The sequence below is a fragment of the Vanacampus margaritifer genome, chromosome 3 (genome assembly GCF_051991255.1).
Source record: "Vanacampus margaritifer isolate UIUO_Vmar chromosome 3, RoL_Vmar_1.0, whole genome shotgun sequence".
NCBI classification, from domain to species: Eukaryota; Metazoa; Chordata; class Actinopteri; order Syngnathiformes; family Syngnathidae; genus Vanacampus; species Vanacampus margaritifer.
Genome location: NC_135434.1, coordinates 30,710,068 through 30,782,156, shown reverse-complemented (window position 1 = coordinate 30,782,156; position 72,089 = coordinate 30,710,068).

The window sequence follows — 72,089 nt, the reverse complement described above, 5'->3', positions numbered from 1 at the left end:
TAGTGTATTCTAGCATCCTGAAGATGATTCCAGCATTAATTTCATTGTGCTTATGCTCATTTTGAAGATTTTGACATTTTCACCTTAAGTGTACAATCAGGGGCTGAAAACGCGTTTAAAGCAATAAAAAGTTCATTTTGGCTCTCACACCTAAACTAAACGTTGTAGACTCAAAATTTTTGCTGTATTTAGTGTATTCTAGCATCCTGAAGATGATTCCAGCATTAATTTCATTGTGCTTATGCTCATTTTTAAGATTTTGACATTTTCACCTAAAGTGCACAATCAGGCTGAAAACGCGTTTAAAGCAATAAAAAGTTCATTTTGGCTCTCACACCTAAACTAAACGTTGTAGACTCAAAATTTTTGCTGTATTTAGTGTATTCTAGCATCCTGAAGATGATTCCAGCATTAATTTCATTGTGCTTATGCTCATTTTAAAGATTTTGACATTTTCACCTAAAGTGCACAATCAGGCTGAAAACGCATTTAAAGCCATAAAAAGTTCATTTTGGCTCTCACACCTAAACAAAACGTTGTAGACTCAACATTTTTGCTGTATTTAGTGTATTCTAGCATCCTGAAGATGATTCCAGCATTAATTTCATTGTGCTTATGCTCATTTTGAAGATTTTGACATTTTCACCTTAAGTGTACAATCAGGGGCTGAAAACGCGTTTAAAGCAATAAAAAGTTCATTTTGGCTCTCACACCTAAACTAAACCTTGTAGACTCAAAATTTTTGCTGTATTTATTGTATTCTAGCATCCTGAAGATGATTCCAGCATTAATTTCATTGTGCTTATGCTCATTTTTATGATTTTGACATTTTCACCTAAAGTGCACAATCAGGCTGAAAACGCGTTTAAAGCAATAAAAAGTTCATTTTGGCTCTCACACCTAAACTAAACGTTGTAGACTCAAAATTTTTGCTGTATTTAGTGTATTCTAGCATCCTGAAGATGATTCCAGCATTAATTTCATTGTGCTTATGCTCATTTTGAAGATTTTGACATTTTCAACTTAAGTGCACAATCAGGCTGAAAACGCATTTAAAGCCATAAAAAGTTCATTTTGGCTCTCACACCTAAACAAAACGTTGTAGACTCAACATTTTTGCTGTATTTAGTGTATTCTAGCATCCTGAAGATGATTCCAGCATTAATTTCATTGTGCTTATGCTCATTTTGAAGATTTTGACATTTTCACCTAAAGTGCACAATCAGGCTGAAAACGCATTTAAAGCCATAAAAAGTTCATTTTGGCTCTCACACCTAAACAAAACGTTGTAGACTCAACATTTTTGCTGTATTTAGTGTATTCTAGCATCCTGAAGATGATTCCAGCATTAATTTCATTGTGCTTATGCTCATTTTGAAGATTTTGACATTTTCACCTTTAGTGTACAATCAGGGGCTGAAAACGCGTTTAAAGCAATAAAAAGTTCATTTTGGCTCTCACACCTAAACTAAACCTTGTAGACTCAAAATTTTTGCTGTATTTAGTGTATTCTAGCATCCTGAAGATGATTCCAGCATTAATTTCATTGTGCTTATGCTCATTTTTAAGATTTTGACATTTTCACCTAAAGTGCACAATCAGGCTGAAAACGCGTTTAAAGCAATAAAAAGTTCATTTTGGCTCTCACACCTAAACTAAACGTTGTAGACTCAAAATTTTTGCTGTATTTAGTGTATTCTAGCATCCTGAAGATGATTCCAGCATTAATTTCATTGTGCTTATGCTCATTTTGAAGATTTTGACATTTTCACCTTAAGTGTACAATCAGGGGCTGAAAACGCGTTTAAAGCAATAAAAAGTTCATTTTGGCTCTCACACCTAAACTAAACGTTGTAGACTCGAAATTTTTGCTGTATTTAGTGTATTCTAGCATCCTGAAGATGATTCCAGCATTAATTTCATTGTGCTTATGCTCATTTTGAAGATTTTGACATTTTCACCTTAAGTGTACAATCAGGGGCTGAAAACGCGTTTAAAGCAATAAAAAGTTCATTTTGGCTCTCACACCTAAACTAAACGTTGTAGACTCAAAATTTTTGCTGTATTTAGTGTATTCTAGCATCCTGAAGATGATTCCAGCATTAATTTCATTGTGCTTATGCTCATTTTTAAGATTTTGACATTTTCACCTTAAGTGTACAATCAGGGGCTGAAAACGCGTTTAAAGCAATAAAAAGTTCATTTTGGCTCTCACACCTAAACTAAACGTTGTAGACTCAAAGTTTTTGCTGTATTTAGTGTATTCTAGCATCCTGAAGATGATTCCAGCATTAATTTCATTGTGCTTATGCTCATTTTTAAGATTTTGACATTTTCACCTAAAGTGCACAATCAGGCTGAAAACGCGTTTAAAGCAATAAAAAGTTCATTTTGGCTCTCACACCTAAACTAAACGTTGTAGACTCAAAATTTTTGCTGTATTTAGTGTATTCTAGCATCCTGAAGATGATTCCAGCATTAATTTCATTGTGCTTATGCTCATTTTGAAGATTTTAACATTTTCACCTTAAGTGTACAATCAGAGGCTGAAAACGCGTTTAAAGCAATAAAAAGTTCATTTTGGCTCTCACACCTAAACTAAACGTTGTAGACTCAAAATTTTTGCTGTATTTAGTGTATTCTAGCATCCTGAAGATGATTCCAGCATTAATTTCATTGTGCTTATGCTCATTTTTAAGATTTTGACATTTTCACCTAAAGTGCACAATCAGGCTGAAAACGCGTTTAAAGCAATAAAAAGTTCATTTTGGCTCTCACACCTAAACTAAACGTTGTAGACTCAAAATTTTTGCTGTATTTAGTGTATTCTAGCATCCTGAAGATGATTCCAGCATTAATTTCATTGTGCTTATGCTCATTTTGAAGATTTTGACATTTTCACCTTAAGTGTACAATCAGGGGCTGAAAACGCGTTTAAAGCAATAAAAAGTTCATTTTGGCTCTCACACCTAAACTAAACGTTGTAGACTCAAAATTTTTGCTGTATTTAGTGTATTCTAGCATCCTGAAGATGATTCCAGCATTAATTTCATTGTGCTTATGCTCATTTTGAAGATTTTGACATTTTCACCTAAAGTGCACAATCAGGCTGAAAACGCATTTAAAGCCATAAAAAGTTCATTTTGGCTCTCACACCTAAACAAAACGTTGTAGACTCAACATTTTTGCTGTATTTAGTGTATTCTAGCATCCTGAAGATGATTCCAGCATTAATTTCATTGTGCTTATGCTCATTTTTATGATTTTGACATTTTCACCTAAAGTGCACAATCAGGCTGAAAACGCGTTTAAAGCAATAAAAAGTTCATTTTGGCTCTCACACCTAAACTAAACGTTGTAGACTCAAAATTTTTGCTGTATTTAGTGTATTCTAGCATCCTGAAGATGATTCCAGCATTAATTTCATTGTGCTTATGCTCATTTTGAAGATTTTGACATTTTCAACTTAAGTGCACAATCAGGCTGAAAACGCATTTAAAGCCATAAAAAGTTCATTTTGGCTCTCACACCTAAACAAAACGTTGTAGACTCAAAATTTTTGCTGTATTTAGTGTATTCTAGCATCCTGAAGATGATTCCAGCATTAATTTCATTGTGCTTATGCTCATTTTGAAGATTTTGACATTTTCACCTAAAGTGCACAATCAGGCTGAAAACGCATTTAAAGCCATAAAAAGTTCATTTTGGCTCTCACACCTAAACAAAACGTTGTAGACTCAACATTTTTGCTGTATTTAGTGTATTCTAGCATCCTGAAGATGATTCCAGCATTAATTTCATTGTGCTTATGCTCATTTTGAAGATTTTGACATTTTCACCTTTAGTGTACAATCAGGGGCTGAAAACGCGTTTAAAGCAATAAAAAGTTCATTTTGGCTCTCACACCTAAACTAAACCTTGTAGACTCAAAATTTTTGCTGTATTTAGTGTATTCTAGCATCCTGAAGATGATTCCAGCATTAATTTCATTGTGCTTATGCTCATTTTTAAGATTTTGACATTTTCACCTAAAGTGCACAATCAGGCTGAAAACGCGTTTAAAGCAATAAAAAGTTCATTTTGGCTCTCACACCTAAACTAAACGTTGTAGACTCAAAATTTTTGCTGTATTTAGTGTATTCTAGCATCCTGAAGATGATTCCAGCATTAATTTCATTGTGCTTATGCTCATTTTGAAGATTTTGACATTTTCACCTTAAGTGTACAATCAGGGGCTGAAAACGCGTTTAAAGCAATAAAAAGTTCATTTTGGCTCTCACACCTAAACTAAACGTTGTAGACTCGAAATTTTTGCTGTATTTAGTGTATTCTAGCATCCTGAAGATGATTCCAGCATTAATTTCATTGTGCTTATGCTCATTTTGAAGATTTTGACATTTTCACCTTAAGTGTACAATCAGGGGCTGAAAACGCGTTTAAAGCAATAAAAAGTTCATTTTGGCTCTCACACCTAAACTAAACGTTGTAGACTCAAAATTTTTGCTGTATTTAGTGTATTCTAGCATCCTGAAGATGATTCCAGCATTAATTTCATTGTGCTTATGCTCATTTTGAAGATTTTGACATTTTCAACTTAAGTGCACAATCAGGCTGAAAACGCATTTAAAGCCATAAAAAGTTCATTTTGGCTCTCACACCTAAACAAAACGTTGTAGACTCAACATTTTTGCTGTATTTAGTGTATTCTAGCATCCTGAAGATGATTCCAGCATTAATTTCATTGTGCTTATGCTCATTTTGAAGATTTTGACATTTTCACCTAAAGTGCACAATCAGGCTGAAAACGCATTTAAAGCCATAAAAAGTTCATTTTGGCTCTCACACCTAAACAAAACGTTGTAGACTCAACATTTTTGCTGTATTTAGTGTATTCTAGCATCCTGAAGATGATTCCAGCATTAATTTCATTGTGCTTATGCTCATTTTGAAGATTTTGACATTTTCACCTTTAGTGTACAATCAGGGGCTGAAAACGCGTTTAAAGCAATAAAAAGTTCATTTTGGCTCTCACACCTAAACTAAACCTTGTAGACTCAAAATTTTTGCTGTATTTAGTGTATTCTAGCATCCTGAAGATGATTCCAGCATTAATTTCATTGTGCTTATGCTCATTTTTAAGATTTTGACATTTTCACCTAAAGTGCACAATCAGGCTGAAAACGCGTTTAAAGCAATAAAAAGTTCATTTTGGCTCTCACACCTAAACTAAACGTTGTAGACTCAAAATTTTTGCTGTATTTAGTGTATTCTAGCATCCTGAAGATGATTCCAGCATTAATTTCATTGTGCTTATGCTCATTTTGAAGATTTTGACATTTTCACCTTAAGTGTACAATCAGGGGCTGAAAACGCGTTTAAAGCAATAAAAAGTTCATTTTGGCTCTCACACCTAAACTAAACGTTGTAGACTCGAAATTTTTGCTGTATTTAGTGTATTCTAGCATCCTGAAGATGATTCCAGCATTAATTTCATTGTGCTTATGCTCATTTTGAAGATTTTGACATTTTCACCTTAAGTGTACAATCAGGGGCTGAAAACGCGTTTAAAGCAATAAAAAGTTCATTTTGGCTCTCACACCTAAACTAAACGTTGTAGACTCAAAATTTTTGCTGTATTTAGTGTATTCTAGCATCCTGAAGATGATTCCAGCATTAATTTCATTGTGCTTATGCTCATTTTGAAGATTTTGACATTTTCACCTTAAGTGTACAATCAGGGGCTGAAAACGCGTTTAAAGCAATAAAAAGTTCATTTTGGCTCTCACACCTAAACTAAACGTTGTAGACTCAAAATTTTTGCTGTATTTAGTGTATTCTAGCATCCTGAAGATGATTCCAGCATTAATTTCATTGTGCTTATGCTCATTTTGAAGATTTTGACATTTTCACCTTAAGTGTACAATCAGGGGCTGAAAACGCGTTTAAAGCAATAAAAAGTTCATTTTGGCTCTCACACCTAAACTAAACGTTGTAGACTCAAAATTTTTGCTGTATTTAGTGTATTCTAGCATCCTGAAGATGATTCCAGCATTAATTTCATTGTGCTTATGCTCATTTTTAAGATTTTGACATTTTCACCTAAAGTGCACAATCAGGCTGAAAACGCGTTTAAAGCAATAAAAAGTTCATTTTGGCTCTCACACCTAAACTAAACGTTGTAGACTCAAAATTTTTGCTGTATTTAGTGTATTCTAGCATCCTGAAGATGATTCCAGCATTAATTTCATTGTGCTTATGCTCATTTTAAAGATTTTGACATTTTCACCTAAAGTGCACAATCAGGCTGAAAACGCATTTAAAGCCATAAAAAGTTCATTTTGGCTCTCACACCTAAACAAAACGTTGTAGACTCAACATTTTTGCTGTATTTAGTGTATTCTAGCATCCTGAAGATGATTCCAGCATTAATTTCATTGTGCTTATGCTCATTTTGAAGATTTTGACATTTTCACCTTAAGTGCACAATCAGGCTGAAAACGCGTTTAAAGCAATAAAAAGTTCATTTTGGCTCTCACACCTAAACTAAACGTTGTAGACTCAAAATTTTTGCTGTATTTAGTGTATTCTAGCATCCTGAAGATGATTCCAGCATTAATTTCATTGTGCTTATGCTCATTTTTAAGATTTTGACATTTTCACCTTAAGTGTACAATCAGGGGCTGAAAACGCGTTTAAAGCAATAAAAAGTTCATTTTGGCTCTCACACCTAAACTAAACGTTGTAGACTCAAAGTTTTTGCTGTATTTAGTGTATTCTAGCATCCTGAAGATGATTCCAGCATTAATTTCATTGTGCTTATGCTCATTTTTAAGATTTTGACATTTTCACCTAAAGTGCACAATCAGGCTGAAAACGCGTTTAAAGCAATAAAAAGTTCATTTTGGCTCTCACACCTAAACTAAACGTTGTAGACTCAAAATTTTTGCTGTATTTAGTGTATTCTAGCATCCTGAAGATGATTCCAGCATTAATTTCATTGTGCTTATGCTCATTTTGAAGATTTTAACATTTTCACCTTAAGTGTACAATCAGAGGCTGAAAACGCGTTTAAAGCAATAAAAAGTTCATTTTGGCTCTCACACCTAAACTAAACGTTGTAGACTCAAAATTTTTGCTGTATTTAGTGTATTCTAGCATCCTGAAGATGATTCCAGCATTAATTTCATTGTGCTTATGCTCATTTTTAAGATTTTGACATTTTCACCTAAAGTGCACAATCAGGCTGAAAACGCGTTTAAAGCAATAAAAAGTTCATTTTGGCTCTCACACCTAAACTAAACGTTGTAGACTCAAAATTTTTGCTGTATTTAGTGTATTCTAGCATCCTGAAGATGATTCCAGCATTAATTTCATTGTGCTTATGCTCATTTTGAAGATTTTGACATTTTCACCTTAAGTGTACAATCAGGGGCTGAAAACGCGTTTAAAGCAATAAAAAGTTCATTTTGGCTCTCACACCTAAACTAAACGTTGTAGACTCAAAATTTTTGCTGTATTTAGTGTATTCTAGCATCCTGAAGATGATTCCAGCATTAATTTCATTGTGCTTATGCTCATTTTGAAGATTTTGACATTTTCACCTAAAGTGCACAATCAGGCTGAAAACGCATTTAAAGCCATAAAAAGTTCATTTTGGCTCTCACACCTAAACAAAACGTTGTAGACTCAACATTTTTGCTGTATTTAGTGTATTCTAGCATCCTGAAGATGATTCCAGCATTAATTTCATTGTGCTTATGCTCATTTTTATGATTTTGACATTTTCACCTAAAGTGCACAATCAGGCTGAAAACGCGTTTAAAGCAATAAAAAGTTCATTTTGGCTCTCACACCTAAACTAAACGTTGTAGACTCAAAATTTTTGCTGTATTTAGTGTATTCTAGCATCCTGAAGATGATTCCAGCATTAATTTCATTGTGCTTATGCTCATTTTGAAGATTTTGACATTTTCAACTTAAGTGCACAATCAGGATGAAAACGCATTTAAAGCCATAAAAAGTTCATTTTGGCTCTCACACCTAAACAAAACGTTGTAGACTCAACATTTTTGCTGTATTTAGTGTATTCTAGCATCCTGAAGATGATTCCAGCATTAATTTCATTGTGCTTATGCTCATTTTTAAGATTTTGACATTTTCACCTAAAGTGCACAATCAGGCTGAAAACGCGTTTAAAGCAATAAAAAGTTCATTTTGGCTCTCACACCTAAACTAAACGTTGTAGACTCAAAATTTTTGCTGTATTTAGTGTATTCTAGCATCCTGAAGATGATTCCAGCATTAATTTCATTGTGCTTATGCTCATTTTGAAGATTTTGACATTTTCACCTTAAGTGTACAATCAGGGGCTGAAAACGCGTTTAAAGCAATAAAAAGTTCATTTTGGCTCTCACACCTAAACTAAACGTTGTAGACTCAAAATTTTTGCTGTATTTAGTGTATTCTAGCATCCTGAAGATGATTCCAGCATTAATTTCATTGTGCTTATGCTCATTTTGAAGATTTTGACATTTTCACCTAAAGTGCACAATCAGGCTGAAAACGCATTTAAAGCCATAAAAAGTTCATTTTGGCTCTCACACCTAAACAAAACGTTGTAGACTCAACATTTTTGCTGTATTTAGTGTATTCTAGCATCCTGAAGATGATTCCAGCATTAATTTCATTGTGCTTATGCTCATTTTTATGATTTTGACATTTTCACCTAAAGTGCACAATCAGGCTGAAAACGCGTTTAAAGCAATAAAAAGTTCATTTTGGCTCTCACACCTAAACTAAACGTTGTAGACTCAAAATTTTTGCTGTATTTAGTGTATTCTAGCATCCTGAAGATGATTCCAGCATTAATTTCATTGTGCTTATGCTCATTTTGAAGATTTTGACATTTTCAACTTAAGTGCACAATCAGGCTGAAAACGCATTTAAAGCCATAAAAAGTTCATTTTGGCTCTCACACCTAAACAAAACGTTGTAGACTCAACATTTTTGCTGTATTTAGTGTATTCTAGCATCCTGAAGATGATTCCAGCATTAATTTCATTGTGCTTATGCTCATTTTGAAGATTTTGACATTTTCACCTAAAGTGCACAATCAGGCTGAAAACGCATTTAAAGCCATAAAAAGTTCATTTTGGCTCTCACACCTAAACAAAACGTTGTAGACTCAACATTTTTGCTGTATTTAGTGTATTCTAGCATCCTGAAGATGATTCCAGCATTAATTTCATTGTGCTTATGCTCATTTTGAAGATTTTGACATTTTCACCTTTAGTGTACAATCAGGGGCTGAAAACGCGTTTAAAGCAATAAAAAGTTCATTTTGGCTCTCACACCTAAACTAAACCTTGTAGACTCAAAATTTTTGCTGTATTTAGTGTATTCTAGCATCCTGAAGATGATTCCAGCATTAATTTCATTGTGCTTATGCTCATTTTTAAGATTTTGACATTTTCACCTAAAGTGCACAATCAGGCTGAAAACGCGTTTAAAGCAATAAAAAGTTCATTTTGGCTCTCACACCTAAACTAAACGTTGTAGACTCAAAATTTTTGCTGTATTTAGTGTATTCTAGCATCCTGAAGATGATTCCAGCATTAATTTCATTGTGCTTATGCTCATTTTGAAGATTTTGACATTTTCACCTTAAGTGTACAATCAGGGGCTGAAAACGCGTTTAAAGCAATAAAAAGTTCATTTTGGCTCTCACACCTAAACTAAACGTTGTAGACTCAAAATTTTTGCTGTATTTAGTGTATTCTAGCATCCTGAAGATGATTCCAGCATTAATTTCATTGTGCTTATGCTCATTTTGAAGATTTTGACATTTTCACCTAAAGTGCACAATCAGGCTGAAAACGCATTTAAAGCCATAAAAAGTTCATTTTGGCTCTCACACCTAAACAAAACGTTGTAGACTCAACATTTTTGCTGTATTTAGTGTATTCTAGCATCCTGAAGATGATTCCAGCATTAATTTCATTGTGCTTATGCTCATTTTTAAGATTTTGACATTTTCACCTTAAGTGTACAATCAGGGGCTGAAAACGCGTTTAAAGCAATAAAAAGTTCATTTTGGCTCTCACACCTAAACTAAACGTTGTAGACTCAAAATTTTTGCTGTATTTAGTGTATTCTAGCATCCTGAAGATGATTCCAGCATTAATTTCATTGTGCTTATGCTCATTTTTAAGATTTTGACATTTTCACCTAAAGTGCACAATCAGGCTGAAAACGCGTTTAAAGCAATAAAAAGTTCATTTTGGCTCTCACACCTAAACTAAACGTTGTAGACTCAAAATTTTTGCTGTATTTAGTGTATTCTAGCATCCTGAAGATGATTCCAGCATTAATTTCATTGTGCTTATGCTCATTTTGAAGATTTTGACATTTTCACCTTAAGTGTACAATCAGGGGCTGAAAACGCGTTTAAAGCAATAAAAAGTTCATTTTGGCTCTCACACCTAAACTAAACGTTGTAGACTCAAAATTTTTGCTGTATTTAGTGTATTCTAGCATCCTGAAGATGATTCCAGCATTAATATCATTGTGCTTATGCTCATTTTTAAGATTTTGACATTTTCACCTAAAGTGCACAATCAGGCTGAAAACGCGTTTAAAGCAATAAAAAGTTCATTTTGGCTCTCACACCTAAACTAAACGTTGTAGACTCAAAATTTTTGCTGTATTTAGTGTATTCTAGCATCCTGAAGATGATTCCAGCATTAATTTCATTGTGCTTATGCTCATTTTGAAGATTTTGACATTTTCACCTAAAGTGCACAATCAGGCTGAAAACGCATTTAAAGCCATAAAAAGTTCATTTTGGCTCTCACACCTAAACAAAACGTTGTAGACTCAACATTTTTGCTGTATTTAGTGTATTCTAGCATCCTGAAGATGATTCCAGCATTAATTTCATTGTGCTTATGCTCATTTTGAAGATTTTGACATTTTCACCTTAAGTGTACAATCAGGGGCTGAAAACGCGTTTAAAGCAATAAAAAGTTCATTTTGGCTCTCACAACTAAACTAAACCTTGTAGACTCAAAATTTTTGCTGTATTTAGTGTATTCTAGCATCCTGAAGATGATTCCAGCATTAATTTCATTGTGCTTATGCTCATTTTTAAGATTTTGACATTTTCACCTTAAGTGCACAATCAGGCTGAAAACGCGTTTAAAGCAATAAAAAGTTCATTTTGGCTCTCACACCTAAACTAAACGTTGTAGACTCAAAATTTTTGCTGTATTTAATGTATTCTAGCATCCTGAAGATGATTCCAGCATTAATTTCATTGTGCTTATGCTCATTTTGAAGATTTTGACATTTTCACCTTAAGTGTACAATCAGGGGCTGAAAACGCGTTTAAAGCAATAAAAAGTTCATTTTGGCTCTCACACCTAAACTAAACCTTGTAGACTCAAAATTTTTGCTGTATTTAGTGTATTCTAGCATCCTGAAGATGATTCCAGCAATAATTTCATTGTGCTTATGCTCATTTTGAAGATTTTGACATTTTCACCTAAAGTGCACAATCAGGCTGAAAACGCATTTAAAGCCATAAAACGTTCATTTTGGCTCTCACACCTAAACAAAACGTTGTGGACTCAACATTTTTGCTGTATTTAGTGTATTCTAGCATCCTGAAGATGATTCCAGCATTAATTTCATTGTGCTTATGCTCATTTTGAAGATTTTGACATTTTCACCTAAAGTGCACAATCAGGCTGAAAACGCGTTTAAAGCAATAAAAAGTTCATTTTGGCTCTCACACCTAAACTAAACGTTGTAGACTCAAAATTTTTGCTGTATTTAGTGTATTCTAGCATCCTGAAGATGATTCCAGCATTAATTTCATTGTGCTTATGCTCATTTTGAAGATTTTGACATTTTCACCTAAAGTGCACAATCAGGCTGAAAACGCATTTAAAGCCATAAAAAGTTCATTTTGGCTCTCACACCTAAACAAAACGTTGTAGACTCAACATTTTTGCTGTATTTAGTGTATTCTAGCATCCTGAAGATGATTCCAGCATTAATTTCATTGTGCTTATGCTCATTTTGAAGATTTTGACATTTTCACCTTAAGTGTACAATCAGGGGCTGAAAACGCGTTTAAAGCAATAAAAAGTTCATTTTGGCTCTCACACCTAAACTAAACGTTGTAGACTCAAAATTTTTGCTGTATTTAGTGTATTCTAGCATCCTGAAGATGATTCCAGCATTAATTTCATTGTGCTTATGCTCATTTTGAAGATTTTGACATTTTCACCTTAAGTGTACAATCAGGGGCTGAAAACGCGTTTAAAGCAATAAAAAGTTCATTTTGGCTCTCACACCTAAACTAAACGTTGTAGACTCAAAATTTTTGCTGTATTTAGTGTATTCTAGCATCCTGAAGATGATTCCAGCATTAATTTCATTGTGCTTATGCTCATTTTGAAGATTTTGACATTTTCACCTTAAGTGTACAATCAGGGGCTGAAAACGCGTTTAAAGCAATAAAAAGTTCATTTTGGCTCTCACACCTAAACTAAACGTTGTAGACTCAAAATTTTTGCTGTATTTAGTGTATTCTAGCATCCTGAAGATGATTCCAGCATTAATTTCATTGTGCTTATGCTCATTTTGAAGATTTTGACATTTTCACCTAAAGTGCACAATCAGGCTGAAAACGCATTTAAAGCCATAAAAAGTTCATTTTGGCTCTCACACCTAAACAAAACGTTGTAGACTCAACATTTTTGCTGTATTTAGTGTATTCTAGCATCCTGAAGATGATTCCAGCATTAATTTCATTGTGCTTATGCTCATTTTTAAGATTTTGACATTTTCACCTTAAGTGTACAATCAGGGGCTGAAAACGCGTTTAAAGCAATAAAAAGTTCATTTTGGCTCTCACACCTAAACTAAACGTTGTAGACTCAAAGTTTTTGCTGTATTTAGTGTATTCTAGCATCCTGAAGATGATTCCAGCATTAATTTCATTGTGCTTATGCTCATTTTTAAGATTTTGACATTTTCACCTAAAGTGCACAATCAGGCTGAAAACGCGTTTAAAGCAATAAAAAGTTCATTTTGGCTCTCACACCTAAACTAAACGTTGTAGACTCAAAATTTTTGCTGTATTTAGTGTATTCTAGCATCCTGAAGATGATTCCAGCATTAATTTCATTGTGCTTATGCTCATTTTGAAGATTTTGACATTTTCACCTTAAGTGTACAATCAGGGGCTGAAAACGCGTATAAAGCAATAAAAAGTTCATTTTGGCTCTCACACCTAAACTAAACGTTGTAGACTCAAAATTTTTGCTGTATTTAGTGTATTCTAGCATCCTGAAGATGATTCCAGCATTAATTTCATTGTGCTTATGCTCATTTTTAAGATTTTGACATTTTCACCTAAAGTGCACAATCAGGCTGAAAACGCGTTTAAAGCAATAAAAAGTTCATTTTGGCTCTCACACCTAAACTAAACGTTGTAGACTCAAATTTTTTGCTGTATTTAGTGTATTCTAGCATCCTGAAGATGATTCCAGCATTAATTTCATTGTGCTTATGCTCATTTTGAAGATTTTGACATTTTCACCTTAAGTGTACAATCAGGGGCTGAAAACGCGTTTAAAGCAATAAAAAGTTCATTTTGGCTCTCACACCTAAACTAAACGTTGTAGACTCAAAATTTTTGCTGTATTTAGTGTATTCTAGCATCCTGAAGATGATTCCAGCATTAATTTCATTGTGCTTATGCTCATTTTTAAGATTTTGACATTTTCACCTAAAGTGCACAATCAGGCTGAAAACGCGTTTAAAGCAATAAAAAGTTCATTTTGGCTCTCACACCTAAACTAAACGTTGTAGACTCAAAATTTTTGCTGTATTTAGTGTATTCTAGCATCCTGAAGATGATTCCAGCATTAATTTCATTGTGCTTATGCTCATTTTGAAGATTTTGACATTTTCACCTAAAGTGCACAATCAGGCTGAAAACGCATTTAAAGCCATAAAAAGTTCATTTTGGCTCTCACACCTAAACAAAACGTTGTAGACTCAACATTTTTGCTGTATTTAGTGTATTCTAGCATCCTGAAGATGATTCCAGCATTAATTTCATTGTGCTTATGCTCATTTTGAAGATTTTGACATTTTCACCTTAAGTGTACAATCAGGGGCTGAAAACGCGTTTAAAGCAATAAAAAGTTCATTTTGGCTCTCACACCTAAACTAAACCTTGTAGACTCAAAATTTTTGCTGTATTTAGTGTATTCTAGCATCCTGAAGATGATTCCAGCATTAATTTCATTGTGCTTATGCTCATTTTTAAGATTTTGACATTTTCACCTAAAGTGCACAATCAGGCTGAAAACGCGTTTAAAGCAATAAAAAGTTCATTTTGGCTCTCACACCTAAACTAAACGTTGTAGACTCAAAATTTTTGCTGTATTTAGTGTATTCTAGCATCCTGAAGATGATTCCAGCATTAATTTCATTGTGCTTATGCTCATTTTGAAGATTTTGACATTTTCACCTAAAGTGCACAATCAGGCTGAAAACGCATTTAAAGCCATAAAAAGTTCATTTTGTCTCTCACACCTAAACAAAACGTTGTAGACTCAACATTTTTGCTGTATTTAGTGTATTCTAGCATCCTGAAGATGATTCCAGCATTAATTTCATTGTGCTTATGCTCATTTTGAAGATTTTGACATTTTCACCTTAAGTGTACAATCAGGGGCTGAAAACGCGTTTAAAGCAATAAAAAGTTCATTTTGGCTCTCACACCTAAACTAAACCTTGTAGACTCAAAATTTTTGCTGTATTTAGTGTATTCTAGCATCCTGAAGATGATTCCAGCATTAATTTTATTGTGCTTATGCTCATTTTGAAGATTTTGACATTTTCACCTAAAGTGCACAATCAGGCTGAAAACGCATTTAAAGCCATAAAAAGTTCATTTTGGCTCTCACACCTAAACTAAACGTTGTAGACTCAACATTTTTGCTGTATTTAGTGTATTCTAGCATCCTGAAGATGATTCCAGCATTAATTTCATTGTGCTTATGCTCATTTTAAAGATTTTGACATTTTCACCTTAAGTGTACAATCAGGGGCTGAAAACGCGTTTAAAGCAATAAAAAGTTCATTTTGGCTCTCACACCTAAACTAAACCTTGTAGACTCAAAATTTTTGCTGTATTTAGTGTATTCTAGCATCCTGAAGATGATTCCAGCATTAATTTCATTGTGCTTATGCTCATTTTTAAGATTTTGACATTTTCACCTAAAGTGCACAATCAGGCTGAAAACGCGTTTAAAGCAATAAAAAGTTCATTTTGGCTCTCACACCTAAACTAAACGTTGTAGACTCAAAATTTTTGCTGTATTTAGTGTATTCTAGCATCCTGAAGATGATTCCAGCATTAATTTCATTGTGCTTATGCTCATTTTGAAGATTTTGACATTTTCACCTTAAGTGTACAATCAGGGGCTGAAAACGCGTTTAAAGCAATAAAAAGTTCATTTTGGCTCTCACACCTAAACTAAACGTTGTAGACTCGAAATTTTTGCTGTATTTAGTGTATTCTAGCATCCTGAAGATGATTCCAGCATTAATTTCATTGTGCTTATGCTCATTTTTAAGATTTTGACATTTTCACCTAAAGTGCACAATCAGGCTGAAAACGCGTTTAAAGCAATAAAAAGTTCATTTTGGCTCTCACACCTAAACAAAACGTTGTAGACTCAAAATTTTTGCTGTATTTAGTGTATTCTAGCATCCTGAAGATGATTCCAGCATTAATTTCATTGTGCTTATGCTCATTTTTAAGATTTTGACATTTTCACCTTAAGTGTACAATCAGGGGCTGAAAACGCGTTTAAAGCAATAAAAAGTTCATTTTGGCTCTCACACCTAAACTAAACGTTGTAGACTCAAAGTTTTTGCTGTATTTAGTGTATTCTAGCATCCTGAAGATGATTCCAGCATTAATTTCATTGTGCTTATGCTCATTTTTAAGATTTTGACATTTTCACCTAAAGTGCACAATCAGGCTGAAAACGCGTTTAAAGCAATAAAAAGTTCATTTTGGCTCTCACACCTAAACTAAACGTTGTAGACTCAAAATTTTTGCTGTATTTAGTGTATTCTAGCATCCTGAAGATGATTCCAGCATTAATTTCATTGTGCTTATGCTCATTTTGAAGATTTTGACATTTTCACCTTAAGTGTACAATCAGGGGCTGAAAACGCGTTTAAAGCAATAAAAAGTTCATTTTGGCTCTCACACCTAAACTAAACGTTGTAGACTCAAAATTTTTGCTGTATTTAGTGTATTCTAGCATCCTGAAGATGATTCCAGCATTAATTTCATTGTGCTTATGCTCATTTTTAAGATTTTGACATTTTCACCTAAAGTGCACAATCAGGCTGAAAACGCGTTTAAAGCAATAAAAAGTTCATTTTGGCTCTCACACCTAAACTAAACGTTGTAGACTCAAAATTTTTGCTGTATTTAGTGTATTCTAGCATCCTGAAGATGATTCCAGCATTAATTTCATTGTGCTTATGCTCATTTTGAAGATTTTGACATTTTCACCTTAAGTGTACAATCAGGGGCTGAAAACGCGTTTAAAGCAATAAAAAGTTCATTTTGGCTCTCACACCTAAACTAAACGTTGTAGACTCAAAATTTTTGCTGTATTTAGTGTATTCTAGCATCCTGAAGATGATTCCAGCATTAATTTCATTGTGCTTATGCTCATTTTTAAGATTTTGACATTTTCACCTAAAGTGCACAATCAGGCTGAAAACGCGTTTAAAGCAATAAAAAGTTCATTTTGGCTCTCACACCTAAACTAAACGTTGTAGACTCAAAATTTTTGCTGTATTTAGTGTATTCTAGCATCCTGAAGATGATTCCAGCATTAACTTCATTGTGCTTATGCTCATTTTGAAGATTTTGACATTTTCACCTAAAGTGCACAATCAGGCTGAAAACGCATTTAAAGCCATAAAAAGTTCATTTTGGCTCTCACACCTAAACAAAACGTTGTAGACTCATCATTTTTGCTGTATTTAGTGTATTCTAGCATCCTGAAGATGATTCCAGCATTAATTTCATTGTGCTTATGCTCATTTTGAAGATTTTGACATTTTCACCTTAAGTGTACAATCAGGGGCTGAAAACGCGTTTAAAGCAATAAAAAGTTCATTTTGGCTCTCACACCTAAACTAAACCTTGTAGACTCAAAATTTTTGCTGTATTTAGTGTATTCTAGCATCCTGAAGATGATTCCAGCATTAATTTCATTGTGCTTATGCTCATTTTTAAGATTTTGACATTTTCACCTAAAGTGCACAATCAGGCTGAAAACGCGTTTAAAGCAATAAAAAGTTCATTTTGGCTCTCACACCTAAACTAAACGTTGTAGACTCAAAATTTTTGCTGTATTTAGTGTATTCTAGCATCCTGAAGATGATTCCAGCATTAATTTCATTGTGCTTATGCTCATTTTGAAGATTTTGACATTTTCACCTAAAGTGCACAATCAGGCTGAAAACGCATTTAAAGCCATAAAAAGTTCATTTTGGCTCTCACACCTAAACAAAACGTTGTAGACTCAACATTTTTGCTGTATTTAGTGTATTCTAGCATCCTGAAGATGATTCCAGCATTAATTTCATTGTGCTTATGCTCATTTTGAAGATTTTGACATTTTCACCTTAAGTGTACAATCAGGGGCTGAAAACGCGTTTAAAGCAATAAAAAGTTCATTTTGGCTCTCACACCTAAACTAAACCTTGTAGACTCAAAATTTTTGCAGTATTTAGTGTATTCTAGCATCCTGAAGATGATTCCAGCATTAATTTCATTGTGCTTATGCTCATTTTTAAGATTTTGACATTTTCACCTAAAGTGCACAATCAGGCTGAAAACGCGTTTAAAGCAATAAAAAGTTCATTTTGGCTCTCACACCTAAACTAAACGTTGTAGACTCAAAATTTTTGCTGTATTTAGTGTATTCTAGCATCCTGAAGATGATTCCAGCATTAATTTCATTGTGCTTATGCTCATTTTGAAGATTTTGACATTTTCACCTTAAGTGTACAATCAGGGGCTGAAAACGCGTTTAAAGCAATAAAAAGTTCATTTTGGCTCTCACACCTAAACTAAACGTTGTAGACTCAAAATTTTTGCTGTATTTAGTGTATTCTAGCATCCTGAAGATGATTCCAGCATTAATTTCATTGTGCTTATGCTCATTTTGAAGATTTTGACATTTTCACCTTAAGTGTACAATCAGGGGCTGAAAACATGTTTAAAGCAATAAAAAGTTCATTTTGGCTCTCACACCTAAACTAAACGTTGTAGACTCAAAATTTTTGCTGTATTTAGTGTATTCTAGCATCCTGAAGATGATTCCAGCATTAATTTCATTGTGCTTATGCTCATTTTTAAGATTTTGACATTTTCACCTAAAGTGCACAATCAGGCTGAAAACGCATTTAAAGCCATAAAAAGTTCATTTTGGCTCTCACACCTAAACAAAACGTTGTAGACTCAACATTTTTGCTGTATTTAGTGTATTCTAGCATCCTGAAGATGATTCCAGCATTAATTTCATTGTGCTTATGCTCATTTTGAAGATTTTGACATTTTCACCTTAAGTGTACAATCAGGGGCTGAAAACGCGTTTAAAGCAATAAAAAGTTCATTTTGGCTCTCACACCTAAACAAAACGTTGTAGACTCAAAATTTTTGCTGTATTTAGTGTATTCTAGCATCCTGAAGATGATTCCAGCATTAATTTCATTGTGCTTATGCTCATTTTGAAGATTTTGACATTTTCACCTAAAGTGCACAATCAGGCTGAAAACGCATTTAAAGCCATAAAAAGTTCATTTTGGCTCTCACACCTAAACAAAACGTTGTAGACTCAACATTTTTGCTGTATTTAGTGTATTCTAGCATCCTGAAGATGATTCCAGCATTAATTTCATTGTGCTTATGCTCATTTTGAAGATTTTGACATTTTCACCTAAAGTGCACAATCAGGCTGAAAACGCATTTAAAGCCATAAAAAGTTCATTTTGGCTCTCACACCTAAACAAAACGTTGTAGACTCAACATTTTTGCTGTATTTAGTGTATTCTAGCATCCTGAAGATGATTCCAGCATTAATTTCATTGTGCTTATGCTCATTTTGAAGATTTTGACATTTTCACCTAAAGTGCACAATCAGGCTGAAAACGCATTTAAAGCCATAAAAAGTTCATTTTGGCTCTCACACCTAAACAAAACGTTGTAGACTCAACATTTTTGCTGTATTTAGTGTATTCTAGCATCCTGAAGATGATTCCAGCATTAATTTCATTGTGCTTATGCTCATTTTGAAGATTTTGACATTTTCACCTTAAGTGTACAATCAGGGGCTGAAAACGCGTTTAAAGCAATAAAAAGTTCATTTTGGCTCTCACACCTAAACTAAACCTTGTAGACTCAAAATTTTTGCAGTATTTAGTGTATTCTAGCATCCTGAAGATGATTCCAGCATTAATTTCATTGTGCTTATGCTCATTTTTAAGATTTTGACATTTTCACCTAAAGTGCACAATCAGGCTGAAAACGCGTTTAAAGCAATAAAAAGTTCATTTTGGCTCTCACACCTAAACTAAACGTTGTAGACTCAAAATTTTTGCTGTATTTAGTGTATTCTAGCATCCTGAAGATGATTCCAACATTAATTTCATTGTGCTTATGCTCATTTTGAAGATTTTGACATTTTCACCTAAAGTGCACAATCAGGCTGAAAACGCATTTAAAGCCATAAAAAGTTCATTTTGGCTCTCACACCTAAACAAAACGTTGTAGACTCAACATTTTTGCTGTATTTAGTGTATTCTAGCATCCTGAAGATGATTCCAGCATTAATTTCATTGTGCTTATGCTCATTTTGAAGATTTTGACATTTTCACCTAAAGTGCACAATCAGGCTGAAAACGCGTTTAAAGCCATAAAAAGTTCATTTTGGCTCTCACACCTAAACTAAACGTTGTAGACTCAAAATTTTTGCTGTATTTAGTGTATTCTAGCATCCTGAAGATGATTCCAGCATTAATTTCATTGTGCTTATGCTCATTTTGAAGATTTTGACATTTTCACCTTAAGTGTACAATCAGGGGCTGAAAACGCGTTTAAAGCAATAAAAAGTTCATTTTGGCTCTCACACCTAAACTAAACGTTGTAGACTCAAAATTTTTGCTGTATTTAGTGTATTCTAGCATCCTGAAGATGATTCCAGCATTAATTTCATTGTGCTTATGCTCATTTTGAAGATTTTGACATTTTCACCTTAAGTGTACAATCAGGGGCTGAAAACGCGTTTAAAGCAATAAAAAGTTCATTTTGGCTCTCACACCTAAACTAAACGTTGTAGACTCAAAATTTTTGCTGTATTTAGTGTATTCTAGCATCCTGAAGATGATTCCAGCATTAATTTCATTGTGCTTATGCTCATTTTTAAGATTTTGACATTTTCACCTTAAGTGCACAATCAGGCTGAAAACGCGTTTAAAGCAATAAAAAGTTCATTTTGGCTCTCACACCTAAACTAAACGTTGTAGACTCAAAATTTTTGCTGTATTTAATGTATTCTAGCATCCTGAAGATGATTCCAGCATTAATTTCATTGTGCTTATGCTCATTTTGAAGATTTTGACATTTTCACCTTAAGTGTACAATCAGGGGCTGAAAACGCGTTTAAAGCAATAAAAAGTTCATTTTGGCTCTCACACCTAAACTAAACGTTGTAGACTCAAAATTTTTGCTGTATTTAGTGTATTCTAGCATCCTGAAGATGATTCCAGCAATAATTTCATTGTGCTTATGCTCATTTTGAAGATTTTGACATTTTCACCTAAAGTGCACAATCAGGCTGAAAACGCATTTAAAGCCATAAAAAGTTCATTTTGGCTCTCACACCTAAACAAAACGTTGTGGACTCAACATTTTTGCTGTATTTAGTGTATTCTAGCATCCTGAAGATGATTCCAGCATTAATTTCATTGTGCTTATGCTCATTTTGAAGATTTTGACATTTTCACCTAAAGTGCACAATCAGGCTGAAAACGCGTTTAAAGCAATAAAAAGTTCATTTTGGCTCTCACACCTAAACTAAACGTTGTAGACTCAAAATTTTTGCTGTATTTAGTGTATTCTAGCATCCTGAAGATGATTCCAGCATTAATTTCATTGTGCTTATGCTCATTTTGAAGATTTTGACATTTTCACCTAAAGTGCACAATCAGGCTGAAAACGCATTTAAAGCCATAAAAAGTTCATTTTGGCTCTCACACCTAAACAAAACGTTGTAGACTCAACATTTTTGCTGTATTTAGTGTATTCTAGCATCCTGAAGATGATTCCAGCATTAATTTCATTGTGCTTATGCTCATTTTGAAGATTTTGACATTTTCACCTTAAGTGTACAATCAGGGGCTGAAAACGCGTTTAAAGCAATAAAAAGTTCATTTTGGCTCTCACACCTAAACTAAACGTTGTAGACTCAAAATTTTTGCTGTATTTAGTGTATTCTAGCATCCTGAAGATGATTCCAGCATTAATTTCATTGTGCTTATGCTCATTTTTAAGATTTTGACATTTTCACCTAAAGTGCACAATCAGGCTGAAAACGCGTTTAAAGCAATAAAAAGTTCATTTTGGCTCTCACACCTAAACTAAACGTTGTAGACTCAAAATTTTTGCTGTATTTAGTGTATTCTAGCATCCTGAAGATGATTCCAGCATTAATTTCATTGTGCTTATGCTCATTTTGAAGATTTTGACATTTTCACCTTAAGTGTACAATCAGGGGCTGAAAACGCGTTTAAAGCAATAAAAAGTTCATTTTGGCTCTCACACCTAAACTAAACGTTGTAGACTCAAAATTTTTGCTGTATTTAGTGTATTCTAGCATCCTGAAGATGATTCCAGCATTAATTTCATTGTGCTTATGCTCATTTTGAAGATTTTGACATTTTCACCTTAAGTGTACAATCAGGGGCTGAAAACGCGTTTAAAGCAATAAAAAGTTCATTTTGGCTCTCACACCTAAACTAAACGTTGTAGACTCAAAATTTTTGCTGTATTTAGTGTATTCTAGCATCCTGAAGATGATTCCAGCATTAATTTCATTGTGCTTATGCTCATTTTGAAGATTTTGACATTTTCACCTAAAGTGCACAATCAGGCTGAAAACGCATTTAAAGCCATAAAAAGTTCATTTTGGCTCTCACACCTAAACAAAACGTTGTAGACTCAACATTTTTGCTGTATTTAGTGTATTCTAGCATCCTGAAGATGATTCCAGCATTAATTTCATTGTGCTTATGCTCATTTTTAAGATTTTGACATTTTCACCTTAAGTGTACAATCAGGGGCTGAAAACGCGTTTAAAGCAATAAAAAGTTCATTTTGGCTCTCACACCTAAACTAAACGTTGTAGACTCAAAGTTTTTGCTGTATTTAGTGTATTCTAGCATCCTGAAGATGATTCCAGCATTAATTTCATTGTGCTTATGCTCATTTTTAAGATTTTGACATTTTCACCTAAAGTGCACAATCAGGCTGAAAACGCGTTTAAAGCAATAAAAAGTTCATTTTGGCTCTCACACCTAAACTAAACGTTGTAGACTCAAAATTTTTGCTGTATTTAGTGTATTCTAGCATCCTGAAGATGATTCCAGCATTAATTTCATTGTGCTTATGCTCATTTTGAAGATTTTGACATTTTCACCTTAAGTGTACAATCAGGGGCTGAAAACGCGTATAAAGCAATAAAAAGTTCATTTTGGCTCTCACACCTAAACTAAACGTTGTAGACTCAAAATTTTTGCTGTATTTAGTGTATTCTAGCATCCTGAAGATGATTCCAGCATTAATTTCATTGTGCTTATGCTCATTTTTAAGATTTTGACATTTTCACCTAAAGTGCACAATCAGGCTGAAAACGCGTTTAAAGCAATAAAAAGTTCATTTTGGCTCTCACACCTAAACTAAACGTTGTAGACTCAAATTTTTTGCTGTATTTAGTGTATTCTAGCATCCTGAAGATGATTCCAGCATTAATTTCATTGTGCTTATGCTCATTTTGAAGATTTTGACATTTTCACCTTAAGTGTACAATCAGGGGCTGAAAACGCGTTTAAAGCAATAAAAAGTTCATTTTGGCTCTCACACCTAAACTAAACGTTGTAGACTCAAAATTTTTGCTGTATTTAGTGTATTCTAGCATCCTGAAGATGATTCCAGCATTAATTTCATTGTGCTTATGCTCATTTTTAAGATTTTGACATTTTCACCTAAAGTGCACAATCAGGCTGAAAACGCGTTTAAAGCAATAAAAAGTTCATTTTGGCTCTCACACCTAAACTAAACGTTGTAGACTCAAAATTTTTGCTGTATTTAGTGTATTCTAGCATCCTGAAGATGATTCCAGCATTAATTTCATTGTGCTTATGCTCATTTTGAAGATTTTGACATTTTCACCTAAAGTGCACAATCAGGCTGAAAACGCATTTAAAGCCATAAAAAGTTCATTTTGGCTCTCACACCTAAACAAAACGTTGTAGACTCAACATTTTTGCTGTATTTAGTGTATTCTAGCATCCTGAAGATGATTCCAGCATTAATTTCATTGTGCTTATGCTCATTTTGAAGATTTTGACATTTTCACCTTAAGTGTACAATCAGGGGCTGAAAACGCGTTTAAAGCAATAAAAAGTTCATTTTGGCTCTCACACCTAAACTAAACCTTGTAGACTCAAAATTTTTGCTGTATTTAGTGTATTCTAGCATCCTGAAGATGATTCCAGCATTAATTTCATTGTGCTTATGCTCATTTTTAAGATTTTGACATTTTCACCTAAAGTGCACAATCAGGCTGAAAACGCGTTTAAAGCAATAAAAAGTTCATTTTGGCTCTCACACCTAAACTAAACGTTGTAGACTCAAAATTTTTGCTGTATTTAGTGTATTCTAGCATCCTGAAGATGATTCCAGCATTAATTTCATTGTGCTTATGCTCATTTTGAAGATTTTGACATTTTCACCTAAAGTGCACAATCAGGCTGAAAACGCATTTAAAGCCATAAAAAGTTCATTTTGTCTCTCACACCTAAACAAAACGTTGTAGACTCAACATTTTTGCTGTATTTAGTGTATTCTAGCATCCTGAAGATGATTCCAGCATTAATTTCATTGTGCTTATGCTCATTTTGAAGATTTTGACATTTTCACCTTAAGTGTACAATCAGGGGCTGAAAACGCGTTTAAAGCAATAAAAAGTTCATTTTGGCTCTCACACCTAAACTAAACCTTGTAGACTCAAAATTTTTGCTGTATTTAGTGTATTCTAGCATCCTGAAGATGATTCCAGCATTAATTTCATTGTGCTTATGCTCATTTTTAAGATTTTGACATTTTCACCTAAAGTGCACAATCAGGCTGAAAACGCGTTTAAAGCAATAAAAAGTTCATTTTGGCTCTCACACCTAAACTAAACGTTGTAGACTCAAAATTTTTGCTGTATTTAGTGTATTCTAGCATCCTGAAGATGATTCCAGCATTAATTTCATTGTGCTTATGCTCATTTTTAAGATTTTGACATTTTCACCTTAAGTGTACAATCAATCAGGGGCTGAAAACGCGTTTAAAGCAATAAAAAGTTCATTTTGGCTCTCACACCTAAACTAAACGTTGTAGACTCAAAGTTTTTGCTGTATTTAGTGTATTCTAGCATCCTGAAGATGATTCCAGCATTAATTTCATTGTGCTTATGCTCATTTTTAAGATTTTGACATTTTCACCTAAAGTGCACAATCAGGCTGAAAACGCGTTTAAAGCAATAAAAAGTTCATTTTGGCTCTCACACCTAAACTAAACGTTGTAGACTCAAAATTTTTGCTGTATTTAGTGTATTCTAGCATCCTGAAGATGATTCCAGCATTAATTTCATTGTGCTTATGCTCATTTTGAAGATTTTGACATTTTCACCTTAAGTGTACAATCAGGGGCTGAAAACGCGTTTAAAGCAATAAAAAGTTCATTTTGGCTCTCACACCTAAACTAAACGTTGTAGACTCAAAATTTTTGCTGTATTTAGTGTATTCTAGCATCCTGAAGATGATTCCAGCATTAATTTCATTGTGCTTATGCTCATTTTTAAGATTTTGACATTTTCACCTAAAGTGCACAATCAGGCTGAAAACGCGTTTAAAGCAATAAAAAGTTCATTTTGGCTCTCACACCTAAACTAAACGTTGTAGACTCAAAATTTTTGCTGTATTTAGTGTATTCTAGCATCCTGAAGATGATTCCAGCATTAATTTCATTGTGCTTATGCTCATTTTGAAGATTTTGACATTTTCACCTTAAGTGTACAATCAGGGGCTGAAAACGCGTTTAAAGCAATAAAAAGTTCATTTTGGCTCTCACACCTAAACTAAACGTTGTAGACTCAAAATTTTTGCTGTATTTAGTGTATTCTAGCATCCTGAAGATGATTCCAGCATTAATTTCATTGTGCTTATGCTCATTTTTAAGATTTTGACATTTTCACCTAAAGTGCACAATCAGGCTGAAAACGCGTTTAAAGCAATAAAAAGTTCATTTTGGCTCTCACACCTAAACTAAACGTTGTAGACTCAAAATTTTTGCTGTATTTAGTGTATTCTAGCATCCTGAAGATGATTCCAGCATTAATTTCATTGTGCTTATGCTCATTTTGAAGATTTTGACATTTTCACCTAAAGTGCACAATCAGGCTGAAAACGCATTTAAAGCCATAAAAAGTTCATTTTGGCTCTCACACCTAAACAAAACGTTGTAGACTCAACATTTTTGCTGTATTTAGTGTATTCTAGCATCCTGAAGATGATTCCAGCATTAATTTCATTGTGCTTATGCTCATTTTGAAGATTTTGACATTTTCACCTTAAGTGTACAATCAGGGGCTGAAAACGCGTTTAAAGCAATAAAAAGTTCATTTTGGCTCTCACACCTAAACTAAACCTTGTAGACTCAAAATTTTTGCTGTATTTAGTGTATTCTAGCATCCTGAAGATGATTCCAGCATTAATTTCATTGTGCTTATGCTCATTTTGAAGATTTTGACATTTTCACCTAAAGTGCACAATCAGGCTGAAAACGCATTTAAAGCCATAAAAAGTTCATTTTGGCTCTCACACCTAAACAAAACGTTGTAGACTCAACATTTTTGCTGTATTTAGTGTATTCTAGCATCCTGAAGATGATTCCAGCATTAATTTCATTGTGCTTATGCTCATTTTGAAGATTTTGACATTTTCACCTTAAGTGTACAATCAGGGGCTGAAAACGCGTTTAAAGCAATAAAAAGTTCATTTTGGCTCTCACACCTAAACTAAACCTTGTAGACTCAAAATTTTTGCTGTATTTAGTGTATTCTAGCATCCTGAAGATGATTCCAGCATTAATTTCATTGTGCTTATGCTCATTTTTAAGATTTTGACATTTTCACCTAAAGTGCACAATCAGGCTGAAAACGCGTTTAAAGCAATAAAAAGTTCATTTTGGCTCTCACACCTAAACTAAACGTTGTAGACTCAAAATTTTTGCTGTATTTAGTGTATTCTAGCATCCTGAAGATGATTCCAGCATTAATTTCATTGTGCTTATGCTCATTTTGAAGATTTTGACATTTTCACCTAAAGTGCACAATCAGGCTGAAAACGCATTTAAAGCCATAAAAAGTTCATTTTGGCTCTCACACCTAAACAAAACGTTGAAGACTCAACATTTTTGCTGTATTTAGTGTATTCTAGCATCCTGAAGATGATTCCAGCATTAATTTCATTGTGCTTATGCTCATTTTGAAGATTTTGACATTTTCACCTAAAGTGCACAATAAGGCTGAAAACGCATTTAAAGCCATAAAAAGTTCATTTTGGCTCTCACACCTAAACAAAACGTTGTAGACTCAACATTTTTGCTGTATTTAGTGTATTCTAGCATCCTGAAGATGATTCCAGCATTAATTTCATTGTGCTTATGCTCATTTTGAAGATTTTGACATTTTCACCTTAAGTGTACAATCAGGGGCTGAAAACGCGTTCAAAGCAATAAAAAGTTCATTTTGGCTCTCACACCTAAACTAAACCTTGTAGACTCAAAATTTTTGCTGTATTTAGTGTATTCTAGCATCCTGAAGATGATTCCAGCATTAATTTCATTGTGCTTATGCTCCTTTTGAAGATTTTGACATTTTCACCTTAAGTGTACAATCAGGGGCTGAAAACGCGTTTAAAGCAATAAAAAGTTCATTTTGGCTCTCACACCTAAACTAAACGTTGTAGACTCGAAATTTTTGCTGTATTTAGTGTATTCTAGCATCCTGAAGATGATTCCAGCATTAATTTCATTGTGCTTATGCTCATTTTTAAGATTTTGACATTTTCACCTAAAGTGCACAATCAGGCTGAAAACGCGTTTAAAGCAATAAAAAGTTCATTTTGGCTCTCACACCTAAACTAAACGTTGTAGACTCAAAATTTTTGCTGTATTTAGTGTATTCTAGCATCCTGAAGATGATTCCAGCATTAATTTCATTGTGCTTATGCTCATTTTGAAGATTTTGACATTTTCACCTAAAGTGCACAATCAGGCTGAAAACGCATTTAAAGCCATAAAAAGTTCATTTTGGCTCTCACACCTAAACAAAACGTTGTAGACTCAACATTTTTGCTGTATTTAGTGTATTCTAGCATCCTGAAGATGATTCCAGCATTAATTTCATTGTGCTTATGCTCATTTTGAAGATTTTGACATTTTCACCTTAAGTGTACAATCAGGGGCTGAAAACGCGTTTAAAGCAATAAAAAGTTCATTTTGGCTCTCACACCTAAACTAAACCTTGTAGACTCAAAATTTTTGCTGTATTTAGTGTATTCTAGCATCCTGAAGATGATTCCAGCATTAATTTCATTGTGCTTATGCTCATTTTTAAGATTTTGACATTTTCACCTAAAGTGCACAATCAGGCTGAAAACGCGTTTAAAGCAATAAAAAGTTCATTTTGGCTCTCACACCTAAACTAAACGTTGTAGACTCAAAATTTTTGCTGTATTTAGTGTATTCTAGCATCCTGAAGATGATTCCAGCATTAATTTCATTGTGCTTATGCTCATTTTGAAGATTTTGACATTTTCACCTAAAGTGCACAATCAGGCTGAAAACGCATTTAAAGCCATAAAAAGTTCATTTTGGCTCTCACACCTAAACAAAACGTTGAAGACTCAACATTTTTGCTGTATTTAGTGTATTCTAGCATCCTGAAGATGATTCCAGCATTAATTTCATTGTGCTTATGCTCATTTTGAAGATTTTGACATTTTCACCTAAAGTGCACAATCAGGCTGAAAACGCATTTAAAGCCATAAAAAGTTCATTTTGGCTCTCACACCTAAACTAAACGTTGTAGACTCAAAATTTTTGCTGTATTTAGTGTATTCTAGCATCCTGAAGATGATTCCAGCATTAATTTCATTGTGCTTATGCTCATTTTGAAGATTTTGACATTTTCACCTTAAGTGTACAATCAGGGGCTGAAAACGCGTTTTAAAGCAATAAAAAGTTCATTTTGGCTCTCACACCTAAACTAAACCTTGTAGACTCAAAATTTTTTGCTGTATTTAGTGTATTCTAGCATCCTGAAGATGATTCCAGCATTAATTTCATTGTGCTTATGCTCATTTTTTAAGATTTTGACATTTTCACCTAAAGTGCACAATCAGGCTGAAAACGCGTTTAAAGCAATAAAAAAGTTCATTTTGGCTCTCACACCTAAACTAAACGTTGTAGACTCAACATTTTTGCTGTATTTAGTGTATTCTAGCATCCTGAAGATGATTCCAGCATTAATTTTCATTGTGCTTATGCTCATTTTTAAGATTTTGACATTTTCACCTTAAGTGTACAATCAGGGGCTGAAAACGCGTTTAAAGCAATAAAAAGTTCATTTTGGCTCTCACACCTAAACAAAACGTTGTAGACTCAAAATTTTTTGCTGTATTTAGTGTATTCTAGCATCCTGAAGATGATTCCAGCATTAATTTCATTGTGCTTATGCTCATTTTGAAGATTTTGACATTTTCACCTAAAGTGCACAATCAGGCTGAAAACGCATTTAAAGCCATAAAAAGTTCATTTTGGCTCTCACACCTAAACAAAACGTTGTAGACTCAACATTTTTGCTGTATTTAGTGTATTCTAGCATGCTGAAGATGATTCCAGCATTAATTTCATTGTGCTTATGCTCATTTTGAAGATTTTGACATTTTCACCTAAAGTGCACAATCAGGCTGAAAAACGCATTTTAAAGCCATAAAAAGTTCATTTTGGCTCTCACACCTAAACAAAACGTTGTAGACTCAACATTTTTGCTGTATTTAGTGTATTCTAGCAATCCTGAAGATGATTCCAGCATTAATTTCATTGTGCTTATGCTCATTTTGAAGATTTTGACATTTTCACCTTAAGTGTACAATCAGGGGCTGAAAACGCGTTTAAAGCAATAAAAAAGTTCATTTTGGCTCTCACACCTAAACTAAACCTTGTAGACTCCAAAATTTTTGCAGTATTTAGTGTATTCTAGCATCCTGAAGATGATTCCAGCATTAATTTCATTGTGCTTATGCTCATTTTTAAGATTTTGACATTTTCACCTAAAGTGCACAATCAGGCTGAAAACGCGTTTTAAAGCAATAAAAAGTTCATTTTGGCTCTCACACCTAAACTAAACGTTGTAGACTCAAAATTTTTGCTGTATTTAGTGTATTCTAGCATCCTGAAGATGATTCCAGCATTAATTTCATTGTGCTTATGCTCATTTTGAAGATTTTGACATTTTCACCTAAAGTGCACAATCAGGCTGAAAACGCATTTAAAAGCCATAAAAAGTTTCATTTTGGCTCTCACACCTAAACAAAACGTTGTAGACTCAACATTTTTGCTGTATTTAGTGTATTCTAGCATCCTGAAGATGATTCCAGCATTAATTTCATTGTGCTTATGCTCATTTTGAAGATTTTGACATTTTCACCTAAAGTGCACAATCAGGCTGAAAACGCGTTTAAAGCCATAAAAAGTTCATTTTGGCTCTCACACCTAAACTAAACGTTGTAGACTCAAAATTTTTGCTGTATTTAGTGTATTCTAGCATCCTGAAGATGATTCCAGCATTAATTTCATTGTGCTTATGCTCATTTTGAAGATTTTGACATTTTCACCTTAAGTGTACAATCAGGGGCTGAAAACGCGTTTAAAGCAATAAAAAGTTCATTTTGGCTCTCACACCTAAACTAAACGTTGTAGACTCAAAATTTTTGCTGTATTTAGTGTATTCTAGCATCCTGAAGATGATTCCAGCATTAATTTCATTGTGCTTATGCTCATTTTGAAGATTTTGACATTTTCACCTTAAGTGTACAATCAGGGGCTGAAAACGCGTTTAAAGCAATAAAAAGTTCATTTTGGCTCTCACACCTAAACTAAACGTTGTAGACTCAAAATTTTTGCTGTATTTAGTGTATTCTAGCATCCTGAAGATGATTCCAGCATTAATTTCATTGTGCTTATGCTCATTTTTAAGATTTTGACATTTTCACCTAAAGTGCACAATCAGGCTGAAAACGCGTTTAAAGCAATAAAAAGTTCCTTTTGGCTCTCACACCTAAACTAAACGTTGTAGACTCAAAATTTTTGCTGTATTTAGTGTATTCTAGCATCCTGAAGATGATTCCAGCATTAATTTCATTGTGCTTATGCTCATTTTTAAGATTTTGACATTTTCACCTAAAGTGCACAATCAGGCTGAAAACGCATTTAAAGCCATAAAAAGTTCATTTTGGCTCTCACACCTAAACAAAACGTTGTAGACTCAACATTTTTGCTGTATTTAGTGTATTCTAGCATCCTGAAGATGATTCCAGCATTAATTTCATTGTGCTTATGCTCATTTTGAAGATTTTGACATTTTCACCTTAAGTGTACAATCAGGGGCTGAAAACGCGTTTAAAGCAATAAAAAGTTCATTTTGGCTCTCACACCTAAACTAAACGTTGTAGACTCAAAATTTTTGCTGTATTTAGTGTATTCTAGCATCCTGAAGATGATTCCAGCATTAATTTCATTGTGCTTATGCTCATTTTGAAGATTTTGACATTTTCACCTAAAGTGCACAATCAGGCTGAAAACGCATTTAAAGCCATAAAAAGTTCATTTTGGCTCTCACACCTAAACAAAACGTTGTAGACTCAACATTTTTGCTGTATTTAGTGTATTCTAGCATCCTGAAGATGATTCCAGCATTAATTTCATTGTGCTTATGCTCATTTTGAAGATTTTGACATTTTCACCTAAAGTGCACAATCAGGCTGAAAACGCATTTAAAGCCATAAAAAGTTCATTTTGGCTCTCACACCTAAACAAAACGTTGTAGACTCAACATTTTTGCTGTATTTAGTGTATTCTAGCATCCTGAAGATGATTCCAGCATTAAATTCATTGTGCTTATGCTCATTTTGAAGATTTTGACATTTTCACCTTAAGTGTACAATCAGGGGCTGAAAACGCGTTTAAAGCAATAAAAAGTTCATTTTGGCTCTCACACCTAAACTAAACCTTGTAGACTCAAAATTTTTGCAGTATTTAGTGTATTCTAGCATCCTGAAGATGATTCCAGCATTAATTTCATTGTGCTTATGCTCATTTTTAAGATTTTGACATTTTCACCTAAAGTGCACAATCAGGCTGAAAACGCGTTTAAAGCAATAAAAAGTTCATTTTGGCTCTCACACCTAAACTAAACGTTGTAGACTCAAAATTTTTGCTGTATTTAGTGTATTCTAGCATCCTGAAGATGATTCCAGCATTAATTTCATTGTGCTTATGCTCATTTTGAAGATTTTGACATTTTCACCTTAAGTGTACAATCAGGGGCTGAAAACGCGTTTAAAGCAATAAAAAGTTCATTTTGGCTCTCACACCTAAACTAAACGTTGTAGACTCAAAATTTTTGCTGTATTTAGTGTATTCTAGCATCCTGAAGATGATTCCAGCATTAATTTCATTGTGCTTATGCTCATTTTGAAGATTTTGACATTTTCACCTTAAGTGTACAATCAGGGGCTGAAAACGCGTTTAAAGCAATAAAAAGTTCATTTTGGCTCTCACACCTAAACTAAACGTTGTAGACTCAAAATTTTTGCTGTATTTAGTGTATTCTAGCATCCTGAAGATGATTCCAGCATTAATTTCATTGTGCTTATGCTCATTTTTAAGATTTTGACATTTTCACCTAAAGTGCACAATCAGGCTGAAAACGCGTTTAAAGCAATAAAAAGTTCATTTTGGCTCTCACACCTAAACTAAACGTTGTAGACTCAAAATTTTTGCTGTATTTAGTGTATTCTAGCATCCTGAAGATGATTCCAGCATTAATTTCATTGTGCTTATGCTCCTTTTGAAGATTTTGACATTTTCACCTTAAGTGTACAATCAGGGGCTGAAAACGCGTTTAAAGCAATAAAAAGTTCATTTTGGCTCTCACACCTAAACTAAACGTTGTAGACTCGAAATTTTTGCTGTATTTAGTGTATTCTAGCATCCTGAAGATGATTCCAGCATTAATTTCATTGTGCTTATGCTCATTTTTAAGATTTTGACATTTTCACCTAAAGTGCACAATCAGGCTGAAAACGCGTTTAAAGCAATAAAAAGTTCATTTTGGCTCTCACACCTAAACTAAACGTTGTAGACTCAAAATTTTTGCTGTATTTAGTGTATTCTAGCATCCTGAAGATGATTCCAGCATTAATTTCATTGTGCTTATGCTCATTTTGAAGATTTTGACATTTTCACCTAAAGTGCACAATCAGGCTGAAAACGCATTTAAAGCCATAAAAAGTTCATTTTGGCTCTCACACCTAAACAAAACGTTGTAGACTCAACATTTTTGCTGTATTTAGTGTATTCTAGCATCCTGAAGATGATTCCAGCATTAATTTCATTGTGCTTATGCTCATTTTGAAGATTTTGACATTTTCACCTTAAGTGTACAATCAGGGGCTGAAAACGCGTTTAAAGCAATAAAAAGTTCATTTTGGCTCTCACACCTAAACTAAACCTTGTAGACTCAAAATTTTTGCAGTATTTAGTGTATTCTAGCATCCTGAAGATGATTCCAGCATTAATTTCATTGTGCTTATGCTCATTTTTAAGATTTTGACATTTTCACCTAAAGTGCACAATCAGGCTGAAAACGCATTTAAAGCCATAAAAAGTTCATTTTGGCTCTCACACCTAAACAAAACGTTGTAGACTCAACATTTTTGCTGTATTTAGTGTATTCTAGCATCCTGAAGATGATTCCAGCATTAATTTCATTGTGCTTATGCTCATTTTGAAGATTTTGACATTTTCACCTTAAGTGTACAATCAGGGGCTGAAAACGCGTTTAAAGCAATAAAAAGTTCATTTTGGCTCTCACACCTAAACAAAACGTTGTAGACTCAAAATTTTTGCTGTATTTAGTGTATTCTAGCATCCTGAAGATGATTCCAGCATTAATTTCATTGTGCTTATGCTCATTTTGAAGATTTTGACATTTTCACCTAAAGTGCACAATCAGGCTGAAAACGCATTTAAAGCCATAAAAAGTTCATTTTGGCTCTCACACCTAAACAAAACGTTGTAGACTCAACATTTTTGCTGTATTTAGTGTATTCTAGCATCCTGAAGATGATTCCAGCATTAATTTCATTGTGCTTATGCTCATTTTGAAGATTTTGACATTTTCACCTAAAGTGCACAATCAGGCTGAAAACGCATTTAAAGCCATAAAAAGTTCATTTTGGCTCTCACACCTAAACAAAACGTTGTAGACTCAACATTTTTGCTGTATTTAGTGTATTCTAGCATCCTGAAGATGATTCCAGCATTAATTTCATTGTGCTTATGCTCATTTTGAAGATTTTGACATTTTCACCTTAAGTGTACAATCAGGGGCTGAAAACGCGTTTAAAGCAATAAAAAGTTCATTTTGGCTCTCACACCTAAACTAAACCTTGTAGACTCAAAATTTTTGCAGTATTTAGTGTATTCTAGCATCCTGAAGATGATTCCAGCATTAATTTCATTGTGCTTATGCTCATTTTTAAGATTTTGACATTTTCACCTAAAGTGCACAATCAGGCTGAAAACGCGTTTAAAGCAATAAAAAGTTCATTTTGGCTCTCACACCTAAACTAAACGTTGTAGACTCAAAATTTTTGCTGTATTTAGTGTATTCTAGCATCCTGAAGATGATTCCAGCATTAATTTCATTGTGCTTATGCTCATTTTGAAGATTTTGACATTTTCACCTAAAGTGCACAATCAGGCTGAAAACGCATTTAAAGCCATAAAAAGTTCATTTTGGCTCTCACACCTAAACAAAACGTTGTAGACTCAACATTTTTGCTGTATTTAGTGTATTCTAGCATCCTGAAGATGATTCCAGCATTAATTTCATTGTGCTTATGCTCATTTTGAAGATTTTGACATTTTCACCTAAAGTGCACAATCAGGCTGAAAACGCGTTTAAAGCCATAAAAAGTTCATTTTGGCTCTCACACCTAAACTAAACGTTGTAGACTCAAAATTTTTGCTGTATTTAGTGTATTCTAGCATCCTGAAGATGATTCCAGCATTAATTTCATTGTGCTTATGCTCATTTTGAAGATTTTGACATTTTCACCTTAAGTGTACAATCAGGGGCTGAAAACGCGTTTAAAGCAATAAAAAGTTCATTTTGGCTCTCACACCTAAACTAAACGTTGTAGACTCAAAATTTTTGCTGTATTTAGTGTATTCTAGCATCCTGAAGATGATTCCAGCATTAATTTCATTGTGCTTATGCTCATTTTGAAGATTTTGACATTTTCACCTTAAGTGTACAATCAGGGGCTGAAAACGCGTTTAAAGCAATAAAAAGTTCATTTTGGCTCTCACACCTAAACTAAACGTTGTAGACTCAAATTTTTTGCTGTATTTAGTGTATTCTAGCATCCTGAAGATGATTCCAGCATTAATTTCATTGTGCTTATGCTCATTTTTAAGATTTTGACATTTTCACCTAAAGTGCACAATCAGGCTGAAAACGCGTTTAAAGCAATAAAAAGTTCATTTTGGCTCTCACACCTAAACTAAACGTTGTAGACTCAAAATTTTTGCTGTATTTAGTGTATTCTAGCATCCTGAAGATGATTCCAGCATTAATTTCATTGTGCTTATGCTCATTTTTAAGATTTTGACATTTTCACCTAAAGTGCACAATCAGGCTGAAAACGCATTTAAAGCCATAAAAAGTTCATTTTGGCTCTCACACCTAAACAAAACGTTGTAGACTCAACATTTTTGCTGTATTTAGTGTATTCTAGCATCCTGAAGATGATTCCAGCATTAATTTCATTGTGCTTATGCTCATTTTGAAGATTTTGACATTTTCACCTTAAGTGTACAATCAGGGGCTGAAAACGCGTTTAAAGCAATAAAAAGTTCATTTTGGCTCTCACACCTAAACTAAACGTTGTAGACTCAAAATTTTTGCTGTATTTAGTGTATTCTAGCATCCTGAAGATGATTCCAGCATTAATTTCATTGTGCTTATGCTCATTTTGAAGATTTTGACATTTTCACCTAAAGTGCACAATCAGGCTGAAAACGCATTTAAAGCCATAAAAAGTTCATTTTGGCTCTCACACCTAAACAAAACGTTGTAGACTCAACATTTTTGCTGTATTTAGTGTATTCTAGCATCCTGAAGATGATTCCAGCATTAATTTCATTGTGCTTATGCTCATTTTGAAGATTTTGACATTTTCACCTAAAGTGCACAATCAGGCTGAAAACGCATTTAAAGCCATAAAAAGTTCATTTTGGCTCTCACACCTAAACAAAACGTTGTAGACTCAACATTTTTGCTGTATTTAGTGTATTCTAGCATCCTGAAGATGATTCCAGCATTAAATTCATTGTGCTTATGCTCATTTTGAAGATTTTGACATTTTCACCTTAAGTGTACAATCAGGGGCTGAAAACGCGTTTAAAGCAATAAAAAGTTCATTTTGGCTCTCACACCTAAACTAAACCTTGTAGACTCAAAATTTTTGCAGTATTTAGTGTATTCTAGCATCCTGAAGATGATTCCAGCATTAATTTCATTGTGCTTATGCTCATTTTTAAGATTTTGACATTTTCACCTAAAGTGCACAATCAGGCTGAAAACGCGTTTAAAGCAATAAAAAGTTCATTTTGGCTCTCACACCTAAACTAAACGTTGTAGACTCAAAATTTTTGCTGTATTTAGTGTATTCTAGCATCCTGAAGATGATTCCAGCATTAATTTCATTGTGCTTATGCTCATTTTGAAGATTTTGACATTTTCACCTTAAGTGTACAATCAGGGGCTGAAAACGCGTTTAAAGCAATAAAAAGTTCATTTTGGCTCTCACACCTAAACTAAACGTTGTAGACTCAAAATTTTTGCTGTATTTAGTGTATTCTAGCATCCTGAAGATGATTCCAGCATTAATTTCATTGTGCTTATGCTCATTTTGAAGATTTTGACATTTTCACCTTAAGTGTACAATCAGGGGCTGAAAACGCGTTTAAAGCAATAAAAAGTTCATTTTGGCTCTCACACCTAAACTAAACGTTGTAGACTCAAAATTTTTGCTGTATTTAGTGTATTCTAGCATCCTGAAGATGATTCCAGCATTAATTTCATTGTGCTTATGCTCATTTTTAAGATTTTGACATTTTCACCTAAAGTGCACAATCAGGCTGAAAACGCGTTTAAAGCAATAAAAAGTTCATTTTGGCTCTCACACCTAAACTAAACGTTGTAGACTCAAAATTTTTGCTGTATTTAGTGTATTCTAGCATCCTGAAGATGATTCCAGCATTAATTTCATTGTGCTTATGCTCATTTTTAAGATTTTGACATTTTCACCTAAAGTGCACAATCAGGCTGAAAACGCATTTAAAGCCATAAAAAGTTCATTTTGGCTCTCACACCTAAACAAAACGTTGTAGACTCAACATTTTTGCTGTATTTAGTGTATTCTAGCATCCTGAAGATGATTCCAGCATTAATTTCATTGTGCTTATGCTCATTTTGAAGATTTTGACATTTTCACCTTAAGTGTACAATCAGGGGCTGAAAACGCGTTTAAAGCAATAAAAAGTTCATTTTGGCTCTCACACCTAAACTAAACGTTGTAGACTCAAAATTTTTGCTGTATTTAGTGTATTCTAGCATCCTGAAGATGATTCCAGCATTAATTTCATTGTGCTTATGCTCATTTTGAAGATTTTGACATTTTCACCTAAAGTGCACAATCAGGCTGAAAACGCATTTAAAGCCATAAAAAGTTCATTTTGGCTCTCACACCTAAACAAAACGTTGTAGACTCAACATTTTTGCTGTATTTAGTGTATTCTAGCATCCTGAAGATGATTCCAGCATTAATTTCATTGTGCTTATGCTCATTTTGAAGATTTTGACATTTTCACCTGAAGTGCACAATCAGGCTGAAAACGCATTTAAAGCCATAAAAAGTTCATTTTGGCTCTCACACCTAAACAAAACGTTGTAGACTCAACATTTTTGCTGTATTTAGTGTATTCTAGCATCCTGAAGATGATTCCAGCATTAATTTCATTGTGCTTATGCTCATTTTGAAGATTTTGACATTTTCACCTTAAGTGTACAATCAGGGGCTGAAAACGCGTTTAAAGCAATTAAAAGTTCATTTTGGCTCTCACACCTAAACTAAACCTTGTAGACTCAAAATTTTTGCTGTATTTAGTGTATTCTAGCATCCTGAAGATGATTCCAGCATTAATTTCATTGTGCTTATGCTCATTTTTAAGATTTTGACATTTTCACCTAAAGTGCACAATCAGGCTGAAAACGCGTTTAAAGCAATAAAAAGTTCATTTTGGCTCTCACACCTAAACTAAACGTTGTAGACTCAAAATTTTTGCTGTATTTAGTGTATTCTAGCATCCTGAAGATGATTCCAGCATTAATTTCATTGTGCTTATGCTCATTTTGAAGATTTTGACATTTTCACCTTAAGTGTACAATCAGGGGCTGAAAACGCGTTTAAAGCAATAAAAAGTTCATTTTGGCTCTCACACCTAAACTAAACGTTGTAGACTCAAAATTTTTGCTGTATTTAGTGTATTCTAGCATCCTGAAGATGATTCCAGCATTAATTTCATTGTGCTTATGCTCATTTTTAAGATTTTGACATTTTCACCTTAAGTGTACAATCAGGGGCTGAAAACGCGTTTAAAGCAATAAAAAGTTCATTTTGGCTCTCACACCTAAACTAAACGTTGTAGACTCGAAATTTTTGCTGTATTTAGTGTATTCTAGCATCCTGAAGATGATTCCAGCATTAATTTCATTGTGCTTATGCTCATTTTTAAGATTTTGACATTTTCACCTAAAGTGCACAATCAGGCTGAAAACGCGTTTAAAGCAATAAAAAGTTCATTTTGGCTCTCACACCTAAACTAAACGTTGTAGACTCAAAATTTTTGCTGTATTTAGTGTATTCTAGCATCCTGAAGATGATTCCAGCATTAATTTCATTGTGCTTATGCTCATTTTGAAGATTTTGACATTTTCACCTTAAGAGTACAATCAGGGGCTGAAAACGCGTTTAAAGCAATAAAAAGTTCATTTTGGCTCTCACACCTAAACTAAACGTTGTAGACTCAAAATTTTTGCTGTATTTAGTGTATTCTAGCATCCTGAAGATGATTCCAGCATTAATTTCATTGTGCTTATGCTCATTTTTAAGATTTTGACATTTTCACCTAAAGTGCACAATCAGGCTGAAAACGCGTTTAAAGCAATAAAAAGTTCATTTTGGCTCTCACACCTAAACTAAACGTTGTAGACTCAAAATTTTTGCTGTATTTAGTGTATTCTAGCATCCTGAAGATGATTCCAGCATTAATTTCATTGTGCTTATGCTCATTTTGAAGATTTTGACATTTTCACCTTAAGTGTACAATCAGGGGCTGAAAACGCGTTTAAAGCAATAAAAAGTTCATTTTGGCTCTCACACCTAAACTAAACGTTGTAGACTCAAAATTTTTGCTGTATTTAGTGTATTCTAGCATCCTGAAGATGATTCCAGCATTAATTTCATTGTGCTTATGCTCATTTTTAAGATTTTGACATTTTCACCTAAAGTGCACAATCAGGCTGAAAACGCGTTTAAAGCAATAAAAAGTTCATTTTGGCTCTCACACCTAAACTAAACGTTGTAGACTCAAAATTTTTGCTGTATTTAGTGTATTCTAGCATCCTGAAGATGATTCCAGCATTAATTTCATTGTGCTTATGCTCATTTTGAAGATTTTGACATTTTCACCTTAAGTGTACAATCAGGGGCTGAAAACGCGTTTAAAGCAATAAAAAGTTCATTTTGGCTCTCACACCTAAACTAAACGTTGTAGACTCAAAATTTTTGCTGTATTTAGTGTATTCTAGCATCCTGAAGATGATTCCAGCATTAATTTCATTGTGCTTATGCTCATTTTTAAGATTTTGACATTTTCACCTAAAGTGCACAATCAGGCTGAAAACGCGTTTAAAGCAATAAAAAGTTCATTTTGGCTCTCACACCTAAACTAAACGTTGTAGACTCAAAATTTTTGCTGTATTTAGTGTATTCTAGCATCCTGAAGATGATTCCAGCATTAATTTCATTGTGCTTATGCTCATTTTTAAGATTTTGACATTTTCACCTAAAGTGCACAATCAGGCTGAAAACGCATTTAAAGCCATAAAAAGTTCATTTTGGCTCTCACACCTAAACAAAACGTTGTAGACTCAACATTTTTGCTGTATTTAGTGTATTCTAGCATCCTGAAGATGATTCCAGCATTAATTTCATTGTGCTTATGCTCATTTTGAAGATTTTGACATTTTCACCTTAAGTGTACAATCAGGGGCTGAAAACGCGTTTAAAGCAATAAAAAGTTCATTTTGGCTCTCACACCTAAACAAAACGTTGTAGACTCAAAATTTTTGCTGTATTTAGTGTATTCTAGCATCCTGAAGATGATTCCAGCATTAATTTCATTGTGCTTATGCTCATTTTTAAGATTTTGACATTTTCACCTAAAGTGCACAATCAGGCTGAAAACGCGTTTAAAGCAATAAAAAGTTCATTTTGGCTCTCACACCTAAACTAAACGTTGTAGACTCAAAATTTTTGCTGTATTTAGTGTATTCTAGCATCCTGAAGATGATTCCAGCATTAATTTCATTGTGCTTATGCTCATTTTTAAGATTTTGACATTTTCACCTAAAGTGCACAATCAGGCTGAAAACGCGTTTAAAGCAATAAAAAGTTCATTTTGGCTCTCACACCTAAACTAAACGTTGTAGACTCAAATTTTTTGCTGTATTTAGTGTATTCTAGCATCCTGAAGATGATTCCAGCATTAATTTCATTGTGCTTATGCTCATTTTGAAGATTTTGACATTTTCACCTTAAGTGTACAATCAGGGGCTGAAAACGCGTTTAAAGCAATAAAAAGTTCATTTTGGCTCTCACACCTAAACTAAACGTTGTAGACTCAAAATTTTTGCTGTATTTAGTGTATTCTAGCATCCTGAAGATGATTCCAGCATTAATTTCATTGTGCTTATGCTCATTTTTAAGATTTTGACATTTTCACCTAAAGTGCACAATCAGGCTGAAAACGCGTTTAAAGCAATAAAAAGTTCATTTTGGCTCTCACACCTAAACTAAACGTTGTAGACTCAAAATTTTTGCTGTATTTAGTGTATTCTAGCATCCTGAAGATGATTCCAGCATTAATTTCATTGTGCTTATGCTCATTTTGAAGATTTTGACATTTTCACCTAAAGTGCACAATCAGGCTGAAAACGCATTTAAAGCCATAAAAAGTTCATTTTGGCTCTCACACCTAAACAAAACGTTGTAGACTCAACATTTTTGCTGTATTTAGTGTATTCTAGCATCCTGAAGATGATTCCAGCATTAATTTCATTGTGCTTATGCTCATTTTGAAGATTTTGACATTTTCACCTTAAGTGTACAATCAGGGGCTGAAAACGCGTTTAAAGCAATAAAAAGTTCATTTTGGCTCTCACACCTAAACTAAACGTTGTAGACTCAAAGTTTTTGCTGTATTTAGTGTATTCTAGCATCCTGAAGATGATTCCAGCATTAATTTCATTGTGCTTATGCTCATTTTTAAGATTTTGACATTTTCACCTAAAGTGCACAATCAGGCTGAAAACGCGTTTAAAGCAATAAAAAGTTCATTTTGGCTCTCACACCTAAACTAAACGTTGTAGACTCAAAATTTTTGCTGTATTTAGTGTATTCTAGCATCCTGAAGATGATTCCAGCATTAATTTCATTGTGCTTATGCTCATTTTGAAGATTTTGACATTTTCACCTTAAGTGTACAATCAGGGGCTGAAAACGCGTTTAAAGCAATAAAAAGTTCATTTTGGCTCTCACACCTAAACTAAACGTTGTAGACTCAAAATTTTTGCTGTATTTAGTGTATTCTAGCATCCTGAAGATGATTCCAGCATTAATTTCATTGTGCTTATGCTCATTTTTAAGATTTTGACATTTTCACCTAAAGTGCACAATCAGGCTGAAAACGCGTTTAAAGCAATAAAAAGTTCATTTTGGCTCTCACACCTAAACTAAACGTTGTAGACTCAAAATTTTTGCTGTATTTAGTGTATTCTAGCATCCTGAAGATGATTCCAGCATTAATTTCATTGTGCTTATGCTCATTTTGAAGATTTTGACATTTTCACCTTAAGTGTACAATCAGGGGCTGAAAACGCGTTTAAAGCAATAAAAAGTTCATTTTGGCTCTCACACCTAAACTCAACCTTGTAGACTCAAAATTTTTGCTGTATTTAGTGTATTCTAGCATCCTGAAGATGATTCCAGCATTAATTTCATTGTGCTTATGCTCATTTTTAAGATTTTGACATTTTCACCTAAAGTGCACAATCAGGCTGAAAACGCGTTTAAAGCAATAAAAAGTTCATTTTGGCTCTCACACCTAAACTAAACGTTGTAGACTCAAAATTTTTGCTGTATTTAGTGTATTCTAGCATCCTGAAGATGATTCCAGCATTAATTTCATTGTGCTTATGCTCATTTTGAAGATTTTGACATTTTCACCTAAAGTGCACAATCAGGCTGAAAACGCATTTAAAGCCATAAAAAGTTCATTTTGGCTCTCACACCTAAACAAAACGTTGTAGACTCAACATTTTTGCTGTATTTAGTGTATTCTAGCATCCTGAAGATGATTCCAGCATTAATTTCATTGTGCTTATGCTCATTTTGAAGATTTTGACATTTTCACCTTAAGTGTACAATCAGGGGCTGAAAACGCGTTTAAAGCAATAAAAAGTTCATTTTGGCTCTCACACCTAAACTAAACCTTGTAGACTCAAAATTTTTGCTGTATTTAGTGTATTCTAGCATCCTGAAGATGATTCCAGCATTAATTTCATTGTGCTTATGCTCATTTTTAAGATTTTGACATTTTCACCTAAAGTGCACAATCAGGCTGAAAACGCGTTTAAAGCAATAAAAAGTTCATTTTGGCTCTCACACCTAAACTAAACGTTGTAGACTCAAAATTTTTGCTGTATTTAGTGTATTCTAGCATCCTGAAGATGATTCCAGCATTAATTTCATTGTGCTTATGCTCATTTTGAAGATTTTGACATTTTCACCTAAAGTGCACAATCAGGCTGAAAACGCATTTAAAGCCATAAAAAGTTCATTTTGGCTCTCACACCTAAACAAAACGTTGAAGACTCAACATTTTTGCTGTATTTAGTGTATTCTAGCATCCTGAAGATGATTCCAGCATTAATTTCATTGTGCTTATGCTCATTTTGAAGATTTTGACATTTTCACCTAAAGTGCACAATCAGGCTGAAAACGCATTTAAAGCCATAAAAAGTTCATTTTGGCTCTCACACCTAAACTAAACGTTGTAGACTCAAAATTTTTGCTGTATTTAGTGTATTCTAGCATCCTGAAGATGATTCCAGCATTAATTTCATTGTGCTTATGCTCATTTTGAAGATTTTGACATTTTCACCTTAAGTGTACAATCAGGGGCTGAAAACGCGTTTAAAGCAATAAAAAGTTCATTTTGGCTCTCACACCTAAACTAAACCTTGTAGACTCAAAATTTTTGCTGTATTTAGTGTATTCTAGCATCCTGAAGATGATTCCAGCATTAATTTCATTGTGCTTATGCTCATTTTTAAGATTTTGACATTTTCACCTTAAGTGTACAATCAGGGGCTGAAAACGCGTTTAAAGCAATAAAAAGTTCATTTTGGCTCTCACACCTAAACTAAACCTTGTAGACTCGAAATTTTTGCTGTATTTAGTGTATTCTAGCATCCTGAAGATGATTCCAGCATTAATTTCATTGTGCTTATGCTCATTTTTAAGATTTTGACATTTTCACCTAAAGTGCACAATCAGGCTGAAAACGCGTTTAAAGCAATAAAAAGTTCATTTTGGCTCTCACACCTAAACTAAACGTTGTAGACTCAAAATTTTTGCTGTATTTAGTGTATTCTAGCATCCTGAAGATGATTCCAGCATTAATTTCATTGTGCTTATGCTCATTTTGAAGATTTTGACATTTTCACCTTAAGAGTACAATCAGGGGCTGAAAACGCGTTTAAAGCAATAAAAAGTTCATTTTGGCTCTCACACCTAAACTAAACGTTGTAGACTCAAAATTTTTGCTGTATTTAGTGTATTCTAGCATCCTGAAGATGATTCCAGCATTAATTTCATTGTGCTTATGCTCATTTTTAAGATTTTGACATTTTCACCTAAAGTGCACAATCAGGCTGAAAACGCGTTTAAAGCAATAAAAAGTTCATTTTGGCTCTCACACCTAAACTAAACGTTGTAGACTCAAAATTTTTGCTGTATTTAGTGTATTCTAGCATCCTGAAGATGATTCCAGCATTAATTTCATTGTGCTTATGCTCATTTTGAAGATTTTGACATTTTCACCTTAAGTGTACAATCAGGGGCTGAAAACGCGTTTAAAGCAATAAAAAGTTCATTTTGGCTCTCACACCTAAACTAAACGTTGTAGACTCAAAATTTTTGCTGTATTTAGTGTATTCTAGCATCCTGAAGATGATTCCAGCATTAATTTCATTGTGCTTATGCTCATTTTTAAGATTTTGACATTTTCACCTAAAGTGCACAATCAGGCTGAAAACGCGTTTAAAGCAATAAAAAGTTCATTTTGGCTCTCACACCTAAACTAAACGTTGTAGACTCAAAATTTTTGCTGTATTTAGTGTATTCTAGCATCCTGAAGATGATTCCAGCATTAATTTCATTGTGCTTATGCTCATTTTGAAGATTTTGACATTTTCACCTTAAGTGTACAATCAGGGGCTGAAAACGCGTTTAAAGCAATAAAAAGTTCATTTTGGCTCTCACACCTAAACTAAACGTTGTAGACTCAAAATTTTTGCTGTATTTAGTGTATTCTAGCATCCTGAAGATGATTCCAGCATTAATTTCATTGTGCTTATGCTCATTTTTAAGATTTTGACATTTTCACCTAAAGTGCACAATCAGGCTGAAAACGCGTTTAAAGCAATAAAAAGTTCATTTTGGCTCTCACACCTAAACTAAACGTTGTAGACTCAAAATTTTTGCTGTATTTAGTGTATTCTAGCATCCTGAAGATGATTCCAGCATTAATTTCATTGTGCTTATGCTCATTTTTAAGATTTTGACATTTTCACCTAAAGTGCACAATCAGGCTGAAAACGCATTTAAAGCCATAAAAAGTTCATTTTGGCTCTCACACCTAAACAAAACGTTGTAGACTCAACATTTTTGCTGTATTTAGTGTATTCTAGCATCCTGAAGATGATTCCAGCATTAATTTCATTGTGCTTATGCTCATTTTGAAGATTTTGACATTTTCACCTTAAGTGTACAATCAGGGGCTGAAAACGCGTTTAAAGCAATAAAAAGTTCATTTTGGCTCTCACACCTAAACAAAACGTTGTAGACTCAAAATTTTTGCTGTATTTAGTGTATTCTAGCATCCTGAAGATGATTCCAGCATTAATTTCATTGTGCTTATGCTCATTTTTAAGATTTTGACATTTTCACCTAAAGTGCACAATCAGGCTGAAAACGCGTTTAAAGCAATAAAAAGTTCATTTTGGCTCTCACACCTAAACTAAACGTTGTAGACTCAAAATTTTTGCTGTATTTAGTGTATTCTAGCATCCTGAAGATGATTCCAGCATTAATTTCATTGTGCTTATGCTCATTTTTAAGATTTTGACATTTTCACCTAAAGTGCACAATCAGGCTGAAAACGCGTTTAAAGCAATAAAAAGTTCATTTTGGCTCTCACACCTAAACTAAACGTTGTAGACTCAAATTTTTTGCTGTATTTAGTGTATTCTAGCATCCTGAAGATGATTCCAGCATTAATTTCATTGTGCTTATGCTCATTTTGAAGATTTTGACATTTTCACCTTAAGTGTACAATCAGGGGCTGAAAACGCGTTTAAAGCAATAAAAAGTTCATTTTGGCTCTCACACCTAAACTAAACGTTGTAGACTCAAAATTTTTGCTGTATTTAGTGTATTCTAGCATCCTGAAGATGATTCCAGCATTAATTTCATTGTGCTTATGCTCATTTTTAAGATTTTGACATTTTCACCTAAAGTGCACAATCAGGCTGAAAACGCGTTTAAAGCAATAAAAAGTTCATTTTGGCTCTCACACCTAAACTAAACGTTGTAGACTCAAAATTTTTGCTGTATTTAGTGTATTCTAGCATCCTGAAGATGATTCCAGCATTAATTTCATTGTGCTTATGCTCATTTTGAAGATTTTGACATTTTCACCTAAAGTGCACAATCAGGCTGAAAACGCATTTAAAGCCATAAAAAGTTCATTTTGGCTCTCACACCTAAACTAAACCTTGTAGACTCAAAATTTTTGCTGTATTTAGTGTATTCTAGCATCCTGAAGATGATTCCAGCATTAATTTCATTGTGCTTATGCTCATTTTTAAGATTATGACATTTTCACCTAAAGTGCACAATCAGGCTGAAAACGCGTTTAAAGCAATAAAAAGTTCATTTTGGCTCTCACACCTAAACTAAACGTTGTAGACTCAAAATTTTTGCTGTATTTAGTGTATTCTAGCATCCTGAAGATGATTCCAGCATTAATTTCATTGTGCTTATGCTCATTTTGAAGATTTTGACATTTTCACCTTAAGTGTACAATCAGGGGCTGAAAACGCGTTTAAAGCAATAAAAAGTTCATTTTGGCTCTCACACCTAAACTAAACGTTGTAGACTCGAAATTTTTGCTGTATTTAGTGTATTCTAGCATCCTGAAGATGATTCCAGCATTAATTTCATTGTGCTTATGCTCATTTTTAAGATTTTGACATTTTCACCTAAAGTGCACAATTAGGCTGAAAACGCATTTAAAGCCATAAAAAGTTCATTTTGGCTCTCACACCTAAACAAAACGTTGTAGACTCAACATTTTTGCTGTATTTAGTGTATTCTAGCATCCTGAAGATGATTCCAGCATTAATTTCATTGTGCTTATGCTCATTTTGAAGATTTTGACATTTTCACCTTAAGTGTACAATCAGGGGCTGAAAACGCGTTTAAAGCAATAAAAAGTTCATTTTGGCTCTCACACCTAAACTAAACGTTGTAGACTCAAAATTTTTGCTGTATTTAGTGTATTCTAGCATCCTGAAGATGATTCCAGCATTAATTTCATTGTGCTTATGCTCATTTTGAAGATTTTGACATTTTCACCTTAAGTGTACAATCAGGGGCTGAAAACGCGTTTAAAGCAATAAAAAGTTCATTTTGGCTCTCACACCTAAACTAAACGTTGTAGACTCAAAATTTTTGCTGTATTTAGTGTATTCTAGCATCCTGAAGATGATTCCAGCATTAATTTCATTGTGCTTATGCTCATTTTTAAGATTTTGACATTTTCACCTAAAGTGCACAATCAGGCTGAAAACGCGTTTAAAGCAATAAAAAGTTCATTTTGGCTCTCACACCTAAACTAAACGTTGTAGACTCAAAATTTTTGCTGTATTTAGTGTATTCTAGCATCCTGAAGATGATTCCAGCATTAATTTCATTGTGCTTATGCTCATTTTGAAGATTTTGACATTTTCACCTAAAGTGCACAATCAGGCTGAAAACGCATTTAAAGCCATAAAAAGTTCATTTTGGCTCTCACACCTAAACTAAACGTTGTAGACTCAAAATTTTTGCTGTATTTAGTGTATTCTAGCATCCTGAAGATGATTCCAGCATTAATTTCATTGTGCTTATGCTCATTTTTAAGATTTTGACATTTTCACCTAAAGTGCACAATCAGGCTGAAAACGCATTTAAAGCCATAAAAAGTTCATTTTGGCTCTCACACCTAAACAAAACGTTGTAGACTCAACATTTTTGCTGTATTTAGTGTATTCTAGCATCCTGAAGATGATTCCAGCATTAATTTCATTGTGCTTATGCTCATTTTGAAGATTTTGACATTTTCACCTTAAGTGTACAATCAGGGGCTGAAAACGCGTTTAAAGCAATAAAAAGTTCATTTTGGCTCTCACACCTAAACTAAACGTTGTAGACTCAAAATTTTTGCTGTATTTAGTGTATTCTAGCATCCTGAAGATGATTCCAGCATTAATTTCATTGTGCTTATGCTCATTTTTAAGATTTTGACATTTTCACCTAAAGTGCACAATCAGGCTGAAAACGCGTTTAAAGCAATAAAAAGTTCATTTTGGCTCTCACACCTAAACTAAACGTTGTAGACTCAAAATTTTTGCTGTATTTAGTGTATTCTAGCATCCTGAAGATGATTCCAGCATTAATTTCATTGTGCTTATGCTCATTTTGAAGATTTTGACATTTTCACCTTAAGTGTACAATCAGGGGCTGAAAACGCGTTTAAAGCAATAAAAAGTTCATTTTGGCTCTCACACCTAAACTAAACGTTGTAGACTCAAAATTTTTGCTGTATTTAGTGTATTCTAGCATCCTGAAGATGATTCCAGCATTAATTTCATTGTGCTTATGCTCATTTTGAAGATTTTGACATTTTCACCTTAAGTGTACAATCAGGGGCTGAAAACGAGTTTAAAGCAATAAAAAGTTCATTTTGGCTCTCACACCTAAACTAAACGTTGTAGACTCAAAATTTTTGCTGTATTTAGTGTATTCTAGCATCCTGAAGATGATTCCAGCATTAATTTCATTGTGCTTATGCTCATTTTGAAGATTTTGACATTTTCACCTAAAGTGCACAATCAGGGGCTGAAAACGCGTTTAAAGCCATAAAAAGTTCATTTTGGCTCTCACACCTAAACAAAACGTTGTAGACTCAACATTTTTGCTGTATTTAGTGTATTCTAGCATCCTGAAGATGATTCCAGCATTAATTTCATTGTGCTTATGCTCATTTTTAAGATTTTGACATTTTCACCTTAAGTGTACAATCAGGGGCTGAAAACGCGTTTAAAGCAATAAAAAGTTCATTTTGGCTCTCACACCTAAACTAAACGTTGTAGACTCAAAGTTTTTGCTGTATTTAGTGTATTCTAGCATCCTGAAGATGATTCCAGCATTAATTTCATTGTGCTTATGCTCATTTTTAAGATTTTGACATTTTCACCTAAAGTGCACAATCAGGCTGAAAACGCGTTTAAAGCAATAAAAAGTTCATTTTGGCTCTCACACCTAAACTAAACGTTGTAGACTCAAAATTTTTGCTGTATTTAGTGTATTCTAGCATCCTGAAGATGATTCCAGCATTAATTTCATTGTGCTTATGCTCATTTTGAAGATTTTAACATTTTCACCTTAAGTGTACAATCAGGGGCTGAAAACGCGTTTAAAGCAATAAAAAGTTCATTTTGGCTCTCACACCTAAACTAAACGTTGTAGACTCAAAATTTTTGCTGTATTTAGTGTATTCTAGCATCCTGAAGATGATTCCAGCATTAATTTCATTGTGCTTATGCTCATTTTGAAGATTTTGACATTTTCACCTAAAGTGCACAATCAGGCTGAAAACGCATTTAAAGCCATAAAAAGTTCATTTTGGCTCTCACACCTAAACAAAACGTTGTAGACTCAACATTTTTGCTGTATTTAGTGTATTCTAGCATCCTGAAGATGATTCCAGCATTAATTTCATTGTGCTTATGCTCATTTTGAAGATTTTGACATTTTCACCTTAAGTGTACAATCAGGGGCTGAAAACGCGTTTAAAGCAATAAAAAGTTCATTTTGGCTCTCACACCTAAACTAAACCTTGTAGACTCAAAATTTTTGCTGTATTTAGTGTATTCTAGCATCCTGAAGATGATTCCAGCATTAATTTCATTGTGCTTATGCTCATTTTTAAGATTTTGACATTTTCACCTAAAGTGCACAATCAGGCTGAAAACGCGTTTAAAGCAATAAAAAGTTCATTTTGGCTCTCACACCTAAACTAAACGTTGTAGACTCAAAATTTTTGCTGTATTTAGTGTATTCTAGCATCCTGAAGATGATTCCAGCATTAATTTCATTGTGCTTATGCTCATTTTGAAGATTTTGACATTTTCACCTTAAGTGTACAATCAGGGGCTGAAAACGCGTTTAAAGCAATAAAAAGTTCATTTTGGCTCTCACACCTAAACTAAACGTTGTAGACTCGAAATTTTTGCTGTATTTAGTGTATTCTAGCATCCTGAAGATGATTCCAGCATTAATTTCATTGTGCTTATGCTCATTTTTAAGATTTTGACATTTTCACCTAAAGTGCACAATCAGGCTGAAAACGCGTTTAAAGCAATAAAAAGTTCATTTTGGCTCTCACACCTAAACTAAACGTTGTAGACTCAAAATTTTTGCTGTATTTAGTGTATTCTAGCATCCTGAAGATGATTCCAGCATTAATTTCATTGTGCTTATGCTCATTTTGAAGATTTTGACATTTTCACCTAAAGTGCACAATCAGGCTGAAAACGCATTTAAAGCCATAAAAAGTTCATTTTGGCTCTCACACCTAAACAAAACGTTGTAGACTCAACATTTTTGCTGTATTTAGTGTATTCTAGCATCCTGAAGATGATTCCAGCATTAATTTCATTGTGCTTATGCTCATTTTGAAGATTTTGACATTTTCACCTAAAGTGCACAATCAGGCTGAAAACGCATTTAAAGCCATAAAAAGTTCATTTTGGCTCTCACACCTAAACAAAACGTTGTAGACTCAACATTTTTGCTGTATTTAGTGTATTCTAGCATCCTGAAGATGATTCCAGCATTAATTTCATTGTGCTTATGCTCATTTTGAAGATTTTGACATTTTCACCTTAAGTGTACAATCAGGGGCTGAAAACGCGTTTAAAGCAATAAAAAGTTCATTTTGGCTCTCACACCTAAACTAAACCTTGTAGACTCAAAATTTTTGCTGTATTTAGTGTATTCTAGCATCCTGAAGATGATTCCAGCATTAATTTCATTGTGCTTATGCTCATTTTTAAGATTTTGACATTTTCACCTAAAGTGCACAATCAGGCTGAAAACGCGTTTAAAGCAATAAAAAGTTCATTTTGGCTCTCACACCTAAACTAAACGTTGTAGACTCAAAATTTTTGCTGTATTTAGTGTATTCTAGCATCCTGAAGATGATTCCAGCATTAATTTCATTGTGCTTATGCTCATTTTGAAGATTTTGACATTTTCACCTTAAGTGTACAATCAGGGGCTGAAAACGCGTTTAAAGCAATAAAAAGTTCATTTTGGCTCTCACACCTAAACTAAACGTTGTAGACTCGAAATTTTTGCTGTATTTAGTGTATTCTAGCATTCTGAAGATGATTCCAGCATTAATTTCATTGTGCTTATGCTCATTTTTAAGATTTTGACATTTTCACCTAAAGTGCACAATCAGGCTGAAAACGCGTTTAAAGCAATAAAAAGTTCATTTTGGCTCTCACACCTAAACTAAACGTTGTAGACTCAAAATTTTTGCTGTATTTAGTGTATTCTAGCATCCTGAAGATGATTCCAGCATTAATTTCATTGTGCTTATGCTCATTTTGAAGATTTTGACATTTTCACCTAAAGTGCACAATCAGGCTGAAAACGCATTTAAAGCCATAAAAAGTTCATTTTGGCTCTCACACCTAAACAAAACGTTGTAGACTCAACATTTTTGCTGTATTTAGTGTATTCTAGCATCCTGAAGATGATTCCAGCATTAATTTCATTGTGCTTATGCTCATTTTGAAGATTTTGACATTTTCACCTTAAGTGTACAATCAGGGGCTGAAAACGCGTTTAAAGCAATAAAAAGTTCATTTTGGCTCTCACACCTAAACTAAACGTTGTAGACTCGAAATTTTTGCTGTATTTAGTGTATTCTAGCATCCTGAAGATGATTCCAGCATTAATTTCATTGTGCTTATGCTCATTTTTAAGATTTTGACATTTTCACCTAAAGTGCACAATCAGGCTGAAAACGCGTTTAAAGCAATAAAAAGTTCATTTTGGCTCTCACACCTAAACTAAACGTTGTAGACTCAAAATTTTTGCTGTATTTAGTGTATTCTAGCATCCTGAAGATGATTCCAGCATTAATTTCATTGTGCTTATGCTCATTTTGAAGATTTTGACATTTTCAACTTAAGTGCACAATCAGGCTGAAAACGCATTTAAAGCCATAAAAAGTTCATTTTGGCTCTCACACCTAAACAAAACGTTGTAGACTCAACATTTTTGCTGTATTTAGTGTATTCTAGCATCCTGAAGATGATTCCAGCATTAATTTCATTGTGCTTATGCTCATTTTGAAGATTTTGACATTTTCACCTTAAGTGTACAATCAGGGGCTGAAAACGCGTTTAAAGCAATAAAAAGTTCATTTTGGCTCTCACACCTAAACTAAACGTTGTAGACTCAAAATTTTTGCTGTATTTAGTGTATTCTAGCATCCTGAAGATGATTCCAGCATTAATTTCATTGTGCTTATGCTCATTTTGAAGATTTTGACATTTTCACCTTAAGTGTACAATCAGGGGCTGAAAACGCGTTTAAAGCAATAAAAAGTTCATTTTGGCTCTCACACCTAAACTAAACGTTGTAGACTCAAAATTTTTGCTGTATTTAGTGTATTCTAGCATCCTGAAGATGATTCCAGCATTAATTTCATTGTGCTTATGCTCATTTTGAAGATTTTGACATTTTCACCTTAAGTGTACAATCAGGGGCTGAAAACGCGTTTAAAGCAATAAAAAGTTCATTTTGGCTCTCACACCTAAACTAAACGTTGTAGACTCAAAATTTTTGCTGTATTTAGTGTATTCTAGCATCCTGAAGATGATTCCAGCATTAATTTCATTGTGCTTATGCTCATTTTTAAGATTTTGACATTTTCACCTAAAGTGCACAATCAGGCTGAAAACGCGTTTAAAGCAATAAAAAGTTCATTTTGGCTCTCACACCTAAACTAAACGTTGTAGACTCAAAATTTTTGCTGTATTTAGTGTATTCTAGCATCCTGAAGATGATTCCAGCATTAATTTCATTGTGCTTATAATCATTTTGAAGATTTTGACATTTTCACCTAAAGTGCACAATCAGGCTGAAAACGCATTTAAAGCCATAAAAAGTTCATTTTGGCTCTCACACCTAAACTAAACGTTGTAGACTCAAAATTTTTGCTGTATTTAGTGTATTCTAGCATCCTGAAGATGATTCCAGCATTAATTTCATTGTGCTTATGCTCATTTTTAAGATTTTGACATTTTCACCTAAAGTGCACAGTCAGGCTGAAAACGCATTTAAAGCCATAAAAAGTTCATTTTGGCTCTCACACCTAAACTAAACGTTGTAGACTCAAAATTTTTGCTGTATTTAGTGTATTCTAGCATCCTGAAGATGATTCCAGCATTAATTTCATTGTGCTTATGCTCATTTTGAAGATTTTGACATTTTCACCTTAAGTGTACAATCAGGGGCTGAAAACGCGTTTAAAGCAATAAAAAGTTCATTTTGGCTCTCACACCTAAACTAAACGTTGTAGACTCAAAATTTTTGCTGTATTTAGTGTATTCTAGCATCCTGAAGATGATTCCAGCATTAATTTCATTGTGCTTATGCTCATTTTGAAGATTTTGACATTTTCACCTAAAGTGCACAATCAGGCTGAAAACGCATTTAAAGCCATAAAAAGTTCATTTTGGCTCTCTCACCTAAACAAAACGTTGTAGACTCAACATTTTTGCTGTATTTAGTGTATTCTAGCATCCTGAAGATGATTCCAGCATTAATTTCATTGTGCTTATGCTCATTTTGAAGATTTTGACATTTTCACCTTAAGTGTACAATCAGGGGCTGAAAACGCGTTTAAAGCAATAAAAAGTTCATTTTGGCTCTCACACCTAAACTAAACGTTGTAGACTCAAAATTTTTGCTGTATTTAGTGTATTCTAGCATCCTGAAGATGATTCCAGCATTAATTTCATTGTGCTTATGCTCATTTTTAAGATTTTGACATTTTCACCTAAAGTGCACAATCAGGCTGAAAACGCGTTTAAAGCAATAAAAAGTTCATTTTGGCTCTCACACCTAAACTAAACGTTGTAGACTCAAAATTTTTGCTGTATTTAGTGTATTCTAGCATCCTGAAGATGATTCCAGCATTAATTTCATTGTGCTTATGCTCATTTTGAAGATTTTGACATTTTCACCTTAAGTGTACAATCAGGGGCTGAAAACGCGTTTAAAGCAATAAAAAGTTCATTTTGGCTCTCACACCTAAACTAAACGTTGTAGACTCAAAATTTTTGCTGTATTTAGTGTATTCTAGCATCCTGAAGATGATTCCAGCATTAATTTCATTGTGCTTATGCTCATTTTTAAGATTTTGACATTTTCACCTAAAGTGCACAATCAGGCTGAAAACGCGTTTAAAGCAATAAAAAGTTCATTTTGGCTCTCACACCTAAACTAAACGTTGTAGACTCAAAATTTTTGCTGTATTTAGTGTATTCTAGCATCCTGAAGATGATTCCAGCATTAATTTCATTGTGCTTATGCTCATTTTGAAGATTTTGACATTTTCACCTAAAGTGCACAATCAGGCTGAAAACGCATTTAAAGCCATAAAAAGTTCATTTTGGCTCTCACACCTAAACAAAACGTTGTAGACTCAACATTTTTGCTGTATTTAGTGTATTCTAGCATCCTGAAGATGATTCCAGCATTAATTTCATTGTGCTTATGCTCATTTTGAAGATTTTGACATTTTCACCTTAAGTGTACAATCAGGGGCTGAAAACGCGTTTAAAGCAATAAAAAGTTCATTTTGGCTCTCACACCTAAACTAAACCTTGTAGACTCAAAATTTTTGCTGTATTTAGTGTATTCTAGCATCCTGAAGATGATTCCAGCATTAATTTCATTGTGCTTATGCTCATTTTTAAGATTTTGACATTTTCACCTAAAGTGCACAATCAGGCTGAAAACGCGTTTAAAGCAATAAAAAGTTCATTTTGGCTCTCACACCTAAACTAAACGTTGTAGACTCAAAATTTTTGCTGTATTTAGTGTATTCTAGCATCCTGAAGATGATTCCAGCATTAATTTCATTGTGCTTATGCTCATTTTGAAGATTTTGACATTTTCACCTAAAGTGCACAATCAGGCTGAAAACGCATTTAAAGCCATAAAAAGTTCATTTTGGCTCTCACACCTAAACAAAACGTTGTAGACTCAACATTTTTGCTGTATTTAGTGTATTCTAGCATCCTGAAGATGATTCCAGCATTAATTTCATTGTGCTTATGCTCATTTTGAAGATTTTGACATTTTCACCTTAAGTGTACAATCAGGGGCTGAAAACGCGTTTAAAGCAATAAAAAGTTCATTTTGGCTCTCACACCTAAACTAAACCTTGTAGACTCAAAATTTTTGCTGTATTTAGTGTATTCTAGCATCCTGAAGATGATTCCAGCATTAATTTCATTGTGCTTATGCTCATTTTTAAGATTTTGACATTTTCACCTAAAGTGCACAATCAGGCTGAAAACGCGTTTAAAGCAATAAAAAGTTCATTTTGGCTCTCACACCTAAACTAAACGTTGTAGACTCAAAATTTTTGCTGTATTTAGTGTATTCTAGCATCCTGAAGATGATTCCAGCATTAATTTCATTGTGCTTATGCTCATTTTGAAGATTTTGACATTTTCACCTAAAGTGCACAATCAGGCTGAAAACGCATTTAAAGCCATAAAAAGTTCATTTTGGCTCTCACACCTAAACAAAACGTTGAAGACTCAACATTTTTGCTGTATTTAGTGTATTCTAGCATCCTGAAGATGATTCCAGCATTAATTTCATTGTGCTTATGCTCATTTTGAAGATTTTGACATTTTCACCTAAAGTGCACAATAAGGCTGAAAACGCATTTAAAGCCATAAAAAGTTCATTTTGGCTCTCACACCTAAACAAAACGTTGTAGACTCAACATTTTTGCTGTATTTAGTGTATTCTAGCATCCTGAAGATGATTCCAGCATTAATTTCATTGTGCTTATGCTCATTTTGAAGATTTTGACATTTTCACCTTAAGTGTACAATCAGGGGCTGAAAACGCGTTCAAAGCAATAAAAAGTTCATTTTGGCTCTCACACCTAAACTAAACCTTGTAGACTCAAAATTTTTGCTGTATTTAGTGTATTCTAGCATCCTGAAGATGATTCCAGCATTAATTTCATTGTGCTTATGCTCATTTTTAAGATTATGACATTTTCACCTAAAGTGCACAATCAGGCTGAAAACGCGTTTAAAGCAATAAAAAGTTCATTTTGGCTCTCACACCTAAACTAAACGTTGTAGACTCAAAATTTTTGCTGTATTTAGTGTATTCTAGCATCCTGAAGATGATTCCAGCATTAATTTCATTGTGCTTATGCTCATTTTTAAGATTTTGACATTTTCACCTAAAGTGCACAATCAGGCTGAAAACGCGTTTAAAGCAATAAAAAGTTCATTTTGGCTTCACACCTAAACTAAACGTTGTAGACTCAAAATTTTTGCTGTATTTAGTGTATTCTAGCATCCTGAAGATGATTCCAGCATTAATTTCATTGTGCTTATGCTCATTTTGAAGATTTTGACATTTTCACCTTAAGTGTACAATCAGGGGCTGAAAACGCGTTTAAAGCAATAAAAAGTTCATTTTGGCTCTCACACCTAAACTAAACGTTGTAGACTCAAAATTTTTGCTGTATTTAGTGTATTCTAGCATCCTGAAGATGATTCCAGCATTAATTTCATTGTGCTTATGCTCATTTTGAAGATTTTGACATTTTCACCTTAAGTGTACAATCAGGGGCTGAAAACGCGTTTAAAGCAATAAAAAGTTCATTTTGGCTCTCACACCTAAACTAAACGTTGTAGACTCAAAATTTTTGCTGTATTTAGTGTATTCTAGCATCCTGAAGATGATTCCAGCATTAATTTCATTGTGCTTATGCTCATTTTTAAGATTTTGACATTTTCACCTAAAGTGCACAATCAGGCTGAAAACGCGTTTAAAGCAATAAAAAGTTCATTTTGGCTCTCACACCTAAACTAAACGTTGTAGACTCAAAATTTTTGCTGTATTTAGTGTATTCTAGCATCCTGAAGATGATTCCAGCATTAATTTCATTGTGCTTATAATCATTTTGAAGATTTTGACATTTTCACCTAAAGTGCACAATCAGGCTGAAAACGCATTTAAAGCCATAAAAAGTTCATTTTGGCTCTCACACCTAAACTAAACGTTGTAGACTCAAAATTTTTGCTGTATTTAGTGTATTCTAGCATCCTGAAGATGATTCCAGCATTAATTTCATTGTGCTTATGCTCATTTTGAAGATTTTGACATTTTCACCTTAAGTGTACAATCAGGGGCTGAAAACGCGTTTAAAGCAATAAAAAGTTCATTTTGGCTCTCACACCTAAACTAAACGTTGTAGACTCAAAATTTTTGCTGTATTTAGTGTATTCTAGCATCCTGAAGATGATTCCAGCATTAATTTCATTGTGCTTATGCTCATTTTGAAGATTTTGACATTTTCACCTAAAGTGCACAATCAGGCTGAAAACGCATTTAAAGCCATAAAAAGTTCATTTTGGCTCTCTCACCTAAACAAAACGTTGTAGACTCAACATTTTTGCTGTATTTAGTGTATTCTAGCATCCTGAAGATGATTCCAGCATTAATTTCATTGTGCTTATGCTCATTTTGAAGATTTTGACATTTTCACCTTAAGTGTACAATCAGGGGCTGAAAACGCGTTTAAAGCAATAAAAAGTTCATTTTGGCTCTCACACCTAAACTAAACGTTGTAGACTCAAAATTTTTGCTGTATTTAGTGTATTCTAGCATCCTGAAGATGATTCCAGCATTAATTTCATTGTGCTTATGCTCATTTTGAAGATTTTGACATTTTCACCTAAAGTGCACAATCAGGCTGAAAACGCATTTAAAGCCATAAAAAGTTCATTTTGGCTCTCTCACCTAAACAAAACGTTGTAGACTCAACATTTTTGCTGTATTTAGTGTATTCTAGCATCCTGAAGATGATTCCAGCATTAATTTCATTGTGCTTATGCTCATTTTGAAGATTTTGACATTTTCACCTTAAGTGTACAATCAGGGGCTGAAAACGCGTTTAAAGCAATAAAAAGTTCATTTTGGCTCTCACACCTAAACTAAACGTTGTAGACTCAAAATTTTTGCTGTATTTAGTGTATTCTAGCATCCTGAAGATGATTCCAGCATTAATTTCATTGTGCTTATGCTCATTTTTAAGATTTTGACATTTTCACCTAAAGTGCACAATCAGGCTGAAAACGCGTTTAAAGCAATAAAAAGTTCATTTTGGCTCTCACACCTAAACTAAACGTTGTAGACTCAAAATTTTTGCTGTATTTAGTGTATTCTAGCATCCTGAAGATGATTCCAGCATTAATTTCATTGTGCTTATGCTCATTTTTAAGATTTTGACATTTTCACCTAAAGTGCACAATCAGGCTGAAAACGCGTTTAAAGCAATAAAAAGTTCATTTTGGCTCTCACACCTAAACTAAACGTTGTAGACTCAAAATTTTTGCTGTATTTAGTGTATTCTAGCATCCTGAAGATGATTCCAGCATTAATTTCATTGTGCTTATGCTCATTTTGAAGATTTTGACATTTTCAACTTAAGTGCACAATCAGGCTGAAAACGCATTTAAAGCCATAAAAAGTTCATTTTGGCTCTCACACCTAAACAAAACGTTGTAGACTCAACATTTTTGCTGTATTTAGTGTATTCTAGCATCCTGAAGATGATTCCAGCATTAATTTCATTGTGCTTATGCTCATTTTGAAGATTTTGACATTTTCACCTTAAGTGTACAATCAGGGGCTGAAAACGCGTTTAAAGCAATAAAAAGTTCATTTTGGCTCTCACACCTAAACTAAACGTTGTAGACTCAAAATTTTTGCTGTATTTAGTGTATTCTAGCATCCTGAAGATGATTCCAGCATTAATTTCATTGTGCTTATGCTCATTTTGAAGATTTTGACATTTTCACCTTAAGTGTACAATCAGGGGCTGAAAACGCGTTTAAAGCAATAAAAAGTTCATTTTGGCTCTCACACCTAAACTAAACGTTGTAGACTCAAAATTTTTGCTGTATTTAGTGTATTCTAGCATCCTGAAGATGATTCCAGCATTAATTTCATTGTGCTTATGCTCATTTTGAAGATTTTGACATTTTCACCTTAAGTGTACAATCAGGGGCTGAAAACGCGTTTAAAGCAATAAAAAGTTCATTTTGGCTCTCACACCTAAACTAAACGTTGTAGACTCAAAATTTTTGCTGTATTTAGTGTATTCTAGCATCCTGAAGATGATTCCAGCATTAATTTCATTGTGCTTATGCTCATTTTTAAGATTTTGACATTTTCACCTAAAGTGCACAATCAGGCTGAAAACGCGTTTAAAGCAATAAAAAGTTCATTTTGGCTCTCACACCTAAACTAAACGTTGTAGACTCAAAATTTTTGCTGTATTTAGTGTATTCTAGCATCCTGAAGATGATTCCAGCATTAATTTCATTGTGCTTATAATCATTTTGAAGATTTTGACATTTTCACCTAAAGTGCACAATCAGGCTGAAAACGCATTTAAAGCCATAAAAAGTTCATTTTGGCTCTCACACCTAAACTAAACGTTGTAGACTCAAAATTTTTGCTGTATTTAGTGTATTCTAGCATCCTGAAGATGATTCCAGCATTAATTTCATTGTGCTTATGCTCATTTTTAAGATTTTGACATTTTCACCTAAAGTGCACAGTCAGGCTGAAAACGCATTTAAAGCCATAAAAAGTTCATTTTGGCTCTCACACCTAAACTAAACGTTGTAGACTCAAAATTTTTGCTGTATTTAGTGTATTCTAGCATCCTGAAGATGATTCCAGCATTAATTTCATTGTGCTTATGCTCATTTTGAAGATTTTGACATTTTCACCTTAAGTGTACAATCAGGGGCTGAAAACGCGTTTAAAGCAATAAAAAGTTCATTTTGGCTCTCACACCTAAACTAAACGTTGTAGACTCAAAATTTTTGCTGTATTTAGTGTATTCTAGCATCCTGAAGATGATTCCAGCATTAATTTCATTGTGCTTATGCTCATTTTGAAGATTTTGACATTTTCACCTAAAGTGCACAATCAGGCTGAAAACGCATTTAAAGCCATAAAAAGTTCATTTTGGCTCTCTCACCTAAACAAAACGTTGTAGACTCAACATTTTTGCTGTATTTAGTGTATTCTAGCATCCTGAAGATGATTCCAGCATTAATTTCATTGTGCTTATGCTCATTTTGAAGATTTTGACATTTTCACCTTAAGTGTACAATCAGGGGCTGAAAACGCGTTTAAAGCAATAAAAAGTTCATTTTGGCTCTCACACCTAAACTAAACGTTGTAGACTCAAAATTTTTGCTGTATTTAGTGTATTCTAGCATCCTGAAGATGATTCCAGCATTAATTTCATTGTGCTTATGCTCATTTTTAAGATTTTGACATTTTCACCTAAAGTGCACAATCAGGCTGAAAACGCGTTTAAAGCAATAAAAAGTTCATTTTGGCTCTCACACCTAAACTAAACGTTGTAGACTCAAAATTTTTGCTGTATTTAGTGTATTCTAGCATCCTGAAGATGATTCCAGCATTAATTTCATTGTGCTTATGCTCATTTTGAAGATTTTGACATTTTCACCTTAAGTGTACAATCAGGGGCTGAAAACGCGTTTAAAGCAATAAAAAGTTCATTTTGGCTCTCACACCTAAACTAAACGTTGTAGACTCAAAATTTTTGCTGTATTTAGTGTATTCTAGCATCCTGAAGATGATTCCAGCATTAATTTCATTGTGCTTATGCTCATTTTTAAGATTTTGACATTTTCACCTAAAGTGCACAATCAGGCTGAAAACGCGTTTAAAGCAATAAAAAGTTCATTTTGGCTCTCACACCTAAACTAAACGTTGTAGACTCAAAATTTTTGCTGTATTTAGTGTATTCTAGCATCCTGAAGATGATTCCAGCATTAATTTCATTGTGCTTATGCTCATTTTGAAGATTTTGACATTTTCACCTAAAGTGCACAATCAGGCTGAAAACGCATTTAAAGCCATAAAAAGTTCATTTTGGCTCTCACACCTAAACAAAACGTTGTAGACTCAACATTTTTGCTGTATTTAGTGTATTCTAGCATCCTGAAGATGATTCCAGCATTAATTTCATTGTGCTTATGCTCATTTTGAAGATTTTGACATTTTCACCTTAAGTGTACAATCAGGGGCTGAAAACGCGTTTAAAGCAATAAAAAGTTCATTTTGGCTCTCACACCTAAACTAAACCTTGTAGACTCAAAATTTTTGCTGTATTTAGTGTATTCTAGCATCCTGAAGATGATTCCAGCATTAATTTCATTGTGCTTATGCTCATTTTTAAGATTTTGACATTTTCACCTAAAGTGCACAATCAGGCTGAAAACGCGTTTAAAGCAATAAAAAGTTCATTTTGGCTCTCACACCTAAACTAAACGTTGTAGACTCAAAATTTTTGCTGTATTTAGTGTATTCTAGCATCCTGAAGATGATTCCAGCATTAATTTCATTGTGCTTATGCTCATTTTGAAGATTTTGACATTTTCACCTAAAGTGCACAATCAGGCTGAAAACGCATTTAAAGCCATAAAAAGTTCATTTTGGCTCTCACACCTAAACAAAACGTTGTAGACTCAACATTTTTGCTGTATTTAGTGTATTCTAGCATCCTGAAGATGATTCCAGCATTAATTTCATTGTGCTTATGCTCATTTTGAAGATTTTGACATTTTCACCTTAAGTGTACAATCAGGGGCTGAAAACGCGTTTAAAGCAATAAAAAGTTCATTTTGGCTCTCACACCTAAACTAAACCTTGTAGACTCAAAATTTTTGCTGTATTTAGTGTATTCTAGCATCCTGAAGATGATTCCAGCATTAATTTCATTGTGCTTATGCTCATTTTTAAGATTTTGACATTTTCACCTAAAGTGCACAATCAGGCTGAAAACGCGTTTAAAGCAATAAAAAGTTCATTTTGGCTCTCACACCTAAACTAAACGTTGTAGACTCAAAATTTTTGCTGTATTTAGTGTATTCTAGCATCCTGAAGATGATTCCAGCATTAATTTCATTGTGCTTATGCTCATTTTGAAGATTTTGACATTTTCACCTAAAGTGCACAATCAGGCTGAAAACGCATTTAAAGCCATAAAAAGTTCATTTTGGCTCTCACACCTAAACAAAACGTTGAAGACTCAACATTTTTGCTGTATTTAGTGTATTCTAGCATCCTGAAGATGATTCCAGCATTAATTTCATTGTGCTTATGCTCATTTTGAAGATTTTGACATTTTCACCTAAAGTGCACAATAAGGCTGAAAACGCATTTAAAGCCATAAAAAGTTCATTTTGGCTCTCACACCTAAACAAAACGTTGTAGACTCAACATTTTTGCTGTATTTAGTGTATTCTAGCATCCTGAAGATGATTCCAGCATTAATTTCATTGTGCTTATGCTCATTTTGAAGATTTTGACATTTTCACCTTAAGTGTACAATCAGGGGCTGAAAACGCGTTCAAAGCAATAAAAAGTTCATTTTGGCTCTCACACCTAAACTAAACCTTGTAGACTCAAAATTTTTGCTGTATTTAGTGTATTCTAGCATCCTGAAGATGATTCCAGCATTAATTTCATTGTGCTTATGCTCATTTTTAAGATTATGACATTTTCACCTAAAGTGCACAATCAGGCTGAAAACGCGTTTAAAGCAATAAAAAGTTCATTTTGGCTCTCACACCTAAACTAAACGTTGTAGACTCAAAATTTTTGCTGTATTTAGTGTATTCTAGCATCCTGAAGATGATTCCAGCATTAATTTCATTGTGCTTATGCTCATTTTTAAGATTTTGACATTTTCACCTAAAGTGCACAATCAGGCTGAAAACGCGTTTAAAGCAATAAAAAGTTCATTTTGGCTTCACACCTAAACTAAACGTTGTAGACTCAAAATTTTTGCTGTATTTAGTGTATTCTAGCATCCTGAAGATGATTCCAGCATTAATTTCATTGTGCTTATGCTCATTTTGAAGATTTTGACATTTTCACCTTAAGTGTACAATCAGGGGCTGAAAACGCGTTTAAAGCAATAAAAAGTTCATTTTGGCTCTCACACCTAAACTAAACGTTGTAGACTCAAAATTTTTGCTGTATTTAGTGTATTCTAGCATCCTGAAGATGATTCCAGCATTAATTTCATTGTGCTTATGCTCATTTTGAAGATTTTGACATTTTCACCTTAAGTGTACAATCAGGGGCTGAAAACGCGTTTAAAGCAATAAAAAGTTCATTTTGGCTCTCACACCTAAACTAAACGTTGTAGACTCAAAATTTTTGCTGTATTTAGTGTATTCTAGCATCCTGAAGATGATTCCAGCATTAATTTCATTGTGCTTATGCTCATTTTTAAGATTTTGACATTTTCACCTAAAGTGCACAATCAGGCTGAAAACGCGTTTAAAGCAATAAAAAGTTCATTTTGGCTCTCACACCTAAACTAAACGTTGTAGACTCAAAATTTTTGCTGTATTTAGTGTATTCTAGCATCCTGAAGATGATTCCAGCATTAATTTCATTGTGCTTATAATCATTTTGAAGATTTTGACATTTTCACCTAAAGTGCACAATCAGGCTGAAAACGCATTTAAAGCCATAAAAAGTTCATTTTGGCTCTCACACCTAAACTAAACGTTGTAGACTCAAAATTTTTGCTGTATTTAGTGTATTCTAGCATCCTGAAGATGATTCCAGCATTAATTTCATTGTGCTTATGCTCATTTTGAAGATTTTGACATTTTCACCTTAAGTGTACAATCAGGGGCTGAAAACGCGTTTAAAGCAATAAAAAGTTCATTTTGGCTCTCACACCTAAACTAAACGTTGTAGACTCAAAATTTTTGCTGTATTTAGTGTATTCTAGCATCCTGAAGATGATTCCAGCATTAATTTCATTGTGCTTATGCTCATTTTGAAGATTTTGACATTTTCACCTAAAGTGCACAATCAGGCTGAAAACGCATTTAAAGCCATAAAAAGTTCATTTTGGCTCTCTCACCTAAACAAAACGTTGTAGACTCAACATTTTTGCTGTATTTAGTGTATTCTAGCATCCTGAAGATGATTCCAGCATTAATTTCATTGTGCTTATGCTCATTTTGAAGATTTTGACATTTTCACCTTAAGTGTACAATCAGGGGCTGAAAACGCGTTTAAAGCAATAAAAAGTTCATTTTGGCTCTCACACCTAAACTAAACGTTGTAGACTCAAAATTTTTGCTGTATTTAGTGTATTCTAGCATCCTGAAGATGATTCCAGCATTAATTTCATTGTGCTTATGCTCATTTTGAAGATTTTGACATTTTCACCTAAAGTGCACAATCAGGCTGAAAACGCATTTAAAGCCATAAAAAGTTCATTTTGGCTCTCTCACCTAAACAAAACGTTGTAGACTCAACATTTTTGCTGTATTTAGTGTATTCTAGCATCCTGAAGATGATTCCAGCATTAATTTCATTGTGCTTATGCTCATTTTGAAGATTTTGACATTTTCACCTTAAGTGTACAATCAGGGGCTGAAAACGCGTTTAAAGCAATAAAAAGTTCATTTTGGCTCTCACACCTAAACTAAACGTTGTAGACTCAAAATTTTTGCTGTATTTAGTGTATTCTAGCATCCTGAAGATGATTCCAGCATTAATTTCATTGTGCTTATGCTCATTTTTAAGATTTTGACATTTTCACCTAAAGTGCACAATCAGGCTGAAAACGCGTTTAAAGCAATAAAAAGTTCATTTTGGCTCTCACACCTAAACTAAACGTTGTAGACTCAAAATTTTTGCTGTATTTAGTGTATTCTAGCATCCTGAAGATGATTCCAGCATTAATTTCATTGTGCTTATGCTCATTTTGAAGATTTTGACATTTTCACCTTAAGTGTACAATCAGGGGCTGAAAACGCGTTTAAAGCAATAAAAAGTTCATTTTGGCTCTCACACCTAAACTAAACGTTGTAGACTCAAAATTTTTGCTGTATTTAGTGTATTCTAGCATCCTGAAGATGATTCCAGCATTAATTTCATTGTGCTTATGCTCATTTTTAAGATTTTGACATTTTCACCTAAAGTGCACAATCAGGCTGAAAACGCGTTTAAAGCAATAAAAAGTTCATTTTGGCTCTCACACCTAAACTAAACGTTGTAGACTCAAAATTTTTGCTGTATTTAGTGTATTCTAGCATCCTGAAGATGATTCCAGCATTAATTTCATTGTGCTTATGCTCATTTTGAAGATTTTGACATTTTCACCTAAAGTGCACAATCAGGCTGAAAACGCATTTAAAGCCATAAAAAGTTCATTTTGGCTCTCACACCTAAACAAAACGTTGTAGACTCAACATTTTTGCTGTATTTAGTGTATTCTAGCATCCTGAAGATGATTCCAGCATTAATTTCATTGTGCTTATGCTCATTTTGAAGATTTTGACATTTTCACCTTAAGTGTACAATCAGGGGCTGAAAACGCGTTTAAAGCAATAAAAAGTTCATTTTGGCTCTCACACCTAAACTAAACCTTGTAGACTCAAAATTTTTGCTGTATTTAGTGTATTCTAGCATCCTGAAGATGATTCCAGCATTAATTTCATTGTGCTTATGCTCATTTTTAAGATTTTGACATTTTCACCTAAAGTGCACAATCAGGCTGAAAACGCGTTTAAAGCAATAAAAAGTTCATTTTGGCTCTCACACCTAAACTAAACGTTGTAGACTCAAAATTTTTGCTGTATTTAGTGTATTCTAGCATCCTGAAGATGATTCCAGCATTAATTTCATTGTGCTTATGCTCATTTTGAAGATTTTGACATTTTCACCTAAAGTGCACAATCAGGCTGAAAACGCATTTAAAGCCATAAAAAGTTCATTTTGGCTCTCACACCTAAACAAAACGTTGTAGACTCAACATTTTTGCTGTATTTAGTGTATTCTAGCATCCTGAAGATGATTCCAGCATTAATTTCATTGTGCTTATGCTCATTTTGAAGATTTTGACATTTTCACCTTAAGTGTACAATCAGGGGCTGAAAACGCGTTTAAAGCAATAAAAAGTTCATTTTGGCTCTCACACCTAAACTAAACCTTGTAGACTCAAAATTTTTGCTGTATTTAGTGTATTCTAGCATCCTGAAGATGATTCCAGCATTAATTTCATTGTGCTTATGCTCATTTTTAAGATTTTGACATTTTCACCTAAAGTGCACAATCAGGCTGAAAACGCGTTTAAAGCAATAAAAAGTTCATTTTGGCTCTCACACCTAAACTAAACGTTGTAGACTCAAAATTTTTGCTGTATTTAGTGTATTCTAGCATCCTGAAGATGATTCCAGCATTAATTTCATTGTGCTTATGCTCATTTTGAAGATTTTGACATTTTCACCTAAAGTGCACAATCAGGCTGAAAACGCATTTAAAGCCATAAAAAGTTCATTTTGGCTCTCACACCTAAACAAAACGTTGAAGACTCAACATTTTTGCTGTATTTAGTGTATTCTAGCATCCTGAAGATGATTCCAGCATTAATTTCATTGTGCTTATGCTCATTTTGAAGATTTTGACATTTTCACCTAAAGTGCACAATAAGGCTGAAAACGCATTTAAAGCCATAAAAAGTTCATTTTGGCTCTCACACCTAAACAAAACGTTGTAGACTCAACATTTTTGCTGTATTTAGTGTATTCTAGCATCCTGAAGATGATTCCAGCATTAATTTCATTGTGCTTATGCTCATTTTGAAGATTTTGACATTTTCACCTTAAGTGTACAATCAGGGGCTGAAAACGCGTTCAAAGCAATAAAAAGTTCATTTTGGCTCTCACACCTAAACTAAACCTTGTAGACTCAAAATTTTTGCTGTATTTAGTGTATTCTAGCATCCTGAAGATGATTCCAGCATTAATTTCATTGTGCTTATGCTCATTTTTAAGATTATGACATTTTCACCTAAAGTGCACAATCAGGCTGAAAACGCGTTTAAAGCAATAAAAAGTTCATTTTGGCTCTCACACCTAAACTAAACGTTGTAGACTCAAAATTTTTGCTGTATTTAGTGTATTCTAGCATCCTGAAGATGATTCCAGCATTAATTTCATTGTGCTTATGCTCATTTTGAAGATTTTGACATTTTCACCTTAAGTGTACAATCAGGGGCTGAAAACGCGTTTAAAGCAATAAAAAGTTCATTTTGGCTCTCACACCTAAACTAAACGTTGTAGACTCGAAATTTTTGCTGTATTTAGTGTATTCTAGCATCCTGAAGATGATTCCAGCATTAATTTCATTGTGCTTATGCTCATTTTTAAGATTTTGACATTTTCACCTAAAGTGCACAATTAGGCTGAAAACGCATTTAAAGCCATAAAAAGTTCATTTTGGCTCTCACACCTAAACAAAACGTTGTAGACTCAACATTTTTGCTGTATTTAGTGTATTCTAGCATCCTGAAGATGATTCCAGCATTAATTTCATTGTGCTTATGCTCATTTTGAAGATTTTGACATTTTCACCTTAAGTGTACAATCAGGGGCTGAAAACGCGTTTAAAGCAATAAAAAGTTCATTTTGGCTCTCACACCTAAACTAAACCTTGTAGACTCAAAATTTTTGCTGTATTTAGTGTATTCTAGCATCCTGAAGATGATTCCAGCATTAATTTCATTGTGCTTATGCTCATTTTGAAGATTTTGACATTTTCACCTAAAGTGCACAATCAGGCTGAAAACGCGTTTAAAGCAATAAAAAGTTCATTTTGGCTCTCACACCTAAACTAAACGTTGTAGACTCAAAATTTTTGCTGTATTTAGTGTATTCTAGCATCCTGAAGATGATTCCAGCATTAATTTCATTGTGCTTATGCTCATTTTGAAGATTTTGACATTTTCACCTAAAGTGCACAATCAGGCTGAAAACGCATTTAAAGCCATAAAAAGTTCATTTTGGCTCTCACACCTAAACAAAACGTTGTAGACTCAACATTTTTGCTGTATTTAGTGTATTCTAGCATCCTGAAGATGATTCCAGCATTAATTTCATTGTGCTTATGCTCATTTTGAAGATTTTGACATTTTCACCTTAAGTGTACAATCAGGGGCTGAAAACGCGTTTAAAGCAATAAAAAGTTCATTTTGGCTCTCACACCTAAACTAAACCTTGTAGACTCAAAATTTTTGCTGTATTTAGTGTATTCTAGCATCCTGAAGATGATTCCAGCATTAATTTCATTGTGCTTATGCTCATTTTTAAGATTTTGACATTTTCACCTAAAGTGCACAATCAGGCTGAAAACGCGTTTAAAGCAATAAAAAGTTCATTTTGGCTCTCACACCTAAACTAAACGTTGTAGACTCAAAATTTTTGCTGTATTTAGTGTATTCTAGCATCCTGAAGATGATTCCAGCATTAATTTCATTGTGCTTATGCTCATTTTGAAGATTTTGACATTTTCACCTAAAGTGCACAATCAGGCTGAAAACGCATTTAAAGCCATAAAAAGTTCATTTTGGCTCTCACACCTAAACAAAACGTTGAAGACTCAACATTTTTGCTGTATTTAGTGTATTCTAGCATCCTGAAGATGATTCCAGCATTAATTTCATTGTGCTTATGCTCATTTTGAAGATTTTGACATTTTCACCTAAAGTGCACAATAAGGCTGAAAACGCATTTAAAGCCATAAAAAGTTCATTTTGGCTCTCACACCTAAACAAAACGTTGTAGACTCAACATTTTTGCTGTATTTAGTGTATTCTAGCATCCTGAAGATGATTCCAGCATTAATTTCATTGTGCTTATGCTCATTTTGAAGATTTTGACATTTTCACCTTAAGTGTACAATCAGGGGCTGAAAACGCGTTCAAAGCAATAAAAAGTTCATTTTGGCTCTCACACCTAAACTAAACCTTGTAGACTCAAAATTTTTGCTGTATTTAGTGTATTCTAGCATCCTGAAGATGATTCCAGCATTAATTTCATTGTGCTTATGCTCATTTTTAAGATTATGACATTTTCACCTAAAGTGCACAATCAGGCTGAAAACGCGTTTAAAGCAATAAAAAGTTCATTTTGGCTCTCACACCTAAACTAAACGTTGTAGACTCAAAATTTTTGCTGTATTTAGTGTATTCTAGCATCCTGAAGATGATTCCAGCATTAATTTCATTGTGCTTATGCTCATTTTGAAGATTTTGACATTTTCACCTTAAGTGTACAATCAGGGGCTGAAAACGCGTTTAAAGCAATAAAAAGTTCATTTTGGCTCTCACACCTAAACTAAACGTTGTAGACTCGAAATTTTTGCTGTATTTAGTGTATTCTAGCATCCTGAAGATGATTCCAGCATTAATTTCATTGTGCTTATGCTCATTTTTAAGATTTTGACATTTTCACCTAAAGTGCACAATTAGGCTGAAAACGCATTTAAAGCCATAAAAAGTTCATTTTGGCTCTCACACCTAAACAAAACGTTGTAGACTCAACATTTTTGCTGTATTTAGTGTATTCTAGCATCCTGAAGATGATTCCAGCATTAATTTCATTGTGCTTATGCTCATTTTGAAGATTTTGACATTTTCACCTTAAGTGTACAATCAGGGGCTGAAAACGCGTTTAAAGCAATAAAAAGTTCATTTTGGCTCTCACACCTAAACTAAACGTTGTAGACTCAAAATTTTTGCTGTATTTAGTGTATTCTAGCATCCTGAAGATGATTCCAGCATTAATTTCATTGTGCTTATGCTCATTTTGAAGATTTTGACATTTTCACCTTAAGTGTACAATCAGGGGCTGAAAACGCGTTTAAAGCAATAAAAAGTTCATTTTGGCTCTCACACCTAAACTAAACGTTGTAGACTCAAAATTTTTGCTGTATTTAGTGTATTCTAGCATCCTGAAGATGATTCCAGCATTAATTTCATTGTGCTTATGCTCATTTTTAAGATTTTGACATTTTCACCTAAAGTGCACAATCAGGCTGAAAACGCGTTTAAAGCAATAAAAAGTTCATTTTGGCTCTCACACCTAAACTAAACGTTGTAGACTCAAAATTTTTGCTGTATTTAGTGTATTCTAGCATCCTGAAGATGATTCCAGCATTAATTTCATTGTGCTTATGCTCATTTTGAAGATTTTGACATTTTCACCTAAAGTGCACAATCAGGCTGAAAACGCATTTAAAGCCATAAAAAGTTCATTTTGGCTCTCACACCTAAACTAAACGTTGTAGACTCAAAATTTTTGCTGTATTTAGTGTATTCTAGCATCCTGAAGATGATTCCAGCATTAATTTCATTGTGCTTATGCTCATTTTTAAGATTTTGACATTTTCACCTAAAGTGCACAATCAGGCTGAAAACGCATTTAAAGCCATAAAAAGTTCATTTTGGCTCTCACACCTAAACAAAACGTTGTAGACTCAACATTTTTGCTGTATTTAGTGTATTCTAGCATCCTGAAGATGATTCCAGCATTAATTTCATTGTGCTTATGCTCATTTTGAAGATTTTGACATTTTCACCTTAAGTGTACAATCAGGGGCTGAAAACGCGTTTAAAGCAATAAAAAGTTCATTTTGGCTCTCACACCTAAACTAAACGTTGTAGACTCAAAATTTTTGCTGTATTTAGTGTATTCTAGCATCCTGAAGATGATTCCAGCATTAATTTCATTGTGCTTATGCTCATTTTTAAGATTTTGACATTTTCACCTAAAGTGCACAATCAGGCTGAAAACGCGTTTAAAGCAATAAAAAGTTCATTTTGGCTCTCACACCTAAACTAAACGTTGTAGACTCAAAATTTTTGCTGTATTTAGTGTATTCTAGCATCCTGAAGATGATTCCAGCATTAATTTCATTGTGCTTATGCTCATTTTGAAGATTTTGACATTTTCACCTTAAGTGTACAATCAGGGGCTGAAAACGCGTTTAAAGCAATAAAAAGTTCATTTTGGCTCTCACACCTAAACTAAACGTTGTAGACTCAAAATTTTTGCTGTATTTAGTGTATTCTAGCATCCTGAAGATGATTCCAGCATTAATTTCATTGTGCTTATGCTCATTTTGAAGATTTTGACATTTTCACCTTAAGTGTACAATCAGGGGCTGAAAACGAGTTTAAAGCAATAAAAAGTTCATTTTGGCTCTCACACCTAAACTAAACGTTGTAGACTCAAAATTTTTGCTGTATTTAGTGTATTCTAGCATCCTGAAGATGATTCCAGCATTAATTTCATTGTGCTTATGCTCATTTTGAAGATTTTGACATTTTCACCTAAAGTGCACAATCAGGGGCTGAAAACGCGTTTAAAGCCATAAAAAGTTAATTTTGGCTCTCACACCTAAACAAAACGTTGTAGACTCAACATTTTTGCTGTATTTAGTGTATTCTAGCATCCTGAAGATGATTCCAGCATTAATTTCATTGTGCTTATGCTCATTTTTAAGATTTTGACATTTTCACCTTAAGTGTACAATCAGGGGCTGAAAACGCGTTTAAAGCAATAAAAAGTTCATTTTGGCTCTCACACCTAAACTAAACGTTGTAGACTCAAAGTTTTTGCTGTATTTAGTGTATTCTAGCATCCTGAAGATGATTCCAGCATTAATTTCATTGTGCTTATGCTCATTTTTAAGATTTTGACATTTTCACCTAAAGTGCACAATCAGGCTGAAAACGCGTTTAAAGCAATAAAAAGTTCATTTTGGCTCTCACACCTAAACTAAACGTTGTAGACTCAAAATTTTTGCTGTATTTAGTGTATTCTAGCATCCTGAAGATGATTCCAGCATTAATTTCATTGTGCTTATGCTCATTTTGAAGATTTTAACATTTTCACCTTAAGTGTACAATCAGGGGCTGAAAACGCGTTTAAAGCAATAAAAAGTTCATTTTGGCTCTCACACCTAAACTAAACGTTGTAGACTCAAAATTTTTGCTGTATTTAGTGTATTCTAGCATCCTGAAGATGATTCCAGCATTAATTTCATTGTGCTTATGCTCATTTTGAAGATTTTGACATTTTCACCTAAAGTGCACAATCAGGCTGAAAACGCATTTAAAGCCATAAAAA